The sequence below is a fragment of the Quercus lobata genome, chromosome 9 (genome assembly GCF_001633185.2).
Source record: "Quercus lobata isolate SW786 chromosome 9, ValleyOak3.0 Primary Assembly, whole genome shotgun sequence".
Lineage (NCBI taxonomy): Eukaryota > Viridiplantae > Streptophyta > Magnoliopsida > Fagales > Fagaceae > Quercus > Quercus lobata.
Window position 1 is genome coordinate 53,774,265 of NC_044912.1, and position 72,089 is coordinate 53,846,353.

The 72,089-nt window shown below is 37.5% G+C and overlaps 4 protein-coding genes across 5 annotated transcripts; 2 read left to right on the top strand and 2 right to left on the bottom strand.

The window, feature by feature from the left end:
* The first annotated feature begins 5,920 nt into the window (after positions 1 to 5,920).
* On the top strand, positions 5,921 to 6,933 carry LOC115962026. The gene is made up of 2 exons (XM_031080894.1): positions 5,921 to 6,207; positions 6,351 to 6,933. The coding sequence occupies exons 1-2, from the start codon at positions 5,921 to 5,923 to the stop codon at positions 6,931 to 6,933; spliced, it is 870 nt and encodes a 289-aa protein (XP_030936754.1).
* Positions 6,934 to 18,335: 11,402 nt separating this feature from the next.
* Positions 18,336 to 20,099, bottom strand: LOC115962104. Of its 2 annotated transcripts, XM_031080977.1 has the most exons (4): positions 19,138 to 20,099; positions 18,988 to 19,019; positions 18,665 to 18,776; positions 18,337 to 18,444 (listed from the first exon to the last, which is right to left on the bottom strand). In XM_031080977.1, the coding sequence occupies exon 1, from the start codon at positions 19,991 to 19,993 to the stop codon at positions 19,511 to 19,513; it is 483 nt and encodes a 160-aa protein (XP_030936837.1). In that variant the 5' UTR covers positions 19,994 to 20,099; the 3' UTR covers positions 18,337 to 18,444; positions 18,665 to 18,776; positions 18,988 to 19,019; positions 19,138 to 19,510. The 2 variants fall into 2 exon arrangements, with proteins under 2 accessions (XP_030936836.1, XP_030936837.1); XM_031080976.1 differs by having other exon boundaries at positions 18,336 to 18,444; positions 18,988 to 20,099.
* A 12,833-nt stretch (positions 20,100 to 32,932) lies between these two features.
* On the bottom strand, positions 32,933 to 33,466 carry LOC115962027 (protein ASPARTIC PROTEASE IN GUARD CELL 2-like). The gene has a single exon (XM_031080895.1). The coding sequence runs from the start codon at positions 33,464 to 33,466 to the stop codon at positions 32,933 to 32,935; it is 534 nt and encodes a 177-aa protein (XP_030936755.1).
* A 9,693-nt stretch (positions 33,467 to 43,159) lies between these two features.
* LOC115962029 lies at positions 43,160 to 43,819 on the top strand. Its single transcript, XM_031080896.1, has one exon. It carries the CDS (start codon positions 43,160 to 43,162, stop codon positions 43,817 to 43,819), a length of 660 nt encoding a protein of 219 aa, XP_030936756.1.
* The last annotated feature ends 28,270 nt before the right edge of the window (positions 43,820 to 72,089 follow it).

The window sequence follows — 72,089 nt, forward strand, 5'->3', positions numbered from 1 at the left end:
CAAATTACACTATTTTTTTAGTAAAATTTGATTGCGGAGAAGCCCAACAAACTCATTCTCTCATGGATTGTCCACAATTGAAATTGGACTTGGAAAATGACTCAATTTAATTTCAAGTCCAGATAATCATAATTGTGTCTAACCCAAGTAATACCCTCAGTCCTCATACCTAACTCCTGTTTTGTATGAATTTCCTTATTCAATTACAACTCCTTGGATGCGCTTATCTTTTCAGTTTTATTTTTTTTTTTTTTTATTATTTTAAATCTCACTTTTTACAGTTTTAACAAATTAGTAAAAATAAACCCCAGACACACACAATAAAAGGGCACTTATTTTAGCAACAAGAAAACAATTAATAAAAATTCAATATATATACACACACACACCTATATAATGAATTGACAAAATATATATTCAATTATGCATTGTAGCACATATTTTTGCTAATTTAATTTAAGAGCTAGACCCTTTTGTAGTGGTACTTTTAAGTATCGAGTTTAAACTTGGTGAGAGAGTATAATTAAAGGTTTCAGCTTGGTACTTTGTCCATTTTTCTCCCATGATTATTTTTTTCCTTAATTAAGACATTACAATATCTCTTAATTGCACTACACGGCTAATATGACTCAATGCATTCACAAAACTAATTCCAAAGGGCAAATTACAACTTGCCCACCTGTGGTTTGGTCGAAATTTAAGTTGCCTACTTGTGGTTGTAAACTCCACACTTTACCTACTGGAGGGACCAAAATGAGAATAAGCAGAAAATGTAGGGATCAAAAGTCTATTTTTGCATTATGTTTTACAACTTAAATATTGAGAATTTGATGAGAGAGAGAGATTGATCGATCGTAAAGCTAAAGAAGAAGGTCGCATAGGCCCATGGGACGAAACCAAATAAGACAATCAGTTTACGACAATAAATTAGATAGACCCAAAAAAAAAAAAAAAAACCAATCAGCAAATGAACTAAGGTTATATTCGTTTTGACTAAAAACATTTTTTTTCCACAAAATTTGGCTTTTTACAATCAATTGTTTGGTATGGGAAAAATAGAAATCAACCCCCCAACCCCAAAGAAAAAGGTTTTTGTGATAAGCTGATGAAAACAAGCCTAATTGAAGCAATCGCCTAACATGGTCAGTATCTTTTTTAAAATGACATACTAAAAATTTATAAATGCCTCGACATGCAAAGACATTTTTCCCATATAAAACTCATTCTCAACCATTAGGAGGTTGTCTTTGAAGGAGACTCACAGGGGTGCATTCAAGCTATTCGTTGTAATTATTAAACTTGGCTGAATCTATCCCAAAACCATCCTTTTGTTGCTCCACCAAGAGATGCTTATATGGTACCCCACTCTTTAGCAAAATACTGTACAAGATCTGTAGTTTCTGTCTATTTTTATCTTTGCAATTGCCCTCCATGTTTTGTTAATCCTATTAGGCAAGAGGCTGGCTTAGTTGTGGTGGTTTAAATTTTTTTTTTTTTTTTTTTTTTTTTTGTCTTGCAGTTGTTGGAATAAAATTTTTCATTCATATTAGACAAAAAAAAAAAAAAAAAGTGACCAAACAAGTTCATGATTAACCAACACTCCCAACAATATTTCCACAAGCAGCTGCAAAATATGGCTAGATTTCATTTTATTCATAATCGATCGCAACTTTTACTACATCGTCAAAGTGTTTAACACTACGCGTTGAAGTGAAAATTTCAGAGTGTTTGACACACACAAACACAGCTTCCTCCTATACACTGCGCGAATCGTGTTGTTTTGTTAGCATTCTTACATTGAACATCACAGGGCGCGGTACAGTCACTATCCTTAGAACAAGCGTCGATCGTAAACACTTTTACAGCAGCCTCATAATCGCACTTGCCACTACTAAAACAGGCACCAGCTGCCTTTTCACAGTCTTCAGTAGAATCACACGAAACTTTCCCCATTGCCTTTGCTTCGGCTCTTAGCACCTTGGACAATGACAAACCTGCATTCAAAGTAATTTCATAATTTTCATTAGCTACTTCTACGTGGTGTGAAAAAATTATACTATTGTATCAATGAGAGGGAAAGGAACTAACAGGATGCAATGACCAGTAGGATCATGACCATGGAAGCCATCTTGGAAGAAGCAAGCTCCATATTCTCTACGCTTGTGTGGATATAGGAAAATTAGGACTTCCCTTGGGTTTTCTTTGCTCAATAGAATAGGATCCCCTATTGGCAATATTTATATGGGAGGGCACATCCCATTTAGAAACAAGCATCCTCTATCCTTGGAAAGAAAGGGTGGTTTTAGGTAATTTGAAAAATGGTTTAAATAATTTTCACCATTAGAGGTAACTCAATCTTGAGCATGGTTGTCAACATCGCGATCTGGATTGTAAAATCGCACGATTTTATGATCCCACCCCACCAAAAAGTTTAAAATTGTAGCAGGATCGCAAAAATGGAAGGATTGTGTAGGGTCGTATAGGAGGATCGTATGGGATTCTAACATTAGCCTGATTTTTTTTTTTTTAAGTGGGATTCATTTGGGTAAGATAATCCACCAAAACCCACAAGCCCAATGGGTTATCAGAAGCCCAATAATGAATTGAAGTTCCAAATTTACACCTATGTCAACATAAAATATCAAAAAAACCTATAGTACTTAAGTTTAACGATTTGGATGTTGATACTAGGAAGGATATAGATGATGAAATGGGATATGACAATGGCAGTGATTAGATTAGAATAACCTTAGAATGGGAATTCTCTTTTGGATTTCATATTTATAATTAGCTAGTTTACCTTAAATTGAGAATTCTCTTTTTAATTACATATTGTAAATTTGTAGTTAGCTAGTTTTTATATGCTAACTAACCTAACTTATTTTGGATTTGGAACTTAGAATTTGGAAAACATTTTCCATATGTGTGGATAATATTTTGGTACTTAGTTGTTAATTAAACATGTACTGAACTTTTTAGATACATTATGTCAAAAGTTAAATATATTTTGTTTCGTTAGAATGACATAAGAACGATGTAATGCGTGCAATATGATGCAATTTTTTTTTTTAATGGATGGATTCATATTTTAAATGATTATATAATATAAAGTTACTATCAATAGGTTTTTTGCTTAAAATCTGAAAATAGGTAGGATCTTACGATCCACAATCCGATCCTACGATCCACGATCCTACTTACATCCCACGATCTTACATAAGATTCCAATTTTGACAACCTTGATCTTGAGTTTTAAGAGCCGTATTTTGTAGACATTTTGAGAGCTAAAAACGGTAGTTTAGCAAAACTTGACTTTAATGATATGTTAAGCTAGACAATAAATGAGGGATTGTGTTTTTAAATCTGCAGATTTTCGTGTTTCAAAAAAGGCAATTTCACAATGGTTTTTTAATATCGCGCAATTTGCAAGATTAATTTTCCGCAAACTTTTCTGCTTGAAAACCTGAAATAGCCTCAAATTAAATTTAGGTTTTCCTTCGTGCTGTAGGTCTTCTCTTTATCTCTTGATTTTTACTCTCCTTTTTATTCTTTGAATGTCTTTATATTTATGTCTCATCAAGTGGGCATGAATTTACTTGAATATCGTACTAGCTTATGGCTGCAATACATATATACAAATATATAATTTTTGGGAAAAAAATCTAACTTCATTTTAAAATAACTTTGCTTATTATTGGGTTATTTGATCATGAATTAGAATTAATTTAAATTAACATAATTTAGGACTTTTTATAACTTTAAAATCCACATTAACATAATTTATTATATTAAAAAAAAAATTTAAAAGATTATGTTTATGTGTAGGAGAAAACGTAAATTCAAAATCTCATATTCTATATAGTATTTTGCTAACCACATGGATGTATGATAGGCGGCAGTCTCATATTGTTAATCACATAAATTGTGAGCATATTACCTAAGATAGTGTGTACATCAAATATTATAATAGATTACCTTATGACGTTTTAGGACATGTGTGGAACTTGTTAGAACTTACGTCATGTGAAATTGGCTAATCCTTTGACAAAACGCACTTTACTTGTAATTGGGTAGATCAAGAATGTGTTTAATACTTCCAGGAATAAGAGTTCAAGTCTAATATTGAGGCCATGCGAGTTTGTCCAGGAAACAAGTGAAAAAGTATTGTTCGTTAAAGCTTGACTGATAGCTCGACAAATAAATCTGTTGAGATTTAATGTGTAATTCTTGACAGCTCTTGACTAAAGCTGTATCTATCTAAAATTACGAAATTCAGATTTCTAAATCTGTTTTTCACGCATATCCAAGTTATTTGTGTAGGATTTCTTTTCTCACAACCCTAGACATATATAAGAATTATTTTATGGACCGTCAAAGGTGATGCAACTTAATGCAAAGTGATCTCTAAAATTGTGACTGGAGACAATTTGCCCTAATTCATCTTTCTCTTGAAGAAGCTGCTTCGTTTTTGCGCTAAGGGTTTTGTAACCAAGAAGCTTATTGATCTTCATCGTCTGGATAAACTGAAGAACTTTGCAGCCAACATCTTTCTCAAGTTGGTGTGTTAGTTGTTAGGATTAGTGCCCTTAAATCCTATTGTATGTTGCTATGTACGTTATTATGTATGACATTATGTATGACATAATATTGTGTTTAATAAAGTTGTTTTGTTATTATCTAAAATAATGGTAACATGAATATTCAAATATTATCATATAGTCCATGAGATACATAGTATGTGATTTATGTGAAAAGTCACAAAAGATATAAATCACATGTTCTTTGTAAACTTAGAATTTTAGTTCGTAGTCGGTGATGAAATTGGGCATTTCATCTGCAAAGACTATAACATATCAACTAAGATTATTTGTCTTGATCATGGAAGTGGAGACTTCTAGTTGATGTGTTGATATATTTTAAGAGTTAAAATATATTTGATGTGCAACGAAAATTCCTAGTCTTTTCCCGTCTATATGCGTCGTCCAAAGGAAAGACAAGAGGAAGGGAAATCCTTGCCAAGCTCCTCATCCGTCCGTCCTTAAAAGATGGACGAGCTTACTACCGTCCGTCCGTCCTTAAAGGACAGACGAGTTTACTACTGTCCGTCCATCCTTAAAGGACGGACATGCTACTACACTACGTGTCTCCACTGGGTGAAAGAACGTACCGTCGCTAATCAAGTCCAACCGTTGTGAAATGCAGACTTCTTGAATAATCCAACTTACACGTCAGTTATGGAAGTTACCTCCAAGCCTTTTGGATTCCCCAACAATAGGAACTGTTACCAAATAAGTAACCGCTCCTCGCATACTATATAAACGCTCGCCAATGAAAGAGTAAGGGATTCTGATTTTTCTGAGACTTTCAATTTACGAAGTCATAGAAAAGGCTAACTTCACCATCGGAGGGTTCTTGGCTGGCTTCCACCAGTCTCCTCTGAGTTTTCTGTTTGTTTTCTCAGGATTCAGTCACAAATTCATCAAGTCCTGAGACTTTCAATCCACTGATATCATAGAATTCATCAGTTGGCGCCATCTATGGGGAAGAATAACGTTTGAACTCCATTGTTGGATTTTACGATTTCTTTCTCCGACAAAGGGCTGAAATGGTCCGGACAAGGTCAAAGGCTACTAGCCCAGGCCCTCAAGACAGCAGAGGCGACCATCAATCGGTGCCTATCATGCAAGCACCTTCTGTCCAACACGTGCAATCCATGGTTGCCGCTATGGCAGAGTTGACCCGCTAAAACCAGGAGTTGGTTAGAGAACTTAACATAAGGACATAGCGTCGCGATGAGAACACTAGAGGATAGGCCCAGAGTCAAGATGGGAGGAATGTCGAATTTGAAAGCCAGTCAAGGGGTACCCTTTCAAGGAGGGTGCCTCACTTGGAAAGGGAAATGGACCAAATGAGAAGAACTATGGATGAGATGAAGGAGAATATAAAGAGGACGAACCCTGTAGAAGACTTGGTTCACAGAACTGACTTCCCTTTTGTGCCTTCCATCAATGCTCACCCTTTGCCACCCAAGTTCAAGATGCCTTCCTTAGATTCATATGATGGGACGCGGGATCCGTTTGACCACATTGCCACCTTCAAAACTACTATGCACCTTCAAGGGGTTCCAGATGAAATAATGTGCAGAGCTTTCCTACTACCCTTAAAGGACCCGCATGAGTGTGGTTCAACAAAATACCTCCAAGCACAGTAACGTCCTTCGAGGAGTTAAGTAAGTTATTTGTCAACAATTTCATCGGAGGACAGAGGCACAAGCATTCCTCATCTAGTTTGCTGACCATAGAACAAGGGGAGAATGAAAGTTTGCGGTCCTTCATTACGCGGTTCAACAGGGAAGCCTTAGCAGTGGACGAGATGGATGACAATCTCCTTTTAGCGGCTTTCCACAATGGGGTTCACTCTGACTTGTTCATCCACAAGCTATATGAGCAAGAGCCTCAGACCATGGCTGAACTCGTCCATTCAGCCCAGAATTTTATGAATGCGGAAGATGCTATCATAGGCAAGAAGAGGAAGAGAGTTGAGAAAATGGATGCCAACCCTACTCGTCATTCAGAACAAGGTCCTCGTCTTAAAAAGGGACGAACGGAAGACAAGAAGGATCAAGACAAGAAGAAAGGCCCCTCAGCACGAAGTCAGCAGTATATGCCATTAAACATGCCACTCGATCAAGTTCTAATGCAAATCAAGGATGATCCATCCTTGAAGTGGCCAGAGAAAATGAAGGGAGATCCAAATAAACGCAATAGAAATAAATATTGTCACTTCCATAGAGACCATGGGCATGATACGGACAAGTGTTTTGACCTAAAGCAGCAGATTGAGAATCTCATAAGGCAGGGGAAGCTTAGGAGTTTCCTTGGAAGAGATCACAAGGACGAAAAACTCAAGGGAAAAGCCGAAAAGTCGTCATGACCACCTTTCAGAGAAATCAGAATTATTATTGAGGGGAGCTCTATAGGCCAGTCGTCCAAATCCAAGAAAACATACCTAAAGGTGGTGCAGAGCATCCAACTCACTGGACGACCGCCTAGAGATAGAAACACGGACGAACAAGCAATCACGTTCACTGAGGAAGAAGCTGAAAGAATCCACCATCCTTATGACGATGCTATTGTCATTACCTTGCTCATCGTTGATTACACAACTAGAAGGGTACTAGTTGATAATGGAAGCTCGGTAGATATTTTGTATCTTCCAGCTTTTCAACAGATGAAATTAGGATAAGACCGTCTTCGTCCAGTGAACTCTCCACTAGTAGGTTTTGGTAGAATGAAGATGCAGCCCGTGGGTACTATTACATTACCAGTGGTAGTGAGGGCATATCCACAGCAAATCACCAAGGACGTGAATTTTCTTGTGGTAAATTGTTCGTCCTCCTATAACACCATAATTGGAAGGCCAACTTTATATAGTTGGAAGGCAGCAATAACATCCACCTTACCACCTATCAGTCAAGTTTCCAACAGACTATGGAGTAGGACAGGTACAAGGAGATCAATAAGCAGCAAGAGAATGTTACTTAGCTATGTTGGCCACGGACGAGCAAGTACAGACCATGAATATTGAAGAAAGGAGGGTTGTGGTAGAACCTATTGAAGTGTTAGAAGATATTTCCTTAGACGAGAGAAACCCTGAGAGGTGTACCAGGGTTGGGGCAGATCTAGAAGGAAGAATTAAGGAGGACCTCGTCCAGTTTTTGAGGAAAAACATTGATGTATTTGCTTAGAGTCATGAGGATATGCCTGGAATAGATCCTAATGTCATCACCCACCATTTGAACGTATGTCCTTCCTCAAAGCCAGTGCGACCAAAGAAAAGGGTGTTTGCTCCTGAGTGAGATAATGCTATTAAAGACGAAGTTCAAAAGTTTATGGCGATGAAGTTCATACGAGAGGTGTACTATCCAGAATAGTTAGCCAACATAGTAATGGTTAAAAAGGTGAACAGCAAGTGGAGGATGTGTGTAGATTTTACTGATCTGAACAAGGATTGCCCCAAGGACAGCTATCCATTACCATGCATTGATCAACTGGTGGACTCTACCGTAGGCCACAAACTACTTAGTTTTATGGACGCTTTCTCAGGATACAACCAGATACGGATGGACGGGGCTGACCAGGAGAAGACATCAATCGTTACTAGTCAAGGCTTATTCTGTTATGAAGTAATGCCCTTTGGCTTGAAAAACGCTGGAGCAACGTATCAAAAACTGGTTAATCACATGTTCCGTCCTTAGATTGGGCGAAATGTTGAAGTGTATGTGGATGACATGTTGATAAAAAGTTTAGAGGAATGTAAACATCTGGACGACTTACAAGAAACCTTCAATTCACTCAAGCGATACAGTATGAAGTTGAACCCCAGCAAATGTGCTTTCCGAGTAGCGTTGGGAAAATTTCTTGGATCTATGGTCTCACACAGGGGGATCGAGGCAAACCTGGAAAAGATTTAGGCAATTCTAGATATGAAGCCTCCGTAGAATATCAAAGAAGTGCAGTCTCTCACCAGGTGAGTTGCCGCCCTCAACAGGTTTGTTTCCAAAGCTACTAATAAATTTTTACCATTTTTAAAGGTTCTGAAGAAAGCATTCGAGTGGACGAACGAGTGCCAAAGAGCCTTCCAAGACTTGAAGACGTACCTTGTTATGCTTCCGTTGCTGAGTCCATCCGTGGTGGGAGAAGAACTGTTTTTATACCTGGTGGTGACCCTGCATGCCGTGAGCTTAGCACTGATAAGAGAGGAAGCAAAAATATAGAAGCCAGTATACTACACTAGTAGGGCATTGAGGGAGGCGGAAGGACGATATCCGCTAATAGAAAAGCTAGCCTTCACACTCATCACGGCTTCCAGGAAGTTAAGACACTACTTCCAAGCCCAAGTAATCAATGTTATGACAAATCACCTGCTTAAGAAAGCCATGAACAAGTTGGAAGCTGTAGGACGTTTGATCTAATGGGCGGTCGAACTCAGTGAGTTTGACATCCGATACCAACCAAGACATGCTATAAAGGCTTAAGCCTTGGCAAACTTTATTGCAGAATTTACACCAAGATGCGATGATGAAGAGGTACAGGAGAATAAAAAGTGGGTGGTCCATATAGATGGCTCGTCCACGCAGCATGCAGGAGGAATAGGGGTGGTTTTGCAATCCCCTAAAGGAGATAAGCTGAAGCATAGAGTTCGTCTGCAATATCGACCAACTAACAATGAAGTTGAGTATGAAACTCTGCTTAAAGGGTTAGAACTGGCTAAGTCTGTAGAAGCAAAGTCAGTACTCGTCCTGGGAGATTCTCTGTTAGTCATGGGTCAAATAAATGGGACATATGAGGCGAAAGAAGAACGAATGAAAAAATATTTGGAAAAGGTGTTATAGCTTGTGAAGAAATTCAAGGAAGCTAACTTCATTCAAATCCTAAAGGAGGAGAATGCAGAAGCAGATACCTTAACGAAGGAAGCCTCAGCAACCGAAGCAATGGACAAGTATGATGAAATTCAGTACGTCCCAAGTGTAGATCTCCCGAAGGTGCATCAAATAGGGAATGAAGAAAATTGGATGACCCCAATCGTGTCGTACCTGAAAGATGGAAGACTTCCAGAAGGAAAAGATGAGGCTAGAAAAATCAGGATAAGAGCAGCCAGGTATGTCCTATGGACGAAGTTCTGTACAAGAGAGGCTTTTCTCAACCTTATCTCAGGTGTCTGACCCCAGACGAGGCGAACTATGTACTGAGGGAAGTTCATGAAAGATCCTGTGGAAACCATTTGGGAGCCAGATCGCTCATCCATAAAGTCATCCTTGCAGGGTACTATTGGCCAACTGTTCAAGTGGATGCAAAAGCTTATGTCAAGGCATGTGACAAATGCCAACGATTCAGTAATGTCCCTAGACAACCATCAGAGTATCTCACCCCAATGATGGCCCCGTGGCCCTTTGCTCAGTGGGGCCTACATATCCTGGGCCCTTTTCCACTTGGAACTAGATAGATGAAATTCTTAGTGGTAGGGATTGACTATTTCACTAAGTGGGTGAAAGCAGAATCCTTGGCAAGCATTACACAGCAGAATGTAAAGAACTTCGTCAGGAAAAATATAGTGTGCAGGTTTGGGGTACCCAAGGTACTAGTATCCGACAATGGGCGGCAGTTTGACAACTCCCTTTTCAGGGACTTTTGTCGACACTTCGAAATCCAAAATCATTATTCCTCCCCCGCCCATCCACAAGCCAACGGTCAGGCTGAAGTTACAAACTGATCCTTGTTGAAAATCATCAAGACTCGTCTTGAGGGGGCAAAGGGAGTATGGCCAGATAAGCTACCTGGTGTCCTATGGGCGTACAGGACGACGATGAGAACCCCTACAGGGGAGAGCCCTTTTAACCTAGCCTATGGAAGCGAAGCAGTTATACCTGCGGAAGTGCACATGGCTAAACATAGGGTGATATCATATCAGGAGAAGGATAATGAGGAACAACTCCGTTTGAACCTCGATCTTATAGACGAGGTGAAGACAGAAGCAGAGCACAGGGCAGCGAAGTACAAGAACCTCATGGCTAGGCAATATGATGCAATGGTGAAACCAAGACGTTTTAACATAGGAGATCTCGTCCTGAGGAAGGTCTCTTTGGCAACCAAAAACCCAGCTCATGGGAAACTGGGCCCCAGTTGGGAAGGACCCTATAGAGTCATCAACTTTAAAAGACAAGGATCCTATTACTTGGAGCTGGACGGGAAAAAGCTAGAATATCCTTGGAACATGGAGCACCTGAGGAGGTACTATTAGTAAAAGTGAGCCTGAATGAGTATCACTGTGGACGAGCTTGGAGCTTGCTACTCTATTTACATTCTACTTATGTTTAATGTTGTGTTTGATACTACCACTTTGTTATTTATGTTGTGGTTATTTATCGTGATTGTGGACGAAGTTATGGAGAATTTACTAAATAAAAGGCATCAGCATGTATGTGCCTTTTCTGTAAACGATATTTGTGTAATGTACAAAATGTTATGTGAATTTCAGATCTCCATGCTATTCTCATTCAAAGCTAACCAACAGGGTGGCTAAGAACAAAATCTTTTTTAATTGCCAGTAAGACGAGTAAATTCTCTGGACGCGGAGATGTAATGTCTAAAGCTTTCCAAAGGATAAAGCAAGATCAAGACACCTTCATCCTAATCAAAGGATGAGGTAGAGCCTATAACGAGCCTAAGGCGTATTCGTCCATAAGGGTAAAGCAAGATAAAGGCACCCTCGTCCAGATCAAAGGATGAGGGAGAACTCATAACTTGCGGAGGCCCCGGGCATACTCGTCTGTATAAAGGATGAGGCATAATGCACATCCAGGCCATAAACAATCTGTATAAAGGATGAGGCATAATGCACATCCAGGCCATAAACAATCTGTATAAAGGACGAGGCATAATACACGTCCAGGCCATAAACAATAAAGCCCATAGACGAGATTTTTTGAGCCAAAACCCAGTCCACAGATGAGTAGGGTCCATAAGTCTGTGGACGATCAGAGTGTATATCATCAAAGCAAAAATCAACTTAGTCTAAGGACAAGAAATTACCATTGAAACTTTAATAGAAATGGTTTAAAAAACATACATCAAATATGGACGAGTCAAGTATGAAGTCTTGTGTATGAAAATGAAAAATTTCGTCCATGCATATATGAAAGAAAAATAACTACATCCATTCAACTGTTTGAAGGGCGGACAACCAACGTCTAAACACCCTTATGAAGAACAAGTTTAATAACTCGTCCTAGAAACTGTGGACGAGCTTAGTGTATTTGAATTACATCAAAAGATCCCAAAACAAAGGATCAAACATAAGAAAATAAAATTTTGTAAAAACTTGTTCTTAAGCAGGAGGGGCATTGGATGGCTGGGTAGAGGCATTGTCCTCAATATTAATGTCCTCGGAGCTGGTTTAGAGAAGAGAGCTGGTAGCAGCGTTCAAGTTAAGCTTGATGGAGCTGAAGTCCACCTCAGGGAAGTTTTCAACAGCATCCATCCTGAAATCCTCAAAACCCACTGCATAGTTGCGGTCCAATAAGCCTGTAAATGCCTTGGACACTTTGAACTCCGCAATGGCATCTTCCTTAGCCTGGGAGAGGAAAGTACTCAACTCGTTATTCTTCTTTTGAATGTGATCAAGACGAGTATCCTTCTCCATTATATCAGCTCTCAACTCCGCGATCAAATTTTGTTGCTCCGCTTCCTTCTCCTTAGCCTCAGCAGCTATCCCAGCCCATTTCTTACTCTCGTCCCTCACATTTTTTATGGTCGTCTCCAGTAAAATCCTCGTCTTGTCCAACTCAGTGGCTTGCCTAGACGCTGTGATGAATTTAGACATGGCCTGCAAGAGAGAAATGCTTGGTTAGACGGCCAAAAGGTTACGAAATAATAAAGACAAGACGAGAGTAAATTTACCTTAGAGAGATCATGAACACCTGAATGTTCAAAATCTTTTAAAGACATGTCATAACAGGCATGTATGTCTTCATCCTTCACAGCTTCCTAAAAACGTTGCCAAGCCAAATCCTCATTTTCATCAATGTTCGAGGATACCCTCGGAGGAGGCTGAGATGAGACAGTTGTGATCGTCCTAGGAGGTGTCTTGGACGAGGTTGTCTCAATAGGTGGAAAGATGTCCACATCAATTGCTTGGACGGTGAGATTGGGCTGGGCCAGGACAGGCTTGGTCACCTTAGACGATGAATGCTTCACTCTTTTGTCACGACAGTTGGGGAGACTCCCTAAGTCCAAATTCCTTGGTAGGGACTTTCTTTTGTCCCCAGCAGACGGACGAGTCTGGGGTACAATATCAGGATGAGCGTCCCCACCCTCAAGACGATTCCCCTCGCCAACAACCTCTTTTCCCTTATTGCCTTTCATTGTTGCCATTCCTAAAACAAAAAGGGCGGTTTTTTAGAGCTAACACAAAAAGGAAAAATGTGCAAAAGACATTCTGGGTTGAAAACTTACTTCTCCTTACTGTTATGTCGTGCGCAAGTGCCTCTTCAGAAGGATTAGGACCAAATCCCCACTTAGCAAGTCATCTAAGCGTCACTAGAGAGTAGAAACTCCTATCTGCGTGTAAACGAGCTCTATGGACACGATCACGGTGAAACTTGCTAAGAGAAGGATGCCCAACAGCTGTAAAAGAACGAGTTAGAATATATAAAAATATATATATGTAATAATAATAATAATAATAATAATAATAAATAATAATAATAATAATAAATAATAAAATAAAATAAAGACTTACCCTGAGGACAAAGGTTCCCTAGGTCCCCAGTATAATGGCTAAATGTGTCCCGACCAACGTCTGAAGGATTTCCAGCCCAGTTGCCGAAGACGAAGAAAAACTTCGTCTTCCATTTTCTGTTAGACGAGGGTAGGGACCTAATCATTCTACAATCCTTGCCCCTGGTAGTGAACTGGTAAAAGCCAAGGGATTGGTGAATTTCGATGGGTTTATAGCAGTAGAGGAACTCGTCCACCGTAAGAGGACGGTCCCCCCCAAACACCTCCCTCCATAGAACTTGCATAGAGATGACTAATCTCCATGCATTAGGATTGAACTGACATATTCCCAAACCTAACCTAACTAGTAATTCCCTAGTAAAAGCATTTAAAGGAAATCTCAAACCCCCTAGAAGATAGGCCTCATAGACGCCTATCCCAAAATGGGGATCACTACACCATTCTCCACGGACGGGCAACCTAGCGTTAAGCTCGTCTGGGATCTGGTACCATGCCTTCAAGTTATTTAATCTGTGCTCGTCTGTTTTGGAAGGTATATCTATCGCACAACTAAACACGGTAACCTCCTCCTCATCTAAGGGGACAGACGGAGGGACGGACGGGGAGACATTGGACGAAGTACCTGCCTGGGACCCCGAGGCCTTCCTAATCTCTTGTTGTATGGCCTCTAAGGGAAACCCAGGGGTGCTGGAAAGGTATTCCTCGTCCGTAGAATTCCCCCCATCACTGCTACTAGAGCCACTAGAACTAGTACTAGTTTCGTATTGGTATTCGTCTATGGCCTTTTCTAGACTGTCGCTAGACGACATTTTTTGGAAAAGATCAAAAAACCTAAAAGACGAGAGAAGAGGGAATACCTGGCTCTAAGACAAATGAAGGCTATGGACACGAGGAAATTCCTAAACGAGGCTCTAGACGAGGAATGTAAAAGAACGAAAATCTTAGAAATGTAGAGGGCAACAGAGGAATTCCCCTATTCATAGGAGATTGACCTCGGTATATAAAACGACACAACCGATCAGGAAATGACACGTGGCATTCACCTCAAAAAAATGAATCGACAAGACTCATCGCCAATAAAAAGGTGACACGTGGCACCTCGATGTACACACATTCAGGGAAGTAACGCCAGGTCATCCCTCCCTCCTTAGACGACCCATATGAACGAGGGGGCAACTGATGTGCAACGAAAATTCCTAGTCTTTTCCCGTCCATATGCGTCGTCCAAAGGAAAGACAAGAGGAAGGGAAATCCTTGCCAAGCTCCTCGTCCGTCCGTCCTTAAAGGACGAACGAGGCTACTACATTATGTTTCTCCACTAGATGAAAGAACGTACCATCGCTAGTCAAGTCCAACCGTTGTGAAATGCATACTTCTTGAATAATCTAAATTCCACATTAGTTATGGAAGTTACCTCTGAGCCTTTTGGATTCCCCAATAGTAGGAACGGTTACCAAACAAGTAACCGCTCCCCGCATACTATATAAATGCTCGCCAATGAAAGAGTAAGGGATTCTAAATTTTCTGAGACTTTCAATTTACGAAGTCATAAAAAAGGCTAACTTCACCATCGGAGGGTTCTTGGCTGGCTTCCACCGGTCTCCTCTGAGTTTTCTTTTTGTTTTCTCAGGATTCAATCACAAATTCATCGAGGCCCGAGACTTTCAATCCACTGATATCACAGAATTCATCAATATTGAACTGGACCGCTGTGAGATTTATTATTCTCCTAATGACTGTCAAATGAATAATAAATCTCACGACTTCTATTTACATGAACTCTTAATCCTAAGAGAATAATGGACCTAATCATGAAGTGTGGGTTGCTTTGAAATATCAGGAGTGAGATCTATAAAATAAAGTTAAAAACTTTAGTATGTTGGGCAGCCACATTTAGTGCTGATGGAACATATATTCTCAAGATGGAATTCATAGTCTCTTAATGGAGATGTAAAAGATTCTCTTGAGATAAGTTTAATGGGTTCAGTTATTCAGAGAGTTAGGCCTAACCACTTTAGTAAGGAATTACTAAAGTATATATTTATGAAATTAGATTTCATAAATACATGATGAATAACTTTAAAGGATTAAACCAGTTACTCAAGAATTAAGATGTAGTACTTTACAAAGTGGCAGTCTACATTCATGACTTTGTATTACTACGAATATTTTATGAAAGGGTTATATGTACAATAAAGTCTCGGGATATAATTTATTCAAAAGGCTTAGAGTGCAATTATATTTATATAGTGGTATTAAATATAATTAATGGTAACTTTGGACTTTTCAAAAGTTAACAGAAAAGCCCAAGGCCCATTGTAGCTGGTGTCTTATTTGTTGCCTTTTCGTCCTACTCCAAGCCACATACTAGAGCCCAATTGGAAATGCCCAAAGGCTAGCCCAATTAGATAATCAGTTATAAGGAGAGAAACATACAGAATTTTGAGAGGTTACATGAAGATCTATGGCATCAAAGGATGGGACATGCTAGTTACAAACATCTTTCAATTGTATCTAAGCATGAATCAGTTTTAGGGATGCCAAAGCTCAGTAGAGTGAACAGTGTGGTGTGTGGACTGTGTTAGTTTAGGAAACAGGTGAAAGCCAAACATCTGAGCACTCAAACATCCACTACATCTTGACCATTGGAGCTACTACATCTGGATCTCATAGGTCCAACTAGAACCGAGTCTCTTGGTGGGAAGAGATACATCATGGTTGTGGTAGATGACTTCACTAGGTACACTTGGGTCATTCTTCTAAGATCCAAGTCAGATGTTCCTGAGTACATTGAAGCCTTGTGCACAAAATTGCAAAATGAGAAGAGCTTAAAGATTGATCGAATTCGAAGTGACCACGATAAAGAATTTGAGAACTTTTACATGGAGTCCTTTTGCACTAGATCAGGTATATGTCAAGAATTCTTTGCTTTTATTACTCTACAGCAGAATGGTGTAATAGAAAGACAGAACAGGGTTATTCAAGAGATGGCTAGAGCCATGTTGCACAACAAGGATGTGGTTAGAAACTTATGGGGAGAAGCCGTCAACACTGCGTGTCATACAATTACTAGGGTGTATTTCAGACTCGATACCAAGAAGACTCCCCATGAGTTATGGAAGGGAAGAAAGCCAAATATTAAGTACTTTAGAATCTTTGGTAGTACTTGTTTCATTCTCAAGGACAGAAAGAATGTGGGAAAATTTGACTTCCAAAGCGATGAAGAAATATTTCTGGAATACTTCTCTATAAACAAGGCTTATTGGGTTTACAACAAAAAAACCAAGAAGGTGATGGAAACTGTGAATGTTGTGATTAATGAAGCCTCAGAGTTCGGTTCTGAGAAAATCAATGAGGAAATTCCGAAAGAAATTCTTCCTCCCGAGCCCACGGATGTTCAACAAATTGTTGATCAAGTGCCCGCATCTCCAAGTACTCCCAGCACTCCAAGTGTTGTAGAAGGTTCAGCAGACATACCTACTTCACCTGATTCTGAATCCTATGAAGAGAAAGGACCTTCCTCCAGCATTAAATTGAACTAGTCGATAACCCGTGCGATGCACGGGAAAGTTGTTGATAATAACATGTCAATCAATTGACACAACTTCCCTAACATTAAAAAAAAAAAAAAAAAAAAAAAAAAAAAAAAAATATTAAGGTATAAATTATATACCAAAGCAATAAAATCTATCACATACAATGAGATATCGTGGTAACCAAATACTTGAGATCATAATTTAGAAAATATATAACTTGTATAAGTACACTCCAATACAATTAATTACAGATAAATTAAATTCCAAACAACACCAGCACTTAGGATATCAGCACAAAACAGCAAATTGTACAAAGCAAATATTCAATATATGGTGTATCATTAACAATAGTAATAAGAATCAAACACAGCTTACCTTGATTAGATCAACAATAGAGCATCACATTTCTTACCTATCTTCCTCCTTACGACTCTCCATGTATTATGGCTTCTAGAACTCATAAGAAATTTCATCAAACACCATGTGTACATGTAAAAGAAACAACACTTAATGAAAGTGAACATTACTAAAAATGTCCATACTCAACTTTAAAATAGTAGCATAATAGTCATAAATCAATCCAAAACTATAAATCAATCCAAGTACAAAGAACTTGGCCATTTCATTGTACTTGGATTCCAAGGCCAAGTTACAACCCACAGCTTGGTATTTGTTAATTAAGGGCAGGTAAAGAGGAGTATTATCCTCCTTATTTTTCTCCCTCAATGGTCCAGTAGAGTGATCTTGCAGCTGCTGGTAAGTCCATATGACCAAAAGTTTCACTATATGCAGATGGCCAGCATTTACTGCTTCATGAAGAGGAAGGTTGCCGCTGGAGTTCTTTTCTGTGACAAATTTTTGGCACAGTTGGATCCTGAGGATTGCTTGTACAAACTCTTCATCGTCTGAGCTTGCAGCAGCAAGATGAAGGATTGTATTCAATTCAGGGGTTTTGTCATAGAGAGGAGAAAGTTCCATATCATGCCTTCTTTTTTGGATTAAATCAATGTCCCTATCTGTTATAGCCTTGTACAAATCAGGATCCATGCTTGTTGCTATCATCAAAGTTCTGCCAGCTTTGTCTTTTGACTTGCTGAGAAATCCATCTCTCTCCACCTTAACTGTGCCTGAGTTCCCACAAATTCTCTGCATCTTAGAATTAGTAAATGCTGTATCCATCTGTGCTTGAATAACTCTGCCTGAGATCCTGGGAGCTCTCTGCATCGCAGCATTAATATATCCTGCTGTTGCAAGAGCGGTCCGCAGTGCCTGCAATACTGTAATCAAGAGATGTTACCATTAATTTACAAAATAAGATAACCTAATCACGAAGTTTGCCTAGTATATGTATTGAGGCACAGTGAAAATGAAAAATTCACCATCAGTGGCAGTGTGAAAAGTTTATTGCCTGTCAATTAGAGAATTGTCATGGGGGAGGATAATGTTGCTTTTTTGGAGCAAAGCAATATTCTCACCTTTTTCATGCTCGCACAAGCTGGAGCTACTCACACCATTTTCAGCTATCATTGAAGGGCTGTCATCAACTTTGACTGGCTTGTGGATACCTCGATTTCTCTGCAACGTGTAGCTGCTCACACTGTGTTCTTGAGCTATGTCCAATACACGATTAATGTTTGGAGCCGTACATAATAAAGGAAAGGTAAATACTTGACTGTCCATAGAAAAATGCAAGAAAAAAGAAAAATGCAAGCACCCGCAACAAAGTGAAATAAAATAGAATACCATAGAAAAATCTTAGTAGAAATAACATAAAGTAATTCACAATTGGCAAATCAACAAAGCAAATTAACAAAGGTATCTAAAAGGAACCTTCACAATTGATTGTGCTTCCATTGTTTTTTTCCTCCACACCCAAACAGATGCTCAATTTGGTTAAGTTTGTCTGATCGTGAAAATACTTAGGAAGCTTTATATCAATCAGCTACGAAATCAGAGAAAGAAATCAATTTAAAAAATAATAATAATAATTTAACAAATCCTTAGGTGTAAATTAATTGAAATCAACAATAATCAAACTGAAAGCAATTCAAACATTAACGAATTAGTAAAAATAAATAAAAGTTAAAACGTTTCACAGATATCTGATGCGATTCGTACTAACGGATTTAATCATAAAAAGAGAAAAGAATTACCTCCTTTGGAAGAGTCGGCAGTTTTAATCAAACTGAAAAGCAATTCAAACATTAACGAATTAGTAAAAATAAATAAAAGTTAAAACGTTTCACAGATATCTAATGCGATTTGTGCTAACGGATTTAATTGTAAAGAGAGAAAAGAATTACCTTCTTTGGAAGAGTCGGCAGTTTGGGCTAATACCTTAGAGGGAATTAATCTGGAAAAGAACATATTCGATACAAACAAACGCCTAGTAAACTAAAATTAAAACAAAATCAAAAAAGACAGCAACTATTTTATTTTGCTCGTGCTATACAGAATATTCAGGAATAATCGAGATACATAGAGCACAATTCGATTCAATCAATTTTTATATTTTAAATCAATAATTACTAATTAAGAATTATCACTCAGAGATGTTAATTCAATACTAATCATAACGCACAACACATACTTTAGTCTCGAATTTCTCTGATCAATTCAAAACCCTAATTAAGAGCGAATTGAATTGGGATTTGAATTCATACCTCACTCGCTCACTCACAAAGAGGAGTGTTTACCTTCGCAATCGGGGCTCTCGTCGAAGTTCTTGGAGGGGTACTTGGCGCTGACCATGCCGACCTCGAACACCAAGTCTTTGCCGGTGGATCGGATCCCGGTGATGGACCACCACCTGAACAACGCACGGACCTGAATCCCGTCGAGCTCAGCGATCTTACCCGAAACGATCTTTCCCCTGACTGTCCTGGAATAGGTGGCGAGGTAGTTGTCCGGCGGGAGAGTGATCTTGTAGTCGCCGCCGAGCTCGACGGAGAAGTTGCCGGAGGTCTTGTTTATGGAGTAGCCATGGACTGAGGAGGGTAAGAGTCCGACTGGGAAGCCATAGTTGGTGAGCTCAGTGTGGGCCGCGGATAGGGATTGGGTCGGTTTCGGGTTCGGGTCGGAGATTTGGGCAGAGATGGGTATGAGGAGGATGAGAAGAGCGAGGGTGGTGGAGAAGAAGAAGAGGGATTTTGGGGTCATGGTGTTGAGTTTTGAGTTTGACTGACTGATGAGAAGAAGAACGCGGTGTTGTGTTTGCGTGTGGGGGAACAGCAAAGCGTGGTCTGGGTTTTGGAGGAAGGAGAAGGTAGAGCGTGTTAAAGGCTTAGGGTTCCTCTGATTTTGTGTTTAAGTATTTTTTTGGGTTTTAGAAAAGTTTTTTATTTTTTGGTTTATGATTTTTTTTTTAAATGATGTGCTGACGTGGAAAATTGTGGGAGCTTCAAAAGCTTCGGTTTTATATATATATATAGATTATCCTATTAAAGTTATTATGGGAATCATGAATAAACTTACACTAAGGAAGCTTACAGTTGATAAATGTGTTGCTAACTTTGTGTCATATTCTTGTTATTTGTTGCAGGTTAAACCCACCAAGGTTGAATAAGCTCTTCAGGACGAAAGCTAGGTTGAGGCTATGCATGATGAACTGCTTCAGTTTCAAAAGAATGATGTCTGGACTCTAGTACCTAGACCGGAAGGTGAGCACATCATTGGCACAAAGTGGACCTTCTGCAACAAGATTGATGAGGAGGGTAATGTAATCCACAACAAGGCTCGTCTTGTGGCTCAAGGATACTCTCAAATGGAAGAAGTAGAATATGATGAGACATTTGCTCCAGTCACCCGCATGGAGTCCATCAGGATTCTCCTTGCCCTGGCATGTCACTTAAAGTTCAAACTTTACCAAATGGATGTAAAGACTGCTTTCTTGAATGGGTTCCTGAAAGAAGATGTCTATGTGGTTCAACCAAAAGGCTTCATTGATCCACACTTTTCGGATCATGTGTTATACCTCAAGAAGGCTCTCTATGGTTTAAAGCAAGCCCTCAGAACTTGGTATGATTGGCTCACACAATACTTGGTGTCACATGGGTTCATAAGAGGAAAAGTTGATCAAACTCTTTTCATCAAAAGGGAAGAAGGTGAGTTAATAGTTGCTCAAGTCTATGTTGATGATATCATCTTTGGGTCGACTAAGGATGAGCTTGCTCATAATTTCTCCAAATTTATGCAGGCCGAGTTTGAGATGAGCATGATTAGAGAGTTGAATCACTTTCTTGGGTTGTAGATCTGTTAGCAAGAGTCAGGTATATTCCTATCTCAATCTAAATAAGCTAGAAATCTTGTGAAAAAGTTTGGTTTGGAGTCTGCTAGTTTTGTTAGAATCCCTATAAGCCCAAATGTTAAACTCACTATTGATTTGCTGAGTAAAAGTGTTGATTCATCTCTATATAGAAGTATGATAAGTAGTCTTCTTTACTTTACTACTAGTAGGCCTGACATTAGTTACAATGTGGGAGTATGCGCTAGATATCAGGCTAATCCCAAAGAATCTCATATGATTGCTTTGAAAAGAATCATAAAATATGTCAAAACCACTGCTGGCTTTGGTGTGTGGTACAACAAGGACACAAATGCAGACTAGGCTGGGAATGTTGATGATAGAAAGAGTACATCAGGGAGTTGTTTCTATGTGGGTAATAATCTTGTCTCCTGGATGAGCGAAAAGCATAATTCCATCTCTTTATCCACTGTAGAGGCTGAATACATAGCTACTGGTAGTTGTTGCATCCAACTTCTATGGATGAAAAACTCCTCCTTAATTATGGTATTCATCAAGAACATCCTAATATCTATTGTGACAATACTAGTTCCATAAACATCTCTAAGAATCATTTTCAACATTCTCGAACTAAACACATAGAGATTCGACATCACTTCATTCGGGAGCTTGTTGAAAATTGTACTCTCTTACTCTTGAGTTCATTCACACTAATGATCAGAAGGCTGATTTGATCACCAAACATCTGAATAGCAAACGGTTTGAATTCCTTCGCCAAAACATTGGTGTTATCTCCATGGATTGATCTCCTCTTCTCCTCCTCCTTCCTCATGCATTTGCATCTAGTTTTATTTGTTTAACATGTTTTTGTTTATTTATTTTCAGTTTTGCTCTAATTTTTTTCCATAAAAATATAAAAAAATTGAAAAATCAGAAAAATACAAAAACATTGTGTGTTTTGTGTACATTGGTACTTGTGTACCTTGAATGGCCATTGAAACGAAGTTTTCTAAATTTTGTGTCTTTTGTAACTTAGATAAGCATCTCTATGAACAACTACGCAAGTGAGTTTTGTGGCTCATGATTGTGATGAGTAAGATTAAGTAATCTCTTGTACTTAACACTCATATCACTCTTTTTGACAAGAATGACTAGAAAATTCTAAGAGAAAGGCATAAATAACCATCTCATCACTATTGCCCGCCAATCATGAAATGACATTTGTATGCTTTGGCATAGCAAAAGTGCAATGTCAAAAGTTTAACATCATTGGGTATTTCTTTCCTATCTCTTATATGCCCATGCATGATATGTTTAACAAAAGAAAATATACAAAGAAAAAATAAAAGCAAAAAGAATCAAAAATGCTTTATATATGGTTGCAAGCGTGTCTTCTAGGAGATGTGAGAGTTACAGGATGTACCTCGAATGTGATAGTCCCCATCAAACAGTTATGATTGTGTGTGAGTTAAAGTAATTTTCTCATATCCCAAATCGTCATAACATGTAGACACTTATGCAATCTTGCGATATTTTTCACACATAACACGCAATATTCTTTGCTGTTCTTGATACTTGTGCAGGTACAATATGATTTAGCCATCACAAGGAATACATGTGTTAATATATGCACACTAAATTGTCTTGACTATTTTTTGAAATATAAAATTGGTTAGACTTGTTGTGTGTGTATGTGTGTGTGTGGGTTTTGGATCTAAATGCTTGACATGTTTCTTCTTGAGAGATGTTTTTGAGAGCTTTAAATGTTGGTTGGATCTTTGGTTGAGTAGCATGTTTGATTGCATTCATGTTTGTGTTTTTCTCTTCTTTGAAAAACTGTTTTTGAGAAATCTCGACAGCTTCTCGATACCTCTCGACAGCTAGGCTATCTATCAAGCCACTTGATCTTCCTTTTCTCGATAGCTATTATCGCAATTTCGATCGATTGAAGTTTTTGAGAATTTGTCCCAATAGCTTCTCAACAACTTCTCAATCCATTGAGGAAGTTTCTGTATGCTCGATAGATGCTTGATAGCTTCTCAATCCATTGAAATCGATCAAGCTAGGTAGATTTACACAGTAAATTCTGCAGTACACTTGATTCCAACTTTACATATAAACATACTTTGAGCAAGTCTAAAACAAGACTAAACGTTTTGATTATGGTTTGCCAACATTACATAATGATGTTCTAATACATTTAAACCTAAAGTCTTTGAACCCAACAAATTTTTATTAATTGTTTTCTTGTTGCTAAAATAAGTGCTCTTTTAGTGTGTGTCTTTTACTAATCTAGTAAAACTGTAAAAAGTGAGATTCAAAAAAAAAAAAAAAAAACAAAAATGGAAAGATAAGTGCATCCAATGAGTTGTAGTTGATTAAAGGAAATTCATACAAAATAAGAGTTAGGTCTGAGGACCAAGGGTAGTACTTGGGTTGGGCTCAATTATGATTATCTGGGCTTAAAATTAAATTGAATCATTTTCCAAGTCCAATTTCAATTGTGGACAATCCATGAGAGAATAAGTTTACTGGGCTTCTTCACAATCAAATTTTACCAAAAAAATGGTGTAATTTATTTATTTTTTTTTTTTTTAAGAGTTGGATTGCAACATAAGGTAGTTTAATGGGAAATTTAGACCCCAGCTGATAAAATTAACAAGTTTTAAACCCAAGTTGTTAATTAGATTTATTATGAATAAACCTATTTAAAACAAATAAACATCAATATCTTATCAATATCATGCACAACGAAATAGTAAATAAGATAAGATATGATGACCTAGAAAAACCAATGAAACGAACTAGTTTCACAGTAAAAAACCTGGGGTGGGTGGGGGGGAACCTTTCCGAACAGGAATCCACTATAGTAAAGAGAAGTTTTAGATCTAGTACAAAACTTTTGTCCCTAAACTCTACAAACCCCATAGGTGAACTTACAGTAGAAACCTTCTACCGCTTCAGAACCTCTGAATTCTTCAATATATGAATGCCACCCCTTTGTACGAATTCTAGTACGTGACTAACTAATGATGCACAAATCCCAGTACATGACTAACTCCAGCAACTTGAAGAAAATGTTATTGGTTATAAAGTTCTTCAGTTCATCCAACAATGAAGATCAAAAAATACTTGGTTACAAAACTCTAAGGTGCAAAGACGCAGTAACTTCTTACAGAGAGAATAAGGCACAAGGTCACTTTCTGCATGTGTTCTTCATATATGACGACCTTTAAAATTAGCCTTATATTTGTTTAGAGTTGTAAGAAAAGAAACCCTAAACATACATGTAAGCATAAGCCGAAAATCAGATCTGGAAATTCTGATTTCATAGATCTTGACAGATTCAGCTTCTGTTGAGCTTTCTTCATTAAGTATCGATAGATACTATTTCCATCGAGCTTCTATCGCGCTTTTGTTGAGCTTTAATGAACAACTTTTCTTCATTTATTTCTTGGTCCAATCTTTATGGCTTTAATACTTGGCTTAAACAACATGTTTCTTGAAGTATTAAACTCATCCTAGATCTACCCAATTACATGTAAAGTGCATTTTGTCAAAGGATTAGCCAATTACTTAAAATATGTCCTTAACAATCTCCCCCTTTGGCAATCCGTGACAAAACCACAACAAAACAAATAATCATGAGTAGGGGTGTGCAAAAAACCCACCGACTCGCCAAACCCGACCCAATCCAACCCGACCCGCCGGGTTAGGTTCGTTTTTAAAGCTTGGTGGGTTGGGTTGGGTTACAAAAAAAAAATTTATAGCGGGTCGGGTTGGGTTTGGGCCATAAAATTACAAACCCGCCAAAACCCAACCCAACCCACCCATATTTAATATATATTTTATATTTAATAATTTTTTAAATCAATTGTAGGGCACATATATATATATATATATATATATTTAAATATATATTATCTATTTAATAATTTAAAAAAAATAGTTGTAGAGTAGCATTTCCTCAGTTCCTCCTACTAATACTAATTATATATATATATATATATATATATTATAATTAATAAATTTTTTTAAATAGCCAATTCTTCCTATCCTATATAAAAGTCAATTAGTTCACACAAATCCTAATAAATTATTATTGTTGTTTAGTCATTAGTATTGTTTGCTTTTAAGGAGTTACATTGATACTAATCTTTGGGTTTTTTTAATATATTAATATTTTTTTCTACTCAATTTAATAATAATAAAAAAAAAATTTTGTCAAACCCATGGGTTCAACCCGACCCATGTTCGTTGGGTTGGACTTATGTGACGGGTTGGGTTGGGTTGAATTACTTTTGATCCACCATGGTGGGTTAGGTCAAAAAATCCCTTCAACCCGACCCATGCACACCCCTAATCATGAGAGTAGTCTTAAATCGCTAAACTCATAACTACTTGTTGTATTACAAAATAAATTTAACCATACTACAAACTCTTGAAAAACTTTGCAAGAAAAGAGTTTGTAGCACGGTAGACTTTCACAACCTATCTTTCTAAAACACTAAAACAAAACTTATCAAGGCATCATGTATGAAACAGAAATAAAGATTACGTACATAAAGAAACATGTGTATAAAAAGAGAAAAGAAATAACACATATAGAAGTAGGTGAAGAAAACATACATCATCATCATGTATATAAAAAAAAGATAAGCTCAATGTATGTAAAAATGGTGACAAGACCGATGTACAAGAAGCTAAAAGAAACTCCTAAACCAATAAGGAGGTAAACACTACCCCTAACAAGATGAAACACAACTCCCCCTTACAAAGCCGTGTATTTCTCCCCCTAACATGTAGAATCTTAAAAAGAAACCACATTTTCTCCCCCTTTTTGTCATGATAGACAAAGGGTACACGAAACTATAAAACTTCACCTGAGAAACATAAAGATGATCAAAGATGATCAAGGGGGCAAAAGGTATCCATAAAAATGCATGAATGTAATGAAACAAGATGCTATGGATGACAAGATAATAGAAAGATGCAAAACATGTAAAAAAACAATGCATGCAAGAGGGTCTCCACAGATCGAGAAGTTGTCGAGCTACTATCAAGCAAAAGCCAACCTCAATGGATTGAGAATCTGTCGAGGATGTGTCGAGCAAACAGAGAGCACGAGATTTTGGCTCAATGGATCGACCTATCTTTCGAGAAGCTATCGAGGTCAAACCCAAAAATCTCGATGGATTGAGATTCCATTAAGATCTGTTGAGACAAGGAGAAAGAAGGGCTCGATAGAAGGAAATCTGTCAAGGATCTGTCGAGAAGCTATCGAGTTTGAAGAAAAGGAGTTTTTCAAGAAGGGAAAAACACAAAAAGATGAATGTAACAAACAAGCAACTCAACCAAAGATCCAATCAACATGTTAAGCTCTCAAAACATCTCTCAACAAATATGCAAAGCATTCAAGATCCAAAACACAGACACACTAAACAAGTCTAACCAATTTTATATTTTAAAAACATATTAAGACAGATTAGTGAGCATATATTAACACATGTATTCTTTGTGATGGCCAAATCATATTGTACCTACATATGTATCAAAAGTAGCAAAGAATTTGCGTGTTGTGTGTGAAGCATAGCAAGAGTGCATAAGTGTCTCATATTTTGACAATTTGAGATATGAGGAAATCAAAGACATTCACACACAATCATAATTGCTTGATAGGGACTATCACCTTTGAGGTACATCTTATAACTCTCACATCTCCTAGAAATATGCTTGCAACCATATTTAAAAGCATTTTGATTTTTTTTTTTTTGCTTTTGTTTTTCTTTGCATATTTTTCTTTTTGAGCATAGCATACATGGGCATATAAGAGAGAGAAAAGAAATACCCAATTATGTAAACTTAAACATCACAATTTTTCTATGTCAAAGCATACAGATGTTATACATGATTGGAGGACTTTAGTGGTGAAATGGTTATTTATGCCTTTATCTTAGGGTTTTCTAGTCCTTCCCATCAAAAAGAGTGATATGAGTGTTAAGTATAAGAGATTACTTAATCGTACCATCACAAACACAAGCCACAAATCTCGCTTGCTTAGTTATGCATTGAGATGCTTATCTAAGTTACAAAGGATACAAAGTTTAGAAAACTTTTTTTCAATGGCCATCCAAGGTACACAAGTACCAATATACACAACTACACATTGTTTTTGTATTTTTTTTTCTCTTTTTATTTTGAAAAACAAACAAAATAAAGACTAAATAACTAAACAAAAACAAACAAACAACATGAAAGCATGAAAAAAAGGTGCAAATGCATGAAAGCATGATTCCAAAAGCAGATAAGAAATTAAGTAAAGAAATTCCTACTTTAGATAGAAAAAATTAAAGTAGAGGACAAATAGAAAAGACAATTAAGTCTTAGGCTCCTTTCTCACCCACACAGCACAAGTTTTTGGTCATGAAGATGAAAAGGCACGTGTCCTAGTTGATGGAAAAATACATGTTTGTATTACATACAAAATATACACAGTGAAAAATTAACGTATCTACTTCATTCGCAATTGATAAGATGTACTATGTAAATTTCAGAATATAAGAACAAGAGAGTGTACCTTGATGTGACAAATTTCAAAACAAAAATTAGAAGTACTTGGGAACATTTTTAATCTTCACTCCAATTCCACTAATGTCCAAGAAGTGTGGTCTCTCAATCAGTTTCTATGAATTTGTTCAAGGGAGAATGAGAGAGTGTCCAACACTCACATACAAAACCATTTGATATATATATATATATATATATATATATATTTATATTTAAAATTCTGTATGTTTCTCTTCTTATAACTGATTATCTAATTGGGCTAGCCTTTTGGACATTTCCAATTGGGTTTTAGTATGTGGCTTGGAGTGGGACCAAAAGGGAACAAATAAGACACTAGCTCCAATAGGCCTTGGGCTTTTCTGTCAACTCTTGACAAGTCTAAAGTTACCATTAATTATATTTTATACCACTATATAAATATAATGTATAAATATAATTGCACTCTAGGCCTTATTAATAAATTATGTCCCAAGACTTTATTGTACATGCAACCCCTTCATAAAATATTCATAGTAATACAAAATCATAAATGTAGACTGTCACTTTGTAGATTACTACACCTTAATCCTTGAGTACCCGGTTTAATCCTTTTAAGTTATTCATCATATATTTATGAAAACCAATTTCATAAATATATACTTTAGTAATTCCTTACCAAAGTGGTTAGGTCTAACTCTCTGAATAACCGAACCTATTAAACTTATCTCAAAAGAATATTTTATATTTCCGTAAAGATATTATGAATTCCATCTTGAGAATATATGTGCCATCAACATTAAATATGGCTGCTCAACATACTGAGGTTTTAACCGTTACTTTAGATCTCACTCCTGATATATTAAAGTAACCTACACTCCATGATCAAGTCCATTATTCTCTCAAGATTAAGAGTTCATGTAAATAGAAGTCGTAAGATTTATTATTCATTTGACAGTCATTAGGAAAATAATAAATCTCACAATGGTCTAGTTCAATATGTTTTAACTCTTAAAACATATCAACACATCAACTAGAAGTTTCCAATTCCATGATCAAAACAAATCATCTTAGTTGATATGTTATAGTTTTCGCAGATGAAATGTTCAATTTCCTCACCGACTACGAATTAAAATTCTGAGCTTATAAAGAACTTGTGATTTATATCTTCTGTGACTTTTCACATAAATCACATACTATATATCTCATGGACTATATAGTAATGTCTGAATATTCATGTTATCATTATTTTAGATAATAATTAAACAACTTTATTAATCATAACATTAAGCCATACATAATGTCATACATACTAACGTACATAGCATCATACAATAGGATTTAAGAGCACTAATCCTAACACTAGTATATCTACTAAAGGACATAGAAAAATTAGAATTTTTCTGAAATTGAGTTAAAAAGCTCAAAACTTTTAATAAATTTCCAAACAAAGGTATAAGTCCTTGAGAGGAAACCCGTGACCGTTTGGACACTTGCTTTTAAGGACACAACTTAAAACAATTAGGACTAATATGTCTAGAATCACCATAATGGTAACAAACATGAGGGCTAACAAAGGATTTAGAATTAGCCAAGTTACTTTTGGATTTCATACCTTTATCACCTTTCTCAAATTGGGGCACAAAGATAGTCTTTGATCCAGAAGCCATGGAAGAGGAGGGGTCGGATGAAATAGCATATCCTAAGCCAGTCTTATCAAAACTAGGCTTTTGAGCACTCAATACTTCATTAAGTTTTGCACTAGACATCCTCTCTATTTAAGCTCTAGCTTGAATAAGCTCAACCTCAAGATTCTTGACCTTCTCTTCTAATGAGGTGTTCTCCACAACAAGAGTCTCAACTAACCTTGTAGTCTCATCTAGTTTGACTAACAGTTCAGCTTTATCAGTTTTTACCTCATTAAGCTCTTTTCTACAGAGATGAGAAGTCATTTCAGATTTTATAAATTCAGTGCATAGCTTATCATAGGCTTCCTGAATGGTCAACTTCTTGGGTACTTTATCATCAGAAGAATCCTCACTGTCACTAGCACTCTCCACAATCACTTTATCGGTTGTGGCAGCAAAAGCCATAAAGTGACCACATTCATCCACATACTCATTAGAAGAGTCATTCTCAATATCACTCAAGGTAGCAACCAACCCTTTACCTTTTAAATTCTTGGTCTTTTCCTTCATAAGATAATTTGGGCACTCTATCCTCATATGACCAAAACCTTTACACTCATGGCACTGGATAAGGGGTTTCTCACTCTTACCATTCTTAGTGGATTTAGATTTCCTAGGAGGTTTGTCCTTATCATTTTTCCTATATTGAAAAAGCTTGATAATCTCATTAGCTATGAAGGTTAGATCCTCATCCTCATCATCATCTTCATCTTCATCTTCGCCTTCATCTTCATCTTCAGAGTCATCAATCTCTTCCTCTATACCCTTAAGAGCCAAATTTCTACTCTTTCCACCTTTTCCCATTAAACCTAATCACATATCATAGGTTTGAAGGTTCCCTACAAGCTCAATTAAAGGAATTTGATCAATGTCCTTCACTTTTTCAATGGCAGTGATCTTGGCATGAAATCTTTCAAGTAAGGACCTAAAGATTTTCCTAACAATTTTGGATTTAGCTATAGATTCTCGAAGGTTGAAGGTAGAATTCACAATATCCTTGATTTTAGCATAGAACTTATCAAATGTCTCATCCTCCTCCATCCTTATTTCTTCAAAACTACTAGTGAGTCTTTGAAGTTTCACAGTCTTTACTACCTTGGTACCTTCATAGGTGGTCTCAAGAATGGTCCATGCTTTCTTGGAAATTTTTGTGGATGATATTTGATGGTGTAATGAAAATCCACAAGTCGTATCTCATCCATATAAGTCGTCCAAAGAAAAGAAAGGAAGAAGGAGCATGCTCGTCCATAACAACCTCTTCCGTCCGTCCTTAAAGGACAGACGAGGTTGTTGCGCCCTAAACATGTTGAGCCTTAGGCAACTCAAATTTCTACCAGGTGTGAGAGACAAGTCGAACCATTACAAGTCAAGTCCAACAACCGTTGTGGAATGCAGATCCAAATAATGTAACTTCCATGGCAGTTATGGAAGTTACCTCCGAATCTTTCAAACTCCTCAACAATAGGAACGGTTACCAAACAAGTAATCATTCCCCGCATGCTATATAAGTGCTCGCCAACGAAAGGGTAGGGCATTCTAATACTTCCAATATACTTGGAATTACAAAAAAAGACTAACTTTGTCATCGGAGGATTCTTGGCCAACTTCCATCGGTCTCCTCTAATTCTTTGTTTGTTTTCTCAAGACTCAGTCATAAAATCATCAACGCCCGAGACTTTCAACCCATTGATATCACAGGATTCATCAATATTTTCTTGAATTCTTCATTGGTCACCCTACAAAACAAAGCATTCAAGGCCCTACTGTTGAAATTTGCTGCTTTGATTGTTGCTTCATCCTAATCCATTGGTGCTTCCTTTAGCTTAATCCAGCCAACTTCAATAGCTTGCCATACTTCTTCACCTAGAGCTTGCAAAAAAACTTTCATACGAACTTTCTAGTATGCATAATTAGTGCCATCAAATAAAGGAGGAATCAAAAGAGATTGTCCACGATCCATGACAATGGGGGTCAAGGATCACACTCAGGAAATTAATCCAATCAGAGTGTACCTACTCTGATACCACTTCATGGAAAATTCAAACCTCGGTTAATAGAATTAACAAATTTTAAACCCAAGTTGTTAATTAGATTTATTATGAATAAACTTTGTTAAAACAAACAAACATCAATATCGTGTCAGTATCATGCACAGCGGAATAGTAAATAAGACAAGATATGATGACTCAGGAAAACCAATAAAACAATCTAGTTTCACAGTAAAAAACCTGGGAGGAAACCTTCTCAAAAAGCAATCCACTATAGTAAAGAGAAGTTTCAGATCTAGTACAAAACCTTGTCCCTAGATTTATAACCCATGTAAATGAACTTACAACAGAAATCTTCTACCGCTTCAAAACCTCTAAACTCTTCAATATATGAACACCACATTTTTGCACGAATCCTAGTACGTGACTAACCAATGATACACGTATCCCAGTACGTGACTAACTCTAGCAACATGAAGAAGATGTTTTTGGCTGCAAAGTTCATTAGTTCATCCAACAACGAAGATCAAGAAGCACTTGGTTACAAAACCCTAAGGCGCAAAGACGCAGTAACTTCTTATAGAGAGAATAAGGCACTAGGTCACTTTCGGCATGTATTCTCCATATATGACGGCCTTTAAAATAAGCCTTATATATGTCTAGGGTTGTGAGAAAAGAAACCCTACACATACATGTCAGCATGAGCCGAAAATCAGATCTGGAAATTTTGATTTCATAGATCTCGACAGATTTAGCTTCTGTAGAGCTTTCTTCATTAAGTCTTGATAGATACTATTTCTGTCAAGCTTCTATCGAGCTTTAAAGAAGGGCTTTTCTTCACTTGTTTCTTGATCCAATCCTCATCACTTTAATACTTGACTTGAACAACATGTTTCTTGAAGTATTAAACCCATCCTAGAGCTACCAAATTACAAGTAAAGTGTATTTTGTTTAAGGATTAGCCAATTACATAAAATATGTCCTTAACATAGTATATCTTCATAAGACCTACTATCACACATTCACTAATCACAGAAATCAAAGCCACTCCATTGACAAAAAGAGCTAAACAAGAATATATTACTTGACAATCTTATTGTAATAGATTACAAATAATTTAGATCAAATTATTACAACGATAAATTCGTTGTAATAGATAATTATTTCATATTTTCCATTGCAAGAGATTGTAAAATAATTGATATTATGTTATTGCAATGCTATCTTAATATTTGTTGTTGCAATAGATTATAAAATAATTAATATCAGATTATTGCAATACTATCTCAATAATTTTTATTGCAATACTATCTCAATAATTTTTATTGCAATAGATTTAAAACTAATTTATATCAAGTTATTGTAATAATATCTTCGTTGCAATAAGCTATTATTTCAAAATTTTCGTTGCAATAGATTACAAAAATAATGGTATCAAGTTATTATAACGATTTCTTCATTTTAAGTTTTTGCAACAAATTTCTCTAGTATAGTAATGCATGAAAACTTTTATTGCAAAATTTTTTATAAGAACTTCCCCAAATACCATGTTCTCGAAAGCAAGGTTTCCTTGACTATAGCTTCTATCACCATAAATGACATCAAATATACAACGACCTGCTTGGCAATTCTTCTTCTAAAGCAAGTTGCAGACATAAGAGTTGCAAGGTATCTCCAAAAACGATGAAGAATGAGTTGGGTCAAATAAATGTTGGGAGAGGTGGGGACATTGGACACATGGTTGACATTGTACCCAACCAATGTCACTTCTAGTGTCTATAACTAAATATTGAGGCGTTGGAGGTGTACCAAACCCTATTGGAATGAAATACTCTACACTCCCTAAGTCTGAACCTTCATCTTCCTTAAAATGTTCCACTTCATGATAGTAAACTCCATCTTCATCTAATTGGTGGATAAGATTTGCCACCCTTTTGGCATCGCATTTCATACGCTGTTGAAAGCTACTAGAGTGAATCCTATCTCTATGTACCACTTTTGACTTCCATGATTTTCTCTCATCAGCAAGGTTGGTTTGTTTCTCAACTAGTCCTATTTTAGCATTGAAGGCAATGGTGGAGGTGGAGGTATGGGAGGAGGTGAAGTTGGTTGTGGTGGTGGTGGTGATGGCGATACAAGCTAGTAGAAGAAAAAGAACTCGAATCGCCATATCACTTGAATACTAAAAAGAAAAGGAAAACAATTAGTAATCTACTAGAGGCAAAAATTTGTACACTTATAAGTTATATTTCAATAAGTATCTATTTGGAATCCGTTTATTTTGCTGAAACTGAAAACTTTTTGCTGAAAGTACCATAGATAAAGGTAAAAGTTAGCTGAAATAATATAGTGGGATCCATGAATGATACCAAAAGGCAACCATGCACATTGAAATTCTTCGCATATCTCCATGGTGCTGTGTGATGCTTAGGCAGTAGGTTCTTTGGAGGCCCGGCTACCTCGAATTAGTCAGAAATCTTGGTTTAGTTTCTGTCCTTAGTTCAGTATGGGTGGATTTAGAAGTTTTTTTATTGAATCTAAGCTGTTTCAGTTGGTGGTTGAGGAAGGAGGGAATTTTTTCTCTCTTAGGATTATTGAACGGGGAAAATACTACATGCAATCGGTTTTTATGGGTAAGAGTGCAGCGCTGTGGGTAATGCGGAATCTGGAACACATTGTGATTGGGGTTGATCCTAAGCAATTTTTCACGTTCAGGGAGGGTGATACTGCTTACACTTTGCAACGGGGGTCCAACTCATTTGGACAGTACATATCAGTAACAGAGCTTAAGGTAGGGGGGCTGCGGAGAACTATCATTATTCCTGCCGGAAAGTCACAACAAGGATGGAGAATTTTTGGGATTGAATTAAGAAGAATGTTGGAACCTTCTCAATATGCGTTGGGTGGATTGAATTTTGTACCGTATAAGGCGAAGCAAGTCCCAAAATATCGTGCTGCCAGATCCTATGTGGAAGCTGTCAAAGCTCTAGAGCAGGCAAGGCCAAAGCCTGTTCAGCAGCCCTTTATCAAAGAAAAAGTCAAGGATGGTGTTGTGAAGAATATTTTGGACCTTCCGAGTGACAATACACAGGTTGTAGTTTTTGAAAAGCAGGCCGGAAGTCTTCCCCAGGCAGCCGTGGGTGGTGGTGAGGGTGAAGAAGGTGGTATTAATGGTAAGAATATTATTAAGGAGAAAATCCCGGAAGGTAATAATCACAATATTCCTTTGAAGTTCAATTTGAATTCAAATATTGTTGAGTTTGGAAAGTTGCATGATAATAGGAAGTCACGTTGGCTAGGGAGAGGATTGATTGTGGAGGTGAATGAGTTTGGAAAGAGGCGGGTTTCTTGGGATGGTAATAAAGGTGGCAAACAAGCTGGCAAATGGGTAGCAAGGGAGAGTATTAATGCTCAGATTAAAACAGGAGGTCTGGACCCGTGCATTCACAAAACCCAAACTATTTTGGGTAATTCAGTGGGTTTGTTGGGCACTAAAACTTCTAATTTGGGCCTGGGCTGGTCAAGCCCACGTAACATGGAGACTGGAGAGAGCTCTTCTAGTGGCCCATCTGTACTGGAGTCTTTCAACCAGCCCTTGGTTTCTCTTACGACTACGACACCAGTGACGATTCCTCCCTTAGCAGTGACGGAAGTGGCAGTCGAGGGTGATCGGCTCAGCCCGACTCGACTGGCTCAGCCTCCCTTTGTACCGACAGGACCGGCGGTGGTGTCCCAAGCCTCCGACGAACCTCTATCGGCGATCAATGCTCCGAATGGGTCGCTGTCGGAGCCGGTGTTGTCCTCGGCCACGAGATTCTCCACTACGGTATCGGAATCGACGTGTGTAGATGATTTGGTCAGTCTGAGAAGTAAGGCTCAGTGCTCCACCATGCCAGCCAAGTCAGTGGGGGTGACCCAGGCATCCAGTGAACTGGTAATGGACCCGATAGTGTCGGCACTGGTGCCTTTGACTTCTACAGTGGCAACGGAAGATGGGGATGAGTATTTTGAGGGTTTAGAAGGATCGGCCACTACTATTTCTAATTCTGATTATGAGGGAGCTCAGTTAGCTGGCCCCACTATTAATGAATTGTTTGGAGAGTTGGATAAGTCTTGGGGTAACTCTAAAGACTGGATATTACAATTGCGTGATGGCAGACAATTAGTACTCCCATTGTCATTGTATCGTTCTCCAGATTGTATGTCAGTCAGCTCAAGCTTGGAGGGAGAATGTGTAACAGGTAATGTTTCTATTACTGATGAAGGGCAGCAGGTTAGTTGGGCAGATGAGAGTGAGGGTCTGGCAGAGTCTTTGTCGGTGGTTCTTGGGTCAAAGAGTGAAATGTGGGAAGTTGATGAAGGGTTGGGGTCTTGTGCGAGAGGCGATGAGCCATTAGTTGTGGTACCTTTGGCCACGGAAGGTCCGGTGGAGTTGGTGTCTAGTCAGGTGAAGGAGATTGGGTGTAAGGAGAATGTGGATAATTGTCAATTATCACAATGGGTAACCAATAGGATCAAGGCTTTCAAGAAATCTGTGGGCACTTCGCTGGAAGGTTTTGAGGAGCAGATTACAGGGTTGTTACTAGCCATAGAGGCCAGAAAGAAAGAGAAACAGAATCTTGTGGTGGGTGACCAGAAGAAGTTGGCCAAGTCAGGTCAGAAAGGTCAGAGGGAGTTGAAGAATTTGTTGTCATCGTTGAATGTTGAGTATGAGCCAATCAAAGCGAGGAGTGCAAGTTCTGAGCGGGCTGTTGTGCCTTATCAATGAATGTGAAGATAATTTCTTGGAATGTTAGAGGGTTGAATGAGCAAGATAAAAGGCTCAGGGTGAGAAATTTGATTAGGAAATGGGGGCCAGATGTGGTTTGTCTTCAAGAAACCAAAATGGGGTTGATTAATAGAGTGGTGATTCGTAGCTTGTGGGGTGGCCATCATGTTGACTGGTCTTACTTAGGTTCTTGTGGAGCTTCTGGTGGGGTGTTAGTGATGTGGGACACTCGGGTAGTGAATAAAATGGAGGAAGCAGTGGGGAGATTTTCGGTTTCTTGTAAGTTTACAAGTGTGTCAGATCAGTTTGTTTGGGCGTTTACTGGGGTTTATGGTCCTAATCTACGCCGAGACAGGAGGTTTTTATGGGAGGAACTCTGTGGCTTGAATAGCTGGTGGAGTGTCCCATGGTGTGTGGGTGGTGACTTTAATGTGGTTAGGTTCCCTTCCGAACGTTTGGGGTCTATTTCTTTCACTACTGCTATGCAGGAGTTCTCTAACTTTATTTCGGAGCAGGGCCTAATTGATTTGCCATTGCAAGGGGGTACTTTTACTTGGTCAAATGATAGAGAAGTTGCCTCGAAGGCTAGGCTGGACAGATTCTTGTTCTCTGCAGATTGGGAGGATAAGTTTCCAACAGTTTCGCAAAAATGGATGTCTAGGTTGTGCTCGGATCATTTCCCAATTGTCCTTGAGGGTGGCTTTTTTCAGAAAGGGCGTATGCCGTTTAGATTTGAGAATATGTGGCTCAAGGATGAAGGTTTTGTGGATAGGGTTCGGTCTTGGTGGGACTCCTACCAGTTTCACGGTGCACCGAGTTTTATTCTGGCCAATAAATTAAAGCTGCTTAAAAATGACTTGAAAAGATGGAATGTGGAGGTGTTTGGTCATGTTGAAGTTCGGATTAAAAAATTGTGGAAGGATCTTAGTGTTCTAGAGAATATGGAGGAGAGTCAGGGATTATCAGCGGAGGAAAAGGTGGAAATGGGAAGAATTCGTGATGAGTTAGAAAAAACTACTCTGTTGGAAGAAATATGTTGGAGGCAGAAATCTAGAGTTCTCTGTGTTAAGGAAGGAGACAGAAATACTAAATTTTTCCACCGTATAGCTAACTCTCACAGGAGGGCTAATTCTATTGATAGGCTTATGGTGAATGGGGTGCTGTCTTCGGACCCGGCTGTTATAGCAGACTGTATCTCTCAGTTTTATAGGCAGCTTTATTCTGAGGAGGTGGCTCACAGACCTGTTTTAGATGATGTGGATTTTTCTAGTATCTCGATGGAAGATGCAAGTTGGCTAGATAGGCCTTTTGAGGAAGCAGAGGTGTTTGAGGTGATCCATGAGTGTAATGGTGAAAAGGCACCTGGCCCAGATGGTTTTTCCATGGCATTCTTCCAGTCTTGTTGGGGTGTTTTGAAAACAGATATTATGGCTGTATTTCACAATTTCCATAATCAGGCAGTGTTTGAGAAGAGTCTTAATGCTTCGTTCCTTGCCCTTATTCCTAAGAAAGTAGATGCTGTGGAGGTCAAGGATTTTCGGCCTATCAGCTTAGTTGGTGGCATGTATAAGATTATTTCTAAGGTGTTGGCTAATCGGCTTCGTAGGGTGGCGCATGGGATTATTTCGGATTCACAAAATGCTTTTGTGAAGGGCAGACAGATTTTGGATTCCGTCTTGATTGCTTCTGAATGTATTGATAGCAGATTGAAGTCAGGAGTTCCGGGTGTGCTGTGTAAATTGGATGTGGAGAAGGCGTATGATCATGTGGGTTGGGATTTTTTAATGTATATGCTTCAGCGTTGTGGGTTCTCAGAGAAATGGAGAAAATGGATAAGGTACTGCATTTCAACTGTAAAGTTTTCTGTTCTGATCAATGGTAGCCCAACTGATTTCTTTGGAAGTTCTAGGGGACTTCGGCAAGGGGATCCGTTATCTCCATTGTTGTTTGATATTGTGATGGAGGCATTAAGTCGTATGTTGGATGTGGCTGCCTCTGCTGGGCAATTCTCAGGCTTTTCTGTGGGTAGTACGGCTGGTCCATCAGTGATGGTGTCTTACCTATTATTTGCAGATGACACTTTGATTTTTTGTGATGCTGAACCTACTCAGATTGCTAATTTGAGGGTGATTCTTGCTAGATTTGAGGAGGTGTCAGGACTTCGTATTAATTTGGGGAAGTCTGAGTTGGTACCTGTTGGTGGGGTACCCAATTTGGAGGCTTTGGTGGGTCTGTTGGGTTGTGGGCAGTCTTCTTTGCCCTTGAAATATTTGGGCCTTCCATTAGGCGCAAAATTTAAGGACTTATCTGTTTGGAATCCTATTCTAGAGAGAATGGAGAGGAGATTAGCAGGTTGGAAGAGAATGTATTTATCTAAAGGGGGTAAGGTGACACTCATTAAAAGCTCACTATCGTCTTTACCGACATATTTTCTTTCCCTTTTTCCTTTACCAAGTAAGGTGGCTAAGCGTATGGAGAAATTACAGAGAGATTTTTTGTGGAATGGGATTGGTGGTGAATCTAAATTTCATTTAGTTAATTGGGCCAAGGTTTGTAGGCCTTTGCAGGTTGGGGGGTTGGGTATAAGACGGTTGGGTAACTTTAATTCTGCCTTATTAGGTAAATGGTTGTGGAGGTATGGTTCGGAGACTGATGCTTTATGGAGGAGGGTTATAGAGGCAAAATATGGGAACATTTGGGGAGGTTGGTGTACGAAGAAGGTGACAAGTCCTTATGGGGTCAGTTTGTGGAGATACATTAGAAGTGGCTGGTTGAACTTCTCTAAACTCCTTGTTTATGATGTGGGGGATGGTACTAGAGTGAAATTTTGGAAGCATGTGTGGTGTGGGGATTGTACTCTCCAAGAGGCTTTTCCGGAGTTGTACTGTCTTAGTAGGTCAACAGATTCCTCAGTGGCTGAAGTTATGGGTTAGTCTGCTGGGAGGTTTCACTGGAACGTGCAATTTCGTCGTCCACCTCAAGATTGGGAAGAAGAAGCCTTTGACCGGTTTATGGAATTGGTTTATTCTTCGTCAGTACGGGGGTTTGGCCCAGATAAGGTTTGTTGGAAGCCTGCAAGAAATAGAGGTTTTGAGGTTAGAGGTTATTATAGCTCTTTCTATCCTCCTAATCTTGTTTCCTTTCCATGGAAAATGATATGGCAATCGAAGGTTCCTCCAAGGGTAGCTTTCTTTTCTTGGTCTGCCTCCTTAGGTAAGATCTTAACAACAGACAACCTTCGTAAAAGACGAGTGATAGTGCTTGATTGGTGCTATATGTGTAAGAGTTGTGGGGAGTCGGTGGATCATCTTCTACTTCATTGCTCTATAGCTTGGGAGTTGTGGTCGTTGGTTTTCTGCTTGTTTGGCATTCAATGGGTTATGCCTCATACTGTTCTTGAGTTGTTTGAGGCTTGGCAAGGAAAGTTTGCACGACATCGTCATATTGATGTTTGGAAATTAGTGCCTCACTATTTGATTTGGTGCATTTGGCGTGAAAGGAATGCTAGAAGCTTTGAGGGATGCGAACGCTCTTTGTTGGAGATTAAGTCTTTTTTCTTACACACTCTCTTTGAATGGAGCGTGGTTTTTTCTCATTTTTCTTGTTCTTCTTTTTCTATTTTTCTTGACCGTTGTTCTTTTGTTTCTTAATTTGTGCCCCCATAGTACATCCCCAATGTACTCGGCTTGGCAATTTTTTTAATAATAATATTCCTACGTTATTTATCAAAAAAAAATAAAAAAATGAATGATACCAAAAAGTGCAGTGGAACCTATAAATAATAGCAAAAATAAACTGAATAGTAAAATAAATTAGTAAAAATAATCCATTCCAAATGGACACTAAGTCTACTATTATTAAGCCAAACCAGAAATATGAACTAAAACACATGTTAGGTGACACTTACTTGAAAGGCCCCTAGAATGCTAATAGAGAAATGATCGACAAGGTAAACGTTGGAATGAGTAAAAACAACTTACAATTGGGTAGGGGGACACCTTCTTGACAGTGCATAAACCCGTGGGGGTTTTGAGATTTTCAACAATTTGTGCTGCTTCTCACTGTAACCAAGCAGGAAAAAAAAAAAAAAAAAAAAAAAGATCAAGTTGATGATAACAACCAAGCAATTCTAACAAAATTGTTCTTTGTTTTTAGTTATTGTCCTGATCGTGCATTGTAATAAAAAAAATTATTAAATATAAGTTATAAAATGCCTGCTAGTACATATGCAGAATCACTGTCATGAGCAGTGTAACTATTGAATCAAAATCCATTGGGTTCTTAGTGATCACAAAAAATGTAAAAGATAAATTTATAACAAATTAAGAAACAAGTGTTCAAAAACCCATATGAACATATTTATTAGAATAGCTAAAAATCGATTACACAACATAAAAGAGAGAGAGAGAGAAGTTGAAGACAAACTTAAGTGATATTCATGGTCCAAGTTGGATTGGGCAAAGAAGAAAACAACCAAGCTGATGTGGCCAAATTTTATCCGATCTCTTAGTCTGTTTCACAGTGTACTCCTCTCCACTCCATAAAGAAACTCTTCTAGTTCTAACTTCTAGTGTTTGATAAGCAAATAATTTCCTATGGTTATAGAAAAATGCAAAATCACAAGTTCACAACCTTAACAGGACAAGAAACATTATAAACGGCAAAAATGGCCCATTACCATCAATTTTGGAAATAATTTGCTCAGAAACACTGTTTCCGAACTATATAGCAATCTACCACTTTTTCGGGCCTATAGCGGCGTTTTCCTGAAAAAAAATTTTATAAGTCCCATAACAGGTTCAAGGGGCCCTATAGTGGCGTTTTTAAGCCTATAGTGACGTTTTTGGGCCCTATAGCGGCGTTTTCCTGCAAATTTTTTTGTAAGTCCCATAACAGTTTCAAGGGGCCCTATAGTGGCGTTTTTAAGCCCTATAGTGACGTTTTTGGGCCCTATAGCGGCGTTTTCCTGCAAAATTTTTTTGTAAGTCCCATAACAGTTTCAAGGGGCCCTATAGTGGCGTTTTTAAGCCCTATAGTGACGTTTTTGGGCCCTATAGCGGCGTTTTCCTGCAAAATTTTTTTTATAAGTCCCCATAACAGGTTCAAGGGGCCCTATAGTGGCGTTTTTTAAGCCCTATAGTGACGTTTTCGGGCCCTATAGCGGCGTTTTCGGAAAAAGTGGTATTTCCCTAATTATTTCCGAAACAGTGCTCTGTTGCTAAATATTTCAAAAATTAATGCTAATGGGCCATTTTTGCCCATTATAAACCGCAAACTCATAGAAACGATTTAGGGATCTGTTGTTTGCTGAGCCAAAAGGCCCAAAAAGGGGAGAAATGATAACTCCTCTTTTTGTCTGTGGAGCGGGCTTAGTAATTTTATCTTCATGTTTTGTCTTATTTCTGGGCTTTGGGCTTTTTGGACATTTTAGAAGAATGGCCCTAGGGTATTTTATCAACCCAACCCAGCCCAGGACATGTGGTTTTTATTCAAAGCCACCATATGAAGGCCCAAAAAGAAAAAATAAAACAATTTGTTTTCTCCCAATGGACTAGGACTACCATGTTGAACTTGGTCCAGATGTCATTGAACCAGTCTTGTATACAAATACTGGACATTGACTCTGGGTGCAAGGACAATACTGTAAAAGACTTCAACGCCTATTCTGAGATTGGGTGCCTATCCTGTCGAACTGTTAAAAATATTCTGTAATGCTTTTTGTTTGTTTGTTTTCTTTTGTATTTTCCCCTTCATTCTAATATCATATTTTCTTTTTGTCACGAGGGTATCAGTAATAAAGCCATCTTAAAGTCATTATGAATTATTAAGCTAACAAACTACTGTTCAAAGATATAGGAGATTACTGTAAACCTTGCTGGATGTGCTTTGTTTTAGTATTTGATGGGGAATGAACCAAGTACATCTAGTCATTGGGTTGTCGTCCATAGAAAAGAAAAGAAACCATGATAAGGGATTTGCTCTAGTCATGTCCATTGTACCTTTCATGGGTTATCCTAGAATAAAAATGTCGTCCAGTACGAGGAGGCCGTCCAAAGAAGGAAGCTCGTCCAGAGGTGGAAGCACATGGACGAGCCTTCAACACTTAATATCTACAGAATGAACTCATACACAAACTTATATTTTGAACTACGTCCTACTATTTCGGAATATAAGAGAAATACTCGCTTATCACGCTAATTTCTCATCAAATTCCCAACTTCAAAAGGCAGTTATAGAAAATAAGATTAAGTCTTCTAACTTCTATAGCAGTTGTAGAAGTTGTACCTGAACCTTGTAACTTTCATACGGTTCGAGGAAGTTACCAATCAAGTAACTACTTCGACTCTATAAAGACTCAATCTACGACAAACGGAGGTAAGTTTTTCATAATTCCCAAAAAGTTGGAATTCTCGAGTTTAAGAGAAAAAACTAATTTAAGCATCGAAGGGTTCTTGGCCAGTCCACCCCGGTCACATTTGATCGTGTGTTTTCTTTTTTCAGGCCTACCAAGCAACTGTCAGCCCATTGAAACCCGGAACATTCAGCCTACTGATTTTCTTTGCATCATTAGTTAGCGCCGTCTGTGGGAATGATTATTTTTGTGTTTCAGTTTATCTTTCTCCGACAAAAGGCTGCATGGTTTGGACAAGATCAAGGGCCACTAGTCCGTGCCACCAGGAAAGTAGGAATGCTTCTAGCATCCCCCACCGTGATCATCAGTTAGTGCCTGTGGTGTAACCGCCTTCCATCTAACACATACAATCCATGGCAGCCACCATGGTGGAATTAACCTGTCAGAACCAAGAGTCAAGAAGTTAGAGAAAATACTGAGCCTAAGAACCAATCAAGGGGTAACACTTCATGAAGGGTGTCATACTTGGAGAGGGAGATGGATCAAATGAAGAAGACCATGGACAAGATGAGGGAGAACATTAGAAGGGTGAATCCTGTAGATGACTTAGTTCATCGAATAGATTCCCCTTTCGTGGCTTCCATTAATAGTCAATCCCTCCCTTCTAAGTTCAAGATGCCTTCCTTAGACTCATATGATGGAACAGCGATCCATGCGATCATATCGCAACTTTCAAGACTACAATGCATCTTCAAGGGGTTTCAGATGAGATTATATGTAGGGCCTTCCCTACTACCCTTAAAGGGCCAGCACGAGTGTGGTTTAGCAAGATGCCTCCAAATGCTGTGGGTTCTTTCAAAGAATTGAGTAAGTTGTTGGTCAACAACTTTATAGGAGGACAAAGGCATAAGAGCTCCTCGTCCAGCTTGCTAACCATAGAGCAAGGGGAAAATGAAAGCTTACGGTACTTCATTACTCGCTTCAACAAGAAAACCCTGACAGTAAACAAGATGGATGCCAAACTGTTATTGGCAACCTTCCATAATGGAATTAATTCAGATTTATTTATCCATAAGTTTTATGAGCAAGAGCCTCAAACTATGGCTGAACTCATCCATTCAGTCCAAAATTTCATAAATGCAGAGGACGCCATCATAGCCGAGAAGAGGAAGAGAGCTGAGCGAATGGAGGCAGATCTCCCGCACCACCATGAGCAGGATCATCGTCCAAAGAAGGCCCAGGTAGGAGAGAAGAAAGACATAGATAATAAGAAGGCAAGTTCTTCAGCAAGGAGTCAGCAATATACGCCCTTGAACATGCCACTTAAACAAGTGCTCATGCAAATCAAGGATGACCCATCCTTGAAGTGGCCAGAAAAAATGAAGGGAAATCCCAACAAGTGAAATAGGAACAAATATTGCCACTTTCATAGAGATCATGGGCATGACACAGACGAATGTTTTGATTTGAAGTAGCAAATAGAGAATCTCATCAGGCAAGAAAAACTGAGAAATTTCCTTGGACGAGACCACAAGGACGAGAAGTTGAAAGCAAAGGTAGAAGAATCATCATGGCCCCCACTTGGAGAAATAAGAGTTATTATAGAAGGTGATGAATTCTGTGATATTAGTGGACTGAAAGTCTCGGGCCTTGATGAATTTATGACTGAATCCTGAGAAAACAAACAGAAAACTCAGAGGAGACCAGTGGAAGCCAGCCAAGAACCCTCCGATGGTGAAGTTAGCCTTTTTTATGACTTCGTAAATTGAAAGTCTCAGAAAAATCAGAATCCCTTACTCTTTTATTGGCGAGCATTTATATAGTATGCAGGGAGTGGTTACTTGTTTGGTAACCGTTTCTACTGTAGGGGAATCCAAAAGGCTCGGAGGTAACTTCCATAACTGACGTGGAAGTTAGATTATTCAAGAAGTCTGCATTTCACAACGGTTGGACTTGACTAGCGACGGTACGTTATTTCACCCAGTGGAGACACGTAGTGTAGTAGCCTCGTCCGTCCTTTAAGGATGGACGGATGGTAGTAAACTCATCCGTCCTTTAAGGATGGACGGATGGTAGTAAGCTTGTCCGTCTTTTAAGGACGGACGGACGAGGAGCTTGGCAAGGATTTCCCTTCCTCTTGTCTTTCCTTTGGATGACGCATATGGACGGGAAAAGACTAGGAATTTTTTTTGCACATCAGTTGCCCCCTTGTTCATATGGGTCGTCTAAGGAGGGAGGGATGACCTGGCGTTACTTCCCTGAATGTGTGTACGTCGAGGTGCCACGTGTCACCTTTTTATTGGTGATGAGTCTCGTCGATTCATTTTTTCAAGGTGAATCCCACGTGTCATTTCCTGATTGCTTGTGTCGTTTTATATACCCAAGTCAACCTCCCATAAATAGGGGAATTCCTCCGTTGCCCTCTACATTTCTAAGATTTTCGTTCTTTGACATTCCTCGTCTAGAGCCTCATCTAGGAATTTCCTCGCGTCCATAGCCTTCATTCGTCTTAGAGCCAGGTATTCCCTCTTCTCTCGTCTTTTAGGTTTTTTGATCTTTTCCAAAAAATGTCGTCTAGCGATAGTCTAGAAAAGGCCATAGACAAGTACCAATACAAAACTAGTACTAGTTCTAGTGGCTCTAGTAACAGTGATGGGGGGAACTCTACGGACGAGGAATACGTTTCCGGCGTCCCTGGGTTTCCTTTAAAGGCCATACAACAAGAGATTAGGAAGGCCTCGGGGTCTCAGGCAGGTACCTCGTCCAATATCTCCCCCCGTTCGTCCCTCCGTCTGTCCCTTTGGACGAGGAGGAGGTTACCGTGTTTAGTTGTACGATAGATATACCTTCTAAAACAGACGAGGAAAGATTAAATAACTTAAGGGCATGGTACCAGATCCCAGACGAGCTTAACCCTAAGTTACCCATCCGTGGAGAATGTTGTGATCCTCGTTTTGGGATAGGCGTCTATGAGGCCTATCTTCTGGAGGGTTTGAGATTTCCTTTAAATGCTTTCATTAGGGAATTACTAGTTAGGTTTGGTTTGGGAATATGTCAGTTTAATCCTAATGCATGGAGATTAGTCATCTCTATGCAAGTTCTATGGAGGGAGGTGTTTGGGGGGGACCGTCCTCTTACGGTGGACGAGTTCTTCTACTGCTATAAACCCTCCGAAATTCACCAATCCCTTGGCTTTTACCCATTCACTGCCAGGGGCAAGGATTGTAGAATGATTAGGTCCCTACCCTTGTCTGACAGAAAATGGAAGACGGAGTTTTTCTTCATCTCTGGCAACTAGGCTGGAAATCCTTCAGATGTTGGCCGAGACATATTTGGCCATTATATTGGGGACCTAGGGAACCTTCGTCCTCAGGGTAAGTCTTTTTTTTTTTTTTTTTGTATTATTATTTTTTTATTTATTTTTATTATTATTATTATTATTATTATTATATATTTTATATAAATATATATATATATATATATATATATATATATATTCTAACTTGTTCTTTTACAGCTGTTGGGCGTCTTTCTCTTAGCAATTTTGACCGTGATCACGTCCATAGAGCTCGTCTACACGTAGATAGGAGTTTCCACTCTTTAGTGACGCTTAGACGACTTGCTAAGTGGGGATTTGGTCCTAATCCTTCTGAAGAGGCACTTGCGCACGAGATAACAGTAATGAGAAGTAAGTTTTTAACCCAGAACGTCTTTTGCACATTTTTCCTTTTTGTGTTAGCTCTAAAAAAACCCCTTTTTGTTTTAGGAATGGCAACAATGAAAGGTAATAAGGGAAAAGAGGTTGCTGGCGAGGGAAATCGTCCTGAGGCTGGGGATGCTCGTCCTGATATTGTACCCCAGACTCGTCTGTCTGTTGGGGACAAAAGAAAGTCCCTCCCAAGGAATTTGGACTTAGGGAGTCTCCCCAGCCGTCGTGACAAAAGAGTGAAGCATTCATCGTCCAAGGTGACCAAGCTTGTCCTGCCCAAGCCCAATCTCACCGTCCAAGCAATTGATGTGGACGTCTCTCCACCTATTGAGACAACCTCATCCAAGACACCTCCTAGGACGATCACGTCTGTCTCGTCTGAGCCTCCTCCGAGGGTATCCTCGAACATTGTTGAAAACGAGGATTTGTCTTGGCAACATTTCCAGGAAGCTATGAAGGATGAAGACATACATGCCTGTTATGACATGTCTTTAAAAGATTTTGAACATTCAGGTGTTCATGATCTCTTTAAGGTAAATTTACTCTCGTCTTGTCTTCATTATTTCGTAACCTTTTGGCCATCTAACCAAGCATTTCTCTCTTGCAGGCCATGTCTAAATTCATCGCAGTGTCTAGGCAAGCCACTGAGTTGGACAAGACGAGGATTTTACTGGAGATGACCATCAAAAATGTGAGGGACGAGAGTAAGAAATGGGCTGGGATAGCTGCTGAGGCTAAGGAGAAGGAGCGGAGCAACAAAATTTGATCGCAGAGTTGAGAGCTGATATAGTGGAGAATGATACTCGTCTTGATCACATTCAAAAGAAGAATGACGAGTTGAGTACTTTCCTCTCCCAGGCTAAGGAAGATGCCATTGTGGAGTTCAAAGCATCCAAAGCATTTACAGACTTATTGGACCGCAACTATGCAACGGGTTTTGAGGATTTCGGAATGGACGCTATTGAAAACTTCCCTGAGGTGGACTTCAGCTCCATCAAGCTTAACTTGAACGCTGCTACCAGCTCTCTTCTCCAAACCAACTCTAAGGACGTTAATATTGAGGATGATGCTTCTACCCAGCCATTCAATGCCCCCCCTGCTTAAGAACAAGTTTTTACAAAATTTTATTTTCTTATGTTTGATCCTTTGTTTTGGGATCTTTTGATATAATTCAAATACACTAAGCTCGTCCACGGTTTCTAGGACGAGTTATTAAACTTGTTCTTCATAAGGATGTTTGGATGTTGGTTGTTCGCCCTTCAAACAGTTGAATGGATGTAGTTATTTTTCTTTCATATATGCATGGATGAAATTTTTCATTTTCATACGCAAGACTTCATACTTGACTCGTCCATATTTGATGTATGTTTTTTAAACCATTTCTATTAAAATTTCAATGGTAATTTCTCGTCCTTAGACTAAGTTGATTTTTGCTTTGATGATATGCACCCTGATCGTCCACAGACTTACGGACCCTGCTCGTCCGTGGACTGGGTTTTGGCTCAAAAAATCTCGTCTATGGACTTTATTGTTTATGGCCTGGACGTGTATTATGCCTCGTCCTTTATACAGATTGTTTATGGCCTGGACGTGCATTATGCGTCGTCCTTTATACAAACGAGTATGCCCGGGGCCTCCGCAAGTTACAGGTTCTCCCTCGTCCTTTGATCTGGATGAGGGTGCCTTTATCTTGCTTTACCCTTATAGACGAATACGCCATAGGCTTGTTATAGGCTCTACCTCGTCCTTTGATTAGGATGAAGGTGCCTTGATCTTGCTTTATCCTTAGGAAAGCTTTAGATGTTACATCTCCGCGTCCAGAGAATTTACTCATCTTATTGGCAATTAAAAAAGATTTTGTTCTTAGCCACCCTGTAGGTTAGCTTTGAACGAGAATAGCATGGAGATTTGAAATTCACACAACATTTTGTACATTACACAAATATCATTTACAGATAAGGCACATACATGCTAATGCCTTTTATTTAGTAAATACTCCATAACTTCATCCACAATCACGATAAATAACCACAACATAAATAACAAAGCGGTAGTATCAAACACAGCATTAGACATAAGTAGAATGTAAATAGAGTAGCAAGCTCCAAGCTCGTCCACAGTGATACTCATTCAGGCTCACTTTTACTGATAGTACCTCCTCAGATGCTCCACGTTCCAAGGATGTTCCAGCTTTCTCCTGTCCAGGGCCTCCAAATAATAGGATCCTTGTCTTTTAAAGTTGATGACTCTATAGGGTCCTTCCCAATTGGGGCCCAATTTCCCATGAGCTGGGTTTTTGGTTGCCAAAGAGACCTTCCTCAGGATGAGATCTCCTATGTTAAAACGTCTTGGTTTCACCATTGCATTATATTGCCTAGCCATGAGGTTCTTGCACTTTGCTGCCCTGAGCTCTACTTCTGTCCTCACCTCGTCTATAAGATCGAGGTTCAAATGGAGTTGTTCCTCATTATCCTTCTCCTGATATGACATCACCCTATGGTTAGCCATGTGCACTTCCACATGTATAACTGCTTCGCTTCCATATGCTAAGTTAAAAGGGGTCTCCCCTATAGGGGTTCTCACCGTCGTCTTGTACGCCCATAGGACACCAGGTAGCTCATCTGACCATACTCCCTTTTTGAACTTCGTCTTTAATAGCATTATCTCTCTCTGGAGCAAACACCCTTTTCTTTTGTTGCGCTGGCTTTGGGGAAGGACATACGTTCAAATGGTGGGTGATGACATTAGGATCTATTCCAGGCATATCCTCATGACTCCAAGCAAATACATCAATGTTTTTCCTCAAAAACTGGACGAGGTCCTCCTTAATTCTTCCTTCTAGATCTGCCCTAACCCTGAGAGGTAGAGACAATTTGATCAACCATTATTCACAGTGCATGGAATCAAATCTCATGCTGAATTGTGTGATCTCTAAACTTAGTTCCTTAAAATTTTGGTATTTGATATTTCAAGTTTTTATTTTTATAGTGAGTCAGAATGTTTGACTTAAATTATTTTATCTTAGAAAAACAGATGTGTATTAGCTTATTTTATTGTTAATGAGCTAATTGTTTTGTCTTGCATGAATTTTTAGATGAGTTTGTGGCCATGTTTAGGGAGAAAATTTGTGCCCAATTATATAGCTACACATATGGTAATTGTTCTTGATTTTACCCATTTGAAAATTATGTATTTTGATACAAACACCGTGGTTTTGGGATTAAAGATTTTATAAGTTTACCAATATGTAGAGAAAATTGCATGACTTTTATATAACTTGAAGTGAAAAGGCCCTATGATGTCTAATGTGATATGGAATGGTTATATATTTCTTATGATTTAAAGAATTAATTAAAGTTTAACGTGCCTTTATTATTATTATTTTTACAATCCCAGCCGAAAGAAAATAGGGGCAAAAAAAAGAAACTAGAATCAACAGTTTTTACCATGTTTAAACCATCTTTGCTAACATTATCCCACCAATAAATGGATGACGTGAAAGTCCTTACCAGCTAATTATTCTATCTCATTCTATTATTTGGGGAACACTATGTAATCATATCTCTCTGTGTTTGGATTTATAATCCATGTGAATGTTTTTTCTAGCAATATTGGGACTTAAAGTGATGCATACCACTTTGAAAGTAGCTTTTAGAGAATAAATGGGTGGTTGGCAGTTTGCTTCACCATGCTAATTTTTGAGATCACAAATAGGTTAGTTTGGAGCTTCCATCTATGCCACCCTGATAAATTCTTAATTCAACCCTTAAATCACTATTACCTTTTAAGGTATATCAAGATTGATCAACTATACCTATCCCAAAAAAAAAAAAAAAAAAAAAAAAAGATTGATCAACTATAAAAATACTGGAATATATGTGTGGTAATGTTTGACGAAAAAAAAATTCGACCCTCATTATCTATTCAAATGGAAAGAAGAACAAAAAAGGATAAAGCAAAAAATGCATTCTGATTCCTTGAGTTAAGTTTATTCATTTTGAATTCTATCAAGAGATACTCTACCAAATTTCCAATTTCTTTGGAGCTACTACCACTACCAAAGCTCTGGCTTGCTATAGGAAAATACTAAATTGTGTCATTTCTTTTTTATTCATTTTTGAATAGTTGAGTGCTATTTGTTGCTACTCTGAAATCGCTTCAAGGATTTGTTTCTCATTATCCTGGAGACTTAGTTGATTTAATTGTATGAGTTCCTTTGATAAGTGTGCCACTGTAGATGATGTATTGACCATTTAATAATGGAGAGTAGCAAACAATATATAATATATAAAACCTTTTTAATGTGAGAGGATTTGGTTAAAATGTTATGTGTTTCCTATTTTGCTAACTTGTTATCTCATTTGTTTATCATCTTGTGATTTTCTTCAACTATTTTTGTTTCTTTAGATCGCAAGCTAGACCAAACTAATGAGCCATAATGGATTGAGGAATGCTGGTGAATTTGTTATGTGGGCTGGTAATTTCAAGATTTTTGGTGATTTAGTAACATGTGTCTTGGTGATTTAAATTATATCACACCAAATTGGAGAATTGGAGGAGTTCTTGCTTTCTTGTGCATTTGGTGATAGACTCTCGACGTAATATGTTGCTTCTGATCCAGAATTTTGGATGCGGGTGATTCTTAACATTGACTTTTGATGCTTACTATGTAAAGGAAGTTTTACTTTCTTACCATAGTAAATGGTGATTCAAATGAAAACTTAAGATCAACTTTATTTATTTATTATTATTAAGAAGAAAAACAAATGAAGTTGCTGATATTATTATGCCTACATCGTAATTATCTTTGTGTGTGCAAGAATAATTATAGGTACTACTAATCTTTTTTAATTTGAAAATGTACAAAATTTATACTGGCATTTCTCAATGTACCTACATATGTGAATTAGCTTTCTGCTAGAGGAATATTGTTTATTGACACCTGTCAATAGTAGTACAAGTCCCCCTTTAAGAGAGCTTTGGTTGATACATTTAGTTTGGTTAAGAGTGCCCCTTTCATGCTTCTCATTTTCAATTTTTTGTGAATAATTAGCTACTGACATCCTTATAAAATCTTGCAGGAGGAAAAGATTGATGCTTCCCTTGAGATTCTTATCTTATCCTTGCTGATGACGAATTGTGGGATGCTGTCACGTATGAGGTTTGTCATGCTTTTTGATTCTGTAATTATTATTATTGTTGTTGTTTTTAAGTTTTCCCGTCTTATTGAGATCCTTGTGTATTGCGAAAGGCCAAAAGCGGTTATTGTGTCTTAATTCAAAAAATTGTTCGTTGCACTCTATGTCATTACTAACACAATGGAGATTAATCTAGTATTTTTATCATTTACAAGGGAAAAAAATGTTATTTCTTATTTTATCAATTTTTGAATTGGTGTCAAGTGTTTGCTTGACTTTTGAATTAATCAAACATTCTATTACTCTTAACCTTTAAAGCTTGAACTCTCTAATTCTTTCCCCCTTTCTAGGCTGTCGCTTTGGTTAAAACCAATCTAGGAGCTGGAACAAGTAGTAAAGAGGTTGATGTATGAAGCATTCCAAAAAGGTGCAGGATCAAGGAGTTTCCTCTCACATTAGATGTGGAAGCACCCTTCCTTGGCTTTGATACTAAGGTTTGGTTTTCTACAAGAGTGCAAGATGAAGTGCAATAAAATCAAGTGGTTCACAATGATAGAATATCATAGTGTTGTGCTATTTACGTAAAAAAACTCATTAGAATGTGAATGTGTACGACATACTATCACCTTCTAGCATAGAGCTATATTTGAAAGCTTAGTTTCTATAGTGATTGAATTTAGCTACAAAACAAGCCTTGTTTGATTTTGTAAAGAACCATTGCCTAAAGTCAACTATGATTACAAGGTAGACATAGTGCTTGGTAGTAGATGTGTAACTATATTTGGTAGTGATACTCTGTCAAGGTGTTTTAAATTTCATCAATGATCAGCTAGGGTCTTATGGGTTTACAACATAGATTATTACGGGATTTTAAGGACTTGTCTTTACTAAATGTACGTATTGCTACTTTTGGGTTTACAACATAGATTAATATGGGATTTTAAGGACTTGTTTTTACTTTTTACTAAATGTATTGCGAATACAATTGGATCAAAATGCTATTTTGTATTGGTTAGTTGTCCATTACACTTTTAAATTTTTTCACTAATATAGACAAAAGGATGGAAATTGAATATGTAAGAGCATTCACATCAGCTCTTGCATAACTGTGTATAAATGTGTAAAATACACATTTTGACCGTTTTTACACATTTTAAAGCAAAAAACACACTACATCAGTCCAGCTAAAATCATGCATAATCATCTAAAATTTTCAACGAGCTACAGTACCTGTGTAAATTTACACGGGCACTGTAGCATGTGTATTTAGTTTTTTATTAATTTCCGTTCGCACCAATTTTTCTCTCTCTTCTCCGTGCACAACGACCTCAATGGAAAAACAAACAAACCCAAACGAAAAAACAAACAAACTCAAATGGAAAAAAAAAAAAAAAAAAAAAAAGAAACAGATCGGTGCTAAAAAATAAATAAAATAAAATAAAATAAAATAAATAAAAAAAAACCCAAACGGAAAAACAAACAAATCCAAATGGAAAAACAAAAAAGAGACAGATCGGTGCTTAAACCAACACAGAGATATACTTGCTAAAAAAAAAAAAACCCAAATGGAAAAACAAAAAAGAGACAGATCGGTGCTTATCGGAACGATCGGAGCTCGTGGGTCTCGCTTGGTCGGAGCTCGTGGGTATGGGTCTTGATCAGAGCTCGGAGCTATGGATCGGTGCTGCTGTAAATCGGAGCTGTGATGATGATCGGAGCTGTGGATCGGAGCTGTGATGATAATCGAAGCTGTGGATCGGTGATCGGAGCTGTGGATCGGAGCTGTGATGATGATCAGAGCTGTGGATCGGTGATCGGAGCTGTGGATCGGAGCTGTGATGATGATCGGAGCTGTGGATCGGTGATCGAAGCTGTGGATCGGAGCTGTGATGATGATCGGAGCTGATCGAAGCTGTGGATCAGTGATCGGAGCTGTGATGATGTGCATTGGTTTGTAACTGAGAGGGAGAGAGATGAGACAGAGAGATAGACCGAGAGGGAGAGACCGAGTATGGAGAGATAGAAGAGAGAGAGAAATCAGAAAATATGAGGGAGAGGGAGAGAGAGCGCGTATTAAAACGGGTGAGTGAGAGAAATAATAAAATAATTAAGTAAATTGATTATTTAAATAAGAGGGGTGATAGAATAGATGAACTGATGTGGGTGTTTTGTAAAAGTGACAGTGTAAAATAGAAAAAGTAGATTTTTGGTGTAAAATAGATGGAATCTTTTAAACGAACTGATGTGAATGCTCACTAAAATAAGATCTGAACTTTAAATTTTAAAGTTAGGGATATATTTACAATTACCCAATGTATGTATAGGCAAGCGGACGTGCAGCTCAGACTAGTTATTACTTAAAATGGCAAGCACGTGCAACCCAACCTAGCTTTAACTGAAAATGCAAGTAAGCTCCTTGGTAGTAGTAGTGAAAGTAGTCTCTCTCTCTCTCTCCAAATTCTAAAACCCTTTCCTTTCTCTCCTCCCTTTTCCCTCTTCCCCTTCTCTCTGAGTCTCCAAACCCTCTCAAATTTCATTTCCCACCACATTTTCTGTTTCCCTAAGAAAAGAGAACGAGAAAGGAGGAATTCAAATTCCAAGACTCCGACGGAATCGACGTCGCAAGCTAGAAATGCTGCTCGATACGATAGTACTCTAGCTCTTATCCCGCCAAATAATTGACAATCGGTGAGTCTTCCTTCTTTTCATTTCCATTCTATTCTCTATTACATTCAATTAAATAACCAAGTTACGTTTCAGAAGATGAGCCCAATTTCCAATCCAAAGCAATTGGCGAAAGTAGAGCAAGCGTAAAATTACCACTATAAATGTTAGTAACCATTTCTCTCTTTGTTAACTTAATTTGTGAATACGGTAGTAATTTCTTGCTAATGTTGTGTCAAAAGCAAATTAAATTGTAATTGGTGCTAAGAATGAGTAATTCTTGTCCAGTTGGTAAATACTTTCAACAATTAATGTTTATTTATGTTATACTAGTTTGTTAGATGTGATGGCAAATTCTAGTGTCAAAACATATCTAATTTGGAATGTAATGAAATTATGAAACTAGTTTGGTCACTTGTGACTAAGTGTTGATCATTTTTTGTTTTCTTTGTTTTTTTCAGATTTCATTTGTCTGAAGTATATATTTTGCGGGAAGTTTGGATAATATATAGTAGAACCACCTATTTAGAAGATTCAATGTGTAGATCCCTGACCCTGACCATCTACTTCCAAGTTCCAAGGGTTGCAATTGTTTGAAGACCAAACTTTGGTAAATCAGCAATGCTTGTTGGGGTATTTTATAAATACTTTTGGCCTTAGTATTGACTATTGATCCTTTCCTGTACTGTGGGAATAAAAATTGAGACTTCTACGTGTGTTTTCGCATAGTGAAAGTTGGCTATATATTTTATGCAATTGTTTCGCTGATGAGTAAGCCCTGGGTATAATAAAGGTTGCATTTTGAGGGGTTTTAGTTTGTTCAAATTGTTGAGGATCCCTGGTCGATTTTAACTCATGGTGTATGTTTGAATGTGATAGTTAAGAGGAAATGGATCATAGAAGAGCCTGTTGAATAACATTATGCTCTTGCTGCTACTTGCCAATAAGCTCTAAGCTACAAGGCTCTTGGCTAAATATATTTATTAATGTGAATCTGCTGATACCCCAAAAATGCAATAGTTGCCTTTTTTATTAGTGGCAAATGCGGTTGTGAGCCAGCCCTGGAAGAGTTTGCAACTAAGCCTATTTGTTCTAATGATAATTATTGTTTCCCTGCTTGAAAAAATGCATGTCGATTCGCACAATGTTTACGGGAAAATGTCTTTGTACCTCTTGACCACCTCCAGCACATTGATATTCTCACTTCGTTGTGAAGTGATATAAAATAATCTTACTTCACCATGTAGTCAATTATGAATAAAATGGTTTAATTGAAAAATGATTAATCCATAAATTTTAAATATACTATATTAGAATGAAGAGCAAACAAACATTTCTATAACAATATATCATACATGTGTCATTGCTTAAGAGTGAAGATTTACTTATAACATGAAACTAGCATTATGCTTTATAAGTGTTTTTGTTTTCTGTTTTCAAATTTTTATTTTTAAGAATAAATATTAAAAAATAGTTTTTTATTATTTTTTAATATATATAAATATTGTGGTGGTTGACTGCATTGAGGTTATCACTTTTAGAAACAAATCTTCAAAAGATTAGCCTTGAGGTTAACATAATTGACTGCATTGTTTCCGCATGTAATATGATCACAATCTATGTGATTAACTTGAAATATAAGCTTTTGATTTGTAAAATACTATATAAAATATAAGCTTTTGATTTTATGTTAAATAAAGATATAAAGGCAGTAAACCAGTCACCTCAAAGGCTCAAAGCCCAATATATTTTTCTCCCAACTAATCCTTCAGAGAGGCTAACATAAAAACCCATGGTTCTGTGTTTCACTCTTTGTCCATTTCAAATGTGAGTTACAACTTACAAAGGCAAATCAAGTGAACCTGGCAAACAATTTTAAAGCTAAAGAAAACACAATTGAAGAAATTGAGAATTACAAAGAGGAGCTTTTGGGTGATATTTCTCTTTGTCCTTGTGCAGTATGCCTTTGCTCTTGTATCTATCTCTCTTTACTCGACATCTGGGGTTTGGTGATATTTCTTCACTCTTCTTCTTCTTCATCACTAGATGGAGGCGCCCACTCACCTTCTGAGTTGCACTCGTCCAAATTCCGAATCTCCACGTTGCATCTCTTGCGAGCTTCCTCTTTTGCTTTGGCATCATGAGGATAACCGGGGATCACGTCGCTCTTTAGCCACTCCAAGTAACTAGGGAGCATCATGCGACTTTTGAAGTTGTCTGTGGCTGTCATCATTTGACGTTTCTTCCACGGCTCATCTAGCAAAATTGGGTTCTTACCCCCATATTCTTCATCTGTGTAGTCCAAGGGGAAGATGGGTTTGGACTGATCCCTTCCAAACTGGTACAAAACGCGATAGGCAGGGTAGAAAGTGCTGCGGTGTAATCCTATCACGACGACACACCCCTCCTTGAGGAAAGATTGGGTCATGCAGTTGATCCCCCAATGGGGCACCACCCCAAGTTCCATGTGACGTACATTTGACAGCTTCTCTTCAAGCTCATCAGGAGACCGTGGAAAAGCATGCTGGTGCCTTTGATGGATGCGGGCCGGGATACAGACATCAAGTTTGTTACGGGGACATCTACCAAAGAGATAAAGATGCTCATACAGCCACATCTGCAACAGCAAAGGACTCCCTGTGAAGTCTTGGGTTTCTCCTTTGGCCACTTTATCGAGCCCCATCAAAGTTTCGGCAAGGATCATTGGTGCTAAATTCTTATCTTTACCTTCCACAGCTACACCACAGAGCATTGAGTCTACCTTCTCAAGGTCACTTACAAAAAAGAAAGCTGCTAAGATCATCACTCTCATAGACCAAAAACGCGTGTCTGAAGGGCAATTGTCTCTCCAATATAGGTCTATCAGAAGTTCTAGGTCGAAGCTGAGGTCTTTATCAATCACTTCATTCATATCTTTCAAAGGGTAGTCCAAGTAGTTGCAAAGAATTTTTATAGGATCAAAGTGATAAGCTGAGAATAGGACGCTTTCCATATTTTTGTTACCCATGATGGCGCCAAACTCCTCCACCGTGGGGCACATCTCAGACCAATTGAAGCGAAAGACATGCTTTTTATGGTCCCAGAATTTTGCAGCAACACGCAACATGGATTCTTCCACCTTGAAGTTGTCCATATAGTAGAAAACACATCCCAATCCCCATTCATTCATCTCTCTCTTGAACATGGAATCGGCACGTCGGAGCAAATCACATACCCTCTCAAAGCGAGAATAGGCCATAGGGATCTATGAATATTTTGGCAAATGATCATTAAGAATTTGCAATAACAGTTGCCATAGTTTCAAACATATAATTACCTATCATTTCTATAACAAAGTATAAGAATCTAGTATTCATCAAAAAAAGAAGAAGTATAAGAATCTAGTTATTCTCTTCTCCTAGCCATTAAATTAAAACCTTGCACTCAACCGTTATGAACATTACTATTAATCATATACAGTTGAGTTGAATGAAAACCACAAGTTCATCATATTCACATATATATCCACTGGTGGAGCTAAGGGTTGGATGTATAATTACCCATTTATCCATTATAGTTTGCTTATATATAAATTAATTACCCATTACCCACTCAACCCATATAATTAGTAACCCACCTATTTAATTCAATATGACCCAAATACCTCTAAAACTACTTGAATATTTTCTTGACCTCTAAAATTACCAAAATAACCTTAAATACCTAAAATGACCAAATACCCCTACACTTCCAAAATTACTAATGTGCAAGATCTTTCCATTGAGCCTAGGGTTGACAGCTATGAGACGGTTTGACAGACTGAAGAATAGGTCTATCCATAGTTTTGAGGAGCTCACACAGGCTTTTGGGGCTAGATTTGTGACCTATAACCGAGTTCCACAGCCCATCAATTCTCTCTTATCGATGTCAATGTGCAAGGGGAAAACCCTTTGTGCTTACTATGATTGATATTGGGAGTTGTATAATGATATAGGTAGAAGAAACGATGAAGTAGCAGTGAGCACATTTAAGTTTTGGCTCCCCATAAATTCCTATTTGAGGAATTCACTAACACAACCCCCCCTCACGCACCCCCGAAGACATGCAACAACTCATGGAGTAGATAGAAGAATATAAGAGGCTCAATGACAACCAGCTCCAAGTAAGGGGGAAGGGTCATGTCACTATGCTTGACAGAAGGGAGACTAGGATAGAAAATTTTCCTCCAAGGCAAAGAAAAGATCCTAGATTTTAGAATCCCAATCCTTGAGGGGAGGTTGTGAACTTAGCTTTCAAGGAGTCGTTGTATAAAATCTTGGAGACGATAAAGCATGAGACTTTCCTTCATTGGCCCAATAAGATGAGCAGTGACCCTTTAAGAAAAAATCAGAATATCTATTGCACTTACCACAAAGAGGAGCCATACCATCAAGCAATGCCAAACTTTTCGAGATCACTTAGAGTAGTTGGCCAAAGCCAGGCTCTTGAAGTAATTCATGGTGAATGAAGGGCTTGGACCCTCGAAATCCAATTTGGATAGCCGAGAAAGGCCCATGACACCTTCCCTAGGAATCATTGAGGTCATTTATATTATGTTGATGAGTGGCAACCATGGTAGTGGGTGTTGAGGGATCTTGACTATTACCCCTTAACAAGATTAGGACATTAAAGCTTGGCAGGAAAAGAGACGGAGGTCGTCGGAAGAAATGATCAGGTTCAATGATAAAAATCTGAGGGAGGACTCAAAGGTAACCCAACCTCTCCCTTTAAAACTGCTATTAATGGGATGAACACAGTTTTTGGTATCCTCCTAAGCGGTATGTCACTCTCATGATAGTATTCTATCCCTACATCGTCATGAACCCCATATTTAGTCCTAAAGGCACTAAGACTTTTAGGATTATTGAGCAGATGGGCCAACCCACCCATAACTAAACTAGAAAGTAAGGAAGCAAAGAATGGGAAGAAGATACTTACAGAGAGAGTGAACAAATAGTCTCGGGAGGCAGCTTTTTATATAAGGGAAAGGAATGGAGGAAAACGGGGCTTAGAGCCTCCAAAAAGCATTTATGAAGACCAAATGAGTAGGAGAATTTGCCGCCTCCTCTACCCTTTAAAATTTGTACTCCTCAGGAAACAAAAGACAATCAATCATAATCATTGATTTTAGACAAGTGTCAAGAGGTGAGCGAAAACTGAAAGGTCAAATCCGATGCAATTAATTCCTAACAACTAACATCATTAAGGATTGACAGCAATGACAAAACACAATCCAATGTGCCAAGGATTAAACCACGATCCCACCATCAGACACAACGAAAGTCGAATCATGGGGGGCTATTATGGGTGGATGATATTTGGCCTAAACTGAATTTGGGCCGATGTCCCAGAGGCTAAGGGCCCAACATGTGACATATAAAAGGTCCCGAACATATCCATAACACAAAAAATCATGTTAAAGGCCCACCAATCTGCATTATCCCTACTAAGGAGGGATAATATTGCCGAGGTTAACTAGTCGGTGGAGCTCAAACGAAGAGATATGATGCTTTGGATGAGTCCACAATCCAAGTACAGGTTTCAATGCATGACACAAGTTACAAGGAAATTGCTACAATGGTGGTATAGGAGGGCCCACCTTCTAATTACAAATTAGATATGTTGGAACAGTAGACCATACCTAGATGGCCACCTAGATTCTAAAAAATGGTAGGAACAATGCAAAGGTAGAAGATTCCCATTATTACCGACCACTTACTCAAGAGTATAAAAGAGGGGATATTCAAAGGGGGAAGGATGAAACATTTTTGGGGAGAGAAATAGAGGAGAAACGGGGTTTTTTTGGATAGATGGAAACACAAACCTATTCTAGCCCATGCACACATCTCCAGTAATCAAAGAACCACCTCGAAGGGCCTGGTAAACGAGTCTTTACAGTCTTAGGAACCGATCCATCCATCGATCCATCATTTTAACCCTTTCTAGGGTTTCCCGTTGCTCTACACCCTCAATTTCACCTATAAATTAGTCATGGTACCTGTCTAGAAAAAGTATTACGGGTTTGGTCCTCCACACACACACACACACACACACATATATATAGGGCTTAGGTTCATACATTTCTCTTATATTAGTGGCGGCTCTAAAAATTTTTGTTCTGAGTGTTCCTTAAGAAGCATAAATTATACAATCTAATAAAAAGAGAAATTCATATATTGACAACAATAACAATAAAAAAATACGCAAATACTTAAAGTTTACAATTGCCTTCTATGAGTTTTCATATTTTGAAATCGTTGCATGATAGTCTCATTATCAATGCTACAAGCTATACCTCTTTCAATGTACACAATCAAGCAATCATTCATTCACTAAATGTAAAACAAAATATGGAGCAAAATTTAATTTTATTGGCATAAAAAAAACTGAAGGTGTTCCCAAATTTTTTTTGAAGGGTAGACAAACAAAATTTTTTAAATTATTATATATATAAAAAAAATTCAGGTCAAGGTGGTCTTGGGACCACCCTGACCTTAAGGTGGCGCCGCCCCTGCTTATATAATATCTAATTCTAATGATTTATCTGAGATTGCGTATGTCATCTTTTGCAATTTTTTATTTTATTTTGTTTTTAATGCATGCACAAATATTCGAGACATTGTGAGACACTAAGATTCAGTTTTAAAATAGGGATAATTATAGTAAACACTTGTGGTATGGCCCGTTTTCACTTTGCCTACCCGTGGTTTAAAACTTTACACTTTGTCCACCTAAGATTAGTTCCGTTAGCCTTCCGTAACCCACCTCTCCGTTTGCCATTAGAAAAACACATTTTTAGGCAAAAACAAATATAACAAGAATAAAAAAGCTAAGGTTTTAAATTAAAAATTGGGCAACCAAATTTACACAATGCTTGCCTCTCAGGATTTGGCAATTAACTTTGCACAGATCAAGGTCAAGCTATCAAGATGAAGGGCTAACACTGAATCAGCAAAACAATAAGGTTAAATGAGGTTAAAAGTCGTTTTGATTTTCGAGTCATTTCAGTTGTAGGCAAGCATGGCTCTGGCAAGACTACCTTCGCAAAAGCAATTTATAACAGTCCTGAGGTTAAAAGTCATTTTGATTGTTGCGCATGGGTTCTTGCCTCTGGGAACCTTACAGATGTGCTGCTGAGCACATTGGAACAGATTGTCAGTTCAATTGTTGATAAGAAATCTACGAAAGAGGAATTGACACAGAAGATCCATATGATTTTGAAGGAGAAATGGTACTTGGTTGTGTTGGACGATTTGCAGACACCTGATGTATGGAAAAAAATTCTTGACTCCTTTCCAGACACAAAAAATGGTACCAGAGTCATGTTGACTACTAGCAATTATCACGTTGCTTTAAGAGCAGATACAAGAGGAGAGCCTCATCAACTCAACCCGCTAAATGATGAAGACACCTGGGAATTATTCTTAAAAAAGGTACGCTTACCAGACAGCAAGTCCAATTCTCAAATGTTTTGGCCTTGAGTTACAATGATCTACCCTTCCACTTGAGGCCTTGCTTCCTCTATTTACGGCTTTTCCCAAAAGATTATGATATTCCTGTGAGAAGGTTGCTGCGTTTATGGCTTGCAGAGGGATTTGTGAAGCAAACCCTTGGGATGACTCCTGAGGATACAGTGGAAATATACTTGGAAGAACTTGTGAAAAGAAGCATGATTCAAATATCCAAACGGAGAAAAGATGGGAGTCCCAAAACATGCTGTATGCTTGGTGTGTTACATAATGACAGTAAATTTGGTTGTCCAATTCCTAATTTAAAACCCTCACTTTTTTATTCTTGTTATATTTGTTTTTGCCAAAAAATGTGTTTTTCTAATGGCAAATGGAGAGATGGGTTACAGAAGACTAACGGAACTAACCTCAGGTGGGTAAAGTGTAAAGTTTTAAACCATGGATAGGCAAAATGAAAACGGGTTATACCACAGGTGGGTTTACTGTAATTATCCCTTTAAAATATAACAAAAAGTTGTGTCCCACTAAAAAGGGTTCCCTTTTTCTATACTGTCATTTTAGGTTGGTGTTAAAGCAATTAATATTATATCATCAAAATACCAAATAAAATAGAATTTGCACTTGTACATATTGAAAGAGTAAAAATTTCCTGTCCAAATAATGACACCTAGAGTAATGATGAAATAAATTAAACATGTATATTATGTCTATCTCTTACGTATATCCTCTTATGGCAAAAATTAAACTAGTAGAAGAGCTGACTTTAAATATTGAATAAATAAAACAAATTACAAATCACTATCAAAACTAATTGATAAATACTGAGAATCCAGTTGCTTGCAATTATATATAGTTCAGCACAAAAATCAATTTTTCTATGCAGGCTGCTATTTTCGTACTTTCTGACTGACTTTGACCAACATTGACACAATTTAATTAATTAATTAGGTACAAAGACAAGAAAAGAAAATAGACCATGTATAACACATCCAACCTATTAGATACTAGCATACAAGAGCATTCACATTCGTAATGCTAAATATTATATGTTGCTTTTATTTAACATTTGTCTCTTAAAAACTTCCCACATTCGAAATTTTAAAAGTAAAGAATGGTAAAAATTTTTCCAATACTGCTACAGTGCCATCCTACTTTTATGATGGCACTGTAGCAACTTGTATCCCATTTTTATTAGAGAAATGATATGTCCACAATATTTTTACAACAAATCCTAAGTGGCAGGTTGTTATTAGTTGTTATTGTTGGATTAAAAAAGTAATCTTAGTGTTAAATTCAAATTTGAACCAATAATAACTAACCACCTGTGATTTGATTTGTTATGAAAATATTGTGAACGTAACACTTCTCTTTTTATTATATTTTATATGCCTTCTCTAAGATCCCTTTACGAAGCTCTCTCTCTCTCTTCTATGAAGGTAAGATTCCAAAAGCCTCGTTTTTCTCTCACTCTGTTAGGCACACTTCTTTCATTCTTTTATTTTTTTAGAATAATTGCACTTTACTCACCTGTGGTTTACTTCTAATTTGACTTGCCTATCAATGGTTTCAATTTTGACACTTTACCCATTTGTGATTTCCTCTGTTACTAATCTGTAACCTACCTCTATTAAAATAAGGGTAAATAGATATTTTTGCTCAAGTTTTATGTCTCTCCTCCCAAAACAAAAAATAGCACAAAAATGCAAGAGAAAGAAGATCAAAAGGTGGTATTTGTCTCTCTCTCTCCATTCACACAAATCTTGAACATGAAGAACATATAAAAAAAAAAACCCAGATCAACCTACACAAGATCACTGACTTAATGACTCAGATTGTCCAATTTCTAAGCAAGAATAATGCACCTTCCATCTAAATTCTATTAATGTTATCATCTAGTTCTTCAATTGAAAACTTATCTTGATTTTAAAGATGTATGTGAACCCTTCCTTTTCCTTTCTGATATGCTATTATTGATAGAAGGTGACATTTAGTTCCCATGTACTGTTTTAGGTTTGTTTAAAACTTCTCTACATGGCAGCAGGGATAGGTGTTTTAGGATTCCTCCGTAAGTACATTCCATGATCAAAATCATTGCAAATTTTAACACATAAAAGAAAATTTTTCATCTATCAGGCATTGAGAAATGATACACTCGTCTTTGTTCTTGTTAGAGGTGGCTTGTTGGATGGTCACAGGGGAGCGACAGGCTACACGAATAAGGGGTTTGTATTTGAAGACAATTTTGAGACAAGATGTTGCTTTCTTTGATATGGAAACAAACACTGGAGAGGTTGTTGGGAGAATGTCAAGTGATACTGTTCTCAGTGATCTTGTGTAGGTTGATCTGGGTTTTTTTTTTTGGTATGTTCTTCATGTTCAAGATTTGTGTGAATGGAGAGAGAGACAAATACCACTTTTTGATCTTCTTTCTTTTGCATTTTTGTGCTATTTTTTGTTTTGAGAGGAGAGAGACATAAAACTTGAGCAAAAATACCTATTTACCCTTAATTTTAACAAAGGTGGGTTACGGATTAGTAACAGAGGGAATCACAGGTGGGTAAAGTGTCAAAATTGAAACCACGGGTAGGCAAGTCAAATTAGAGACAAACCACAGATGGGTAAAGTGTAATTATCCCTATTTTTTTCTCTGATTCTCTCTCTTTCTTCATTACTCACTCCCTCTATAACATCTCTCTCGTTCAAAGGTTGCCGTTGAAGCTGGGTTGGATTCGGAGTGATCACGGCGTGGCGAGATCGGCATGGGCATGGCGGATTCCGATGGGTTGTCTCTCCGTCTCCCACGCCTCTCTCTTTCTCTTAGCATTTGTCTCTTCGTCTCCCACATCTTTCTCTCAGCGACTGGCAGCTCGCTTAAGCACTGTTGGCCACCATATCGCCCAACAACGCAAAGCCCAGGCCACCATTGGCCACCATCTCACCTAGCAATGATTGTGAGATCTCTTCGTCATGGGTTGCAGTGAGATCTCTTCGAGGATTGTGAGATCTTTGGTGTGGTGGTTTTGCCGTGGGGGTTATGGTGTGGTGGTTGCTATGGAGTTGTTGTGATTTTGCAAGTTCTGTTGGTTGCTATGGATTTGTTGTGATTTTGCAGGTTGATTTTGCTGTGGTGGTTTCTATGGTTTTTGCCATGATTTTGCAGGTTTGTGCCGTAGGTGTAGCAATGGTAGGGTGGTAGGGTTTGGATGGTGGTTGTGTGGGGTTTTGGGTTTGTCTATGGTGGTGAGAGAGAGGATGAGAAAGAGAGAAAATTTTGAGAAAAGAGAGGTATTATTTTGGGATATATATTTTATTGTATAGATATATTATTTTAATGTGATGTATAGGAATATAAAAATTGAGATGTTATGTGTGTTATAAAATGGTATGGTATAATAGATAAAGTAGTTTTTGAGATAGTAAAATAGAATAGTTCAGAAATACCATATGTGAATGCTCTAACCCACACTATGTGCGAGGCTTGTATATATATTTTTTGATAAACAGACTAGAACTTTCATTAAATCAAAACACAAAATACATCATGGAGAAGAGATGTTTAAGAAAATAAGGATTCTCTTCAATCCAAGCTAAATAGTCATAAATACCTAAAGAATATTTTGCTAAAAGATGAGCAGGCCTATTGCCCTGCCGACAAACATGAGAGAAATGAACATTGCAAAATTCAAGACTTGTAGATAATATTCCATACACCACAAGTGCCACAGAAGATGGAGCCGGAACATTCTCACACAAAATGCATCTTGGGAAAATTTAGCAAGAAAGGAAGAATAGAATCTTTCCCATTCATGTCATTAAACAATCCCTAGCGTGATCCTCGTAAAATTTGAGACTACAATGGGTAGTAGCATCCAGTCATTTTCTTTTCTTGCATTTCTTAAATCTGTCGAATCTCATATTACAATCTTTTAGGAGTGGTCCAATGCACGGACTGTGCATTCAAACTAAGCTAACTTGGAGCATAAAGCTACCGAACTAGGCCATAATTCCAAATACAAGTTTCATGTTGCAAGCCATCAAAGACAGCTTTAACGGTCTAGAAAGCTCAAGTCTTGGACACGGAAAAAAATAACTAGTCATCCTTCAAAATGCAAATGTAGAGACTCCCTCAAAATGCAAATGTAGAAAGACTCCATAATAATTATGAATACACAGAATCTAAGCAAAAAAAAAAAAAGGAAAAAGAATGTATACTTACAAGAGGAACTCCAGGATGTGCATAAACCCCTCCGTGTGGATAGATTGCCGCATAAGGCGCCCCATAAGGTCGCATCATTGGCTGTAAGAATTAATAAATTAACAAACCATCCTAGAATGATGTTTTATAACTTTGTTCCTCAACGCACAAAGCTAGTAGAATAATTATTGCAAATCATATAGAAACTTATACTGCCTTGATACTGGTCTATACCTGTGTTGGGCCCCACATATATGGGTGAGGAAGATGACTTGAAGCCATGGTAGAATTGTAATATGGTGGAATAGTGACTCTGGGACCATAATATGCCTGAATATATATATATATATATATATATATATATGGATTAGTTTGAAGTACACTTTAATATTTCTTGAAACAAATTATAAAGCAAACCTTCTATTTAATATATAACAGTTTTTTTCTGCAATACAGGAGATTCAGTGCAGGCATAAAGTAGATAACCTGCATGGCTGCCCAATCAGGATAGGTATGAATATTGGTCTGACTGGCCTGATTAGTCTGATCCTGTTAGTACAAAGGATTGATAATTACTCATGTACAGACTTTCAAAAGTTAGATGTAAAAGAATATAAAGATTAGATATATCTACATATACATCTAGCCTGGTTTTCTTTCCAATATCAAGAAGATCGAAATACACACACACACACACATATATATATATATATCCCAGTTTCGACAACATAAATGTTGACACTTCTCAGCTTACCGGTTGTGCAGGTGAAGGTGATTTTTCAGACTTAGAAGGCTTCCCCTCTTCATTGTTTGCCATGGATAAGCACTTAAAAACTCTTGATTTGAATTATGTAACAAAATCCTTTGCGTTTCTGCACTAATGGTAATCATGTCAATCTATAATTCAGAGGAAAAATCTCCAAAGCACCCAGTGAACAGTCTAAAAAAAATAGGTTTCACAATTTTAGATAGATCAAGACCAATTCTATCAAGCCTTGCGTGATACAATAGAATTATGTTCCATTAACAATTTAACATAAGAATATATTCTTATTGAAAATTAGAACTGCAATTTACTAAGAATATATGTGTGTGTGAGAGAGTGGAGCTTACTGTGTTATTGGGAGCTCCCTCCGAGACCTTCAGTGATGGCCTAGAAAATCAGAGAGAGAGAGAGAGAGAGAGTGTGTATTTTATGAGATAGAAGAAGCTTCTTCTTCAGAGAGAGAGAGAAGTGTGGCTGTGGGTGTGGTGAAGACGAAGACGGAACTTCCTCTCTATTTCTCTTCTCTTCTCTTACTTTTTCTTTTTCTTTTTCTTTTTTCTTTTCCTTTTTCCTTTACTTTTTCCTTTTTCCAATTGTAGTATGAAAGCCTTTTCTCATACTTTTTCCATTTGCAGTAAGTTAAAATGGTGTCTGATCACTGATGGGTTGAAGAGGTGGATGTGTTTTAGTTGAAAAGTTGAGTCCCCACTCCACAGAGTGTGAGTGAGATACTAAGATTTCAGTTGCATGCAACTATATATGGTTCAGCGCCAAACCAAAAAAAAAAAAAAAATCGATTTTTCCATGCAGCTGCTGTTTTTGGTTTTTTTTTTTTTTTTTACTGACTTTGACTATCATTCACATAATTTAGACACAAATATTTTCAGAACTTTATTCTAACTTTGTTACATTATAACTTATAATTATTATAAATAAAATAATAGATCCACATTTATGATTTATCTACTACTCACAAATACGAAAGATGAAATTATAGAAAAATTTGTAATACTAGATATGCTCATATATAAAAAAAATCCAACTTATTACGTTTTCTTCCATTGCACGGCCTAAAGTTGAGACTGGCACGGCTACAAATGCAAGTCTAAGCGTAAGTGGGGATTCCAAAGTTGAAGTGCAAAAAGGCAACTCAAGGTTCGTGCCACAGCCTTAGATTTTTTTGTTTTTGGAAAGCTGGCCACAGCCTTAGATTAGATTTTTTTTTTTTTTTTTTTTGATAAAAAGTCCAACCTCAGCTATTTTGTCCTTTGCATGCATCATCAAAACAATAAAATACTCCATGTGTGTCCACGTGTTCCCTAGTCTAAGAGGTGAAGCTAAATATATCAATAATTTTTAAACCTATAAAATAACACACACATAAATAAATATGTATAAATATATATATATATATTATTCACTCATATATTAGAACATTTCATGAATTTAGCTTTATATAATTCTTTTTTTAGTAGAGTTTTATATAATTCTAGACTAATATTTTTTTTTTCATTAATTCAAGACAAAAATATATGCTTTATGTATCCCTAGCTCTCTAAATAGTAAATACCCTTAAAAAAAATTCTAAATACAAAATGAAAGAAAAATAATTTTTATTAAATATATTTATATATTTATGAAAAAAATATATAAGTACATTTATATATATAATCTTATTTTTTCATGAAAAAAAATATTATTTTTATACATAATTTTTATGGGTAAAGAAAGTATTATTGAGAGCTTCTCATCCCACAGATAGTGTAAATTTATTATACCAAAAATTACGAAAATGGCGTGTATCGTTTCAAGAGAGTGACTTAGTCCAAGCCTCAACTTTGCCACCTAAAAAATTATTGGAATTGATGATAATTTTGTTTATCATGTTATGAGATGATTTAGAAGCACTAATGTGGTAATATCTCTTAGCTTGTTTTCTAATTTTGTGGTAAATTTTAATTTATGTGAAGTATTATTATTTATATGATAATTTGAAGATTTTGAAATTCAATTTATTTATTTACGTTCTTAGGAACAACACTAAGTATTAAGCATTTTTATTTCTCTAGAAGGTTGAAAATAGCTATCTGATTAAGCTCAACATATGGCAAGGAGCATGATTACTATAGGTGCTTATATATTTATTCTTTTGATTAAAAAAAAAAAAAAAAGGTCCAATCTCAGCTATTTTGTCTTTTGCATGCATAATCAAAACAATAATACTCCATGCGTGCCTTACTCCCACAAGTAGAAATTCAAACCCATATATGTATCTTGCTTGCTGATACTCTGCCTGGCCACTTCCCTTCCACTTTGAACATACATCACTGATTAGCTGGGCCGAATTAAATTGAAGCATTCAATTGATTAATAAATGGCACACGTTTTATGTTTACTCATCCTAAATAAATAAATAAAAATAAAATGGTATGAAATCATCTAATAAAGGCTTAACCCGGTCCAACAGGTCTCAGCCACCATGGCCGAAGCCTCATCACCGCCACCACTGGCGGTAGCTCCGTTTCTCTCTGGCTTTGCTTAAACCTTTAAGCTCTCTCTCTCTCTCTCTCTCTCCTTAAATTTTCAAACCCTAAAAAAGTAATATATAAATTCATCCAAAAAAGTACCTTGTAAATACAGGAAAAAAAAAAACAGCTTAAGGATATAAACGAAATGATAAGCCAAAATCCAAGTAGATCTATACCTCACACATTACACAAAGCCAAAGCAATAAGAGAAAGAAGAAAGAAGCTCAAAATACCTAGCTAGCTGGCTGAACTTGAGGGCGTTTTGTTAGCCGGCGGGGCCAGAGGGCGGCGATCTACGGTGGTGATACCTCCTCTACTGAGGGTGTACAAATTCAATGTAAAGCGGGGATGGGAGAGGACAGGGAGAAGAAGTCATTGACCTTACCCAAAGTCACCCACTTTGATACCAATCAAACTTTCATTAAGAGAAGCTAATCTACTTGCGTGCTGCTTGAAAGCTGTTACCTGGAAACACAAAAAAGAGACTACGCTAGCACATCCTTCTCCAAATGAAGTATTAATTTAACTACTTAATGACTTCTTTCAGTCACCACTAAATGGGTCATGACCTTGTTCTGTTCACCTAAGTGGGAACCTGAGAGTGGTAGCTTGAATACTTAATCAAATAAATAATAATAATATATGTACGTAGAAGCTATTACTATTATTATGAAAAAGAGAAATTCCCATGCTCTTGAAATGCAGATAAATCAGAAGCATAATCTTAGGAAAAAGATATGGAAAAGCGACTATTCCCATCATAATGATAGATTCCCACTTAATTGAAATTTAAAATAAATCCCAAGTGTAATTCTTTGATACCTTGTTATGACAATGAAGAGAAGCTTCAAACTTTTCTCTAGTGTGATCATTGGAAATTCAATTTGCCAACCTATTTAATTTGTATATCTGATTAATCCAATTTATTTCGGTCTTTTAAGTTTGTTCCACCTAAGTAAGATGCATGTGCTTGTCATGTGCAGTAGTATTCCGTTAAACATAACAACAAAAGTAACACCGGGGTGCAAAGTGTGATAAGTGTGATAATTTAGGTATAAAGTGTAACCTAGTACATAGTTTAGAGTAGTAAAATATAATTTACCATATATATATATATATATATCTCAAGAAAAATAAAGTAAATATAAATATGAATTTTTATCAATATTTGTGTCCTCCTGCCTCTTATTTGTTATATATATAAATAAATTGAATTAATTTATTGTCCTTGAATACTGCTTTAAATTCGTAATTACTTTTGGTTTAGTTAAAAATAAAGATTGCAATTGCGTTAGTGAAATTTACTGGAAATTTTAAAATCTAGACAAAAGTGAGATTAAAAATTCAAGGCCTATTATGGAAAATGTCCGCCCCACAGTTTTGAGTTTTCTTTCTCTGAATTCTCTTCTTTCCTTTTTCGCTTTTTCTTTTTCTTTGTCTCTATTCACAGTCAAAAAAGCAATCATTGAAGGTGATTGGGCTCAAAGGAAAAGGAATTGGGGGACAACACATGCATACGCATCAACATAACTTATTATTATGGGTATTACAAAACTAAACGCGTGAAGATAGATTGTTTGTGAATTCAATTGGTATTAAGCTGGCAAACAAAAAATATATCAGCCTATAAGCCCAAATCTGCAAGTTCATTGCCAAAATATCTGTGCTACAAAAAATATATCACCAAAAGACAAAAAGATCCTATACATCACAAAAAGATCCTATACTATTGCAAGCCCAAATCTGCAGCACTGATTCTTAAACTTGTTGAGCTGCAACATGAAAAATAAACACATCAAACTCAATCCTATATTTGTTATGCTCCAAAACAAAACATGTGAAGAAACACTAATTCAAGATTTCTAATGGCTTACCAGTACTCTCCACAGCATCATTTTATAAAGCCCCAATTGAAAATACAATGGCTGGTTGCTAAAGCAGTCACCAAAAGACCAAGCACAAGAAATGGCTGGGCGCTTGCCTGAAACATACACAGGATAAACATATGCTGATCAGAATTAGACATGGAAGATTATCCAAAAAGAATCAGACATGGAGTTCACCTATAAAGCACCATTATGACATACTAAACCGCAAAGTTATCCAATTGTGCTGTAATTCAATAAATGAAAATACCTGGTACTTCACGTCATACTTAACAGGGTCTTTGAGGAAATACTGAAACTGCAGTGCACAAGAATTGGTATTAGCAGAGTACTTTTCAAAAAAAGAAAAAAAAAAAAAAAAAGAATTGGCAAAGCATAATCTAATTGAGTTAATAATCAAACTTATCAGCTCTTTAGGTAGGTAAATGCTTCTCTTTCTAATGTCTCAGAAAAAAGTTTTGTTTTCTCAATTTCATAATTGAAAAGAGATAGATAATGTTATTACTGGAAAAAACAATACCTAGTACTAAAGACAGCTATAAAATGTATCTTCAAATGTCCGTTGACTGTTTAAACAGGAAATAAAGGTTGAAGAGAAAATTGAGCATGAAACCAGATAAAATAATTGACTCAAACACAGCTACCACACACACACACACATATATATATATATATATATGAATAATTTTATTGAAATGAGACAAGGCATTACAAACAGAAGCACACCACAATAATCAGCAGACATAAATCACCAAAAAAAAAAATTTTGGGTGCTTTGGAGTTCGACCCGTTATTCTGAATTATAGAAGAATGCAATTGTGTCTTACATACTACAGTGTGACTTCCAACTAAACAAATAACTGTCAAGATGTCTTCTACATCAAATTATATGCATGGCCGGGGCAACATAAAAAATAAAAAAATAAAAAGTAAAAAAGGCAATTTATAGATTCAAGGAGCTAAAGGCATTAAAGAGAGGCCTAAATATAATATCGGTCTAAAAAGAAAGAAAAGCATAATCATAAAAAATATAACAAAATATGGCTCTAAATAGGGCTGATTGGAGAAGAAGGATTTATGTAGCCAACCAAAAATAAAAGCACCATACATTGTCCAAAGAGTATTTAGTGTACACTGACTCAAACATACTAGTCGAATTATGAACACTTCCTACAAAAATCTAATATTATACAATGTAGATTCTATATGATACTAAAGACATCTATGAATACTGTCTTCTTCTTCTTTTCTCTTTTTTTGATAGTTATGAATACTATCTATATAGATATGTAAACTAAAT

What these genes read in the sequence shown, in the direction of transcription:
- LOC115962026 (XM_031080894.1), top strand. Translation starts at nt 5,921, where the DNA reads ATGGATGAGATGAAGGAGAATATAAAGAGGACGAACCCTGTAGAAGAC. An exon ending in ACAAAATACCTCCAAGCACA is followed by an intron (nt 6,208 to 6,350) that starts GTAACGTCCTTC and finishes GCGGTTCAACAG; the next exon opens with GGAAGCCTTAGCAGTGGACG.
- LOC115962104 (XM_031080976.1), bottom strand. Translation starts at nt 19,993, where the DNA reads ATGACCCCAAAATCCCTCTTCTTCTTCTCCACCACCCTCGCTCTTCTC.
- LOC115962027 (XM_031080895.1), bottom strand. Translation starts at nt 33,466, where the DNA reads ATGGCGATTCGAGTTCTTTTTCTTCTACTAGCTTGTATCGCCATCACC.
- LOC115962029 (XM_031080896.1), top strand. Translation starts at nt 43,160, where the DNA reads ATGCATCTTCAAGGGGTTTCAGATGAGATTATATGTAGGGCCTTCCCT.